This window comes from Camellia sinensis, chromosome 11 (genome assembly GCF_055761805.1).
Source record: "Camellia sinensis isolate YWXY chromosome 11, ASM5576180v1, whole genome shotgun sequence".
Taxonomy (NCBI): Eukaryota; Viridiplantae; Streptophyta; class Magnoliopsida; order Ericales; family Theaceae; genus Camellia; species Camellia sinensis.
This window is the reverse complement of record NC_138971.1, coordinates 126,991,454-127,063,542: the sequence shown is the minus strand read 5'-3', so window position 1 is coordinate 127,063,542 and position 72,089 is coordinate 126,991,454. Positions and strand designations below refer to the sequence as shown.

At 37.0% G+C, this 72,089-nt stretch overlaps 2 protein-coding genes and 1 pseudogene across 22 annotated transcripts; 1 reads left to right on the top strand and 2 right to left on the bottom strand.

Annotated features, from left to right (window-relative positions):
- The first annotated feature begins 27,426 nt into the window (after positions 1-27,426).
- LOC114280834 (FCS-Like Zinc finger 10) lies at positions 27,427-31,378 on the top strand. Of its 4 annotated transcripts, none has more exons than XR_014344503.1 (4): positions 27,514-27,760; positions 28,869-29,996; positions 30,168-30,386; positions 31,197-31,378. XR_014344503.1 is itself a non-coding variant. In XM_028223248.2 (4 exons), exons 3-4 carry the CDS (start codon positions 28,915-28,917, stop codon positions 30,319-30,321), a joined length of 1,236 nt encoding a protein of 411 aa, XP_028079049.2. In that variant the 5' UTR covers positions 27,515-27,760; positions 28,570-28,601; positions 28,869-28,914; the 3' UTR covers positions 30,322-31,378. The 4 variants fall into 4 exon arrangements, 2 of the variants coding, with proteins under 2 accessions (XP_028079047.2, XP_028079049.2); XR_014344502.1 differs by having other exon boundaries at positions 30,883-31,378; XM_028223248.2 differs by adding an exon at positions 28,570-28,601 and having other exon boundaries at positions 27,515-27,760; positions 30,168-31,378.
- A 2,847-nt stretch (positions 31,379-34,225) lies between these two features.
- On the bottom strand, positions 34,226-52,744 carry LOC114280787 (putative E3 ubiquitin-protein ligase RZFP34; annotated as a pseudogene). Its single transcript, XR_014344605.1, has 12 exons — positions 52,384-52,744; positions 50,971-51,163; positions 50,796-50,886; positions 49,473-49,532; positions 49,295-49,327; positions 37,760-37,836; positions 37,418-37,461; positions 36,940-36,980; positions 36,749-36,831; positions 36,539-36,630; positions 35,554-35,666; positions 34,226-35,468 (listed from the first exon to the last, which is right to left on the bottom strand). The product of XR_014344605.1 is annotated as a putative E3 ubiquitin-protein ligase RZFP34 (transcript).
- An 11,673-nt stretch (positions 52,745-64,417) lies between these two features.
- Positions 64,418-71,191, bottom strand: LOC114305883 (uncharacterized). 17 transcript variants are annotated; one of them, XM_082894735.1, is made up of 8 exons: positions 70,856-71,191; positions 69,924-70,019; positions 69,272-69,363; positions 66,852-68,453; positions 66,187-66,243; positions 65,607-65,860; positions 64,766-65,040; positions 64,418-64,645 (listed from the first exon to the last, which is right to left on the bottom strand). In XM_082894735.1, exons 6-7 carry the CDS (start codon positions 65,783-65,785, stop codon positions 64,785-64,787), a joined length of 435 nt encoding a protein of 144 aa, XP_082750861.1. In that variant the 5' UTR covers positions 65,786-65,860; positions 66,187-66,243; positions 66,852-68,453; positions 69,272-69,363; positions 69,924-70,019; positions 70,856-71,191; the 3' UTR covers positions 64,418-64,645; positions 64,766-64,784. The 17 variants fall into 17 exon arrangements, with proteins under 17 accessions (XP_082750861.1, XP_082750865.1, XP_082750853.1 ...); XM_082894739.1 differs by having other exon boundaries at positions 68,306-68,453; XM_082894727.1 differs by having other exon boundaries at positions 65,607-65,975; positions 66,580-68,453; positions 70,856-71,190.
- Positions 71,192-72,089: the final 898 nt, after the last annotated feature.

Genomic DNA, 72,089 nt, shown 5'->3' with positions numbered 1-72,089 from the left:
AAAATGGGATTCAGGCTGATGCTATTTTATGAAGATGGACAAACAATGTAGTTGTTTGGTATGTTTATTGAGTGCGTGTGTGATTAGAGTGATTTTGGAGTGGGGTGGATGTTATTGATTACAGTCATGAGAAGTCCATGTGGGTTTTGTTGCTGGTGTTTGGGTAGTTGTCCACAAGTGTACGAACAAGGTGAATCTTAGGTGTAACTGAATGTTAGATGCACTTATGATTTGGGAACAGGGTGAGGATGTTGTTGACGGGTAGTGGAGGTGTATTTTTTATGTTAGTTGAAAAATGTAATGTATTTGTTTTGTGATTAGTGGGAGTAATTGCGAGGATGTTGTTAGGTGATTGGTTTAGTGTTTGGATTTTGAACGTAGTGGCGATGTTGGTTGTTGTCATTCGAAGGTGTGTTGTCGGGAATTTGTTGTTTTTATGGCTGCGTAGTGTATGTTACAATCAAATGTTGTTGGGTACGTTGGGGGTAATGGTAAGAAAATTTTGGTAAATTAGCAGAGCATATTATTTGGTTAACGTGTTTAATTTTTGTTGTTATGAGTTGTCTGGTAAACTGTATGTGATTTTACGAATGTATGGTCATAAAGATATTTGTTTCACATTTATTTCAGTTACTCGTAATGTAGTTTGTTTGTGGGAGGTGTGTTTTTTGGGTTATGTTGCAATGACATTTAATATTTGGGGGGATTGGCAGAGTCTGTAGATGTTATGTTATGAGTTTGTTGTGTCGTACATATGGGTAACATTGGCAAGGTAACGGTATGGCTAGTATCTGTGGTTCATTGAATGGGATTGTTTGTTATGTAGTTTAATTGCTTTACATTGTGTGATTTGAATGTAGTGGCGATGTTGTTTGGTGGTATACGCACGTGTCTTGTGGGAATTTTGTTGTGTATGTGGATGTTTAGTGTGTATTCACGTTGTTGTGGAAGTGTATGTGTTGTAATCGGATATTGTCGGGTACGTGGGGATAATATCTGAGAGGGTAATTTGTATAGCCAAATTGGGCCGAGCTCGGAAGCATAGTTTCTGAATATTGGGTCGCGTTGTGGGCCAAGTTACGAGCTCAGGATAGCTCGGTGTGGGAACAATGGTTAATAGGCCGGTCGGTGAGCTCTAGTTGTGGCCTGTGGGCGAGCTGAAGTGCTATGTCGGCCACGTATAAGGAGCTGAAGTGTTATGTCGGCCATATATAGGAAGCCGAGCTAGAGGTAGCTTGACGAGAGGATTCAAAGCAATAAGTGATCATGCAGACCGGTCGGTGGTGATTGCTGGACCTTAAACTGCGTAACTTGGAGTCAGTGGTGTTTTATTTCTAAAAGGCCGATCCATGTGCAGCTCAGTAAAACACGGTGCAGTTTAGAGCAGGTTATCTCGGTTGGGCATCAGCAGCCGAACAGAGTGTGGCTATCTCACTTAGACAAGTAGTGAGTAAGGAGTTATCAGAATATACATTATCCTTGGGAATGTAATTCCTAGAAGGACTCTGTTAAGGAGAGTAGAGTCCTACTAGGATTGTGCAAACCATTTCACTTTGTTGGTAGTGAGTAGGATGTGTGATTCCTAGGAGGACTCTTATAAAGAGAGTTGGAATCCTACTAGGATTGGGCCAGGCAGAATCTATAAAAGCTCATATCAAGACCTGTGTACAGGTATCCCAATTTTTACTCTAGAATACATAGAGCTTATTGTCTATTGTCTAGTTGCTGACTTAGGCATCGGAGGGGTTTCCGGCACACACCCGCCGGTTAGCTCACGTTTGTGTTTTCAGGTGGCAAAGCAACGTTGTTTGGAGGAGTGCAAACTTGATCAACAGGATTATACGAGAAGATTATTTCGTGCTCGTACAATATCAATGACAAGTGTGTGTGAACATCTAATGTGGCCACTAAATACTTAAGTGTTTCAAATACTCTGAATAGAATGTGTGTGGTTTACTTAAACACAGACGTGACCATCACAACAACAAAATGCACCTTTGGCGACCAAAATTGGCGACTAAAAAAAATTTAGTTGCCAAAAGTTGTGGAATCGGCAACCAAAAATTTTTTTAGTCGACAAAAGTACAATATTTAGCTACTAATTTTTTTTAGTCGGGGTATATTGATTATTGGCGGCTAAAAAAAAATTTAATCGCTAAAAATAAAAGAATTGGCAACAAAAAAAATATTTTAGTCACCGTATATTAAGTTTTGGCTACTAAAACAATTTAGTCGCCAAATGTAAAATAAAAAATTATTTTTTATCTTTGGCGACCAAAAGTTTGGTCGCCAAAAACATATTTTTAGTGACAAAATAATATTTTAGTCACTATATATTGAGTTTTAGCTACTAAAACAATTTAGTCACCGAATGTAAAATAAAAATTATTTTTTATCTTTGGCAACCAAAAGTTTGGTAGCCAAAAACATATTTTTAGCGACAAAAATATATTTTAGTAGCCGTATATTGAATTTTGGCTACTAAAACAATTTAGTTGCAAAATGTAAAATAAAAAATTATTTTTTTGGTCGCCAAAAACATATTTTGAGTGACAAAAAAATATTTTAGTCGCCGTATATGAGTTTTGGCTACTAAAACAATTTAGTCGCCAAATGTAAAATAAAAAATTATTTTTTATCTTTGGTAACCAAAAGTTTGGTTGCCAAAAACTTATTTTCAGCAACAAAAAAATATTTTAGCCACCAAAAAACTAAAATATTTGGCGGGAGACATTTCAAATTTTGGAGGGATTTAAAAAATTAATTGGCGACTAAAAATATTTCGTCAGTAATGGTGTAATATATATATATATATATTTGGTTTCTAAACCCAAACCAGCGCCTCTGTCTCTCTCTCTCTCTTCAGTGTGTTTCTCTCTCTCTCTCTGCCTCTCCCTCTCCGCTACTCCTCTCCCCTCCCTCACGACCGCCGACAACCAGAGCACCGATTCACCTCATTGTTGGTCACCGTCACCTGAGATCCATCACCCAAGGAAGCTCGATCGCCGGCTCCTCCCTCGCAGCTCCTCAAATTGCAAGGTTTTTATCTCCCTCTCTCTAATCCAGATACTCTGTGTGTGTTCATTGATAGCTTCTTATTGATTACTTGAAAGCTTCATTTCTGATTTGTTTTTGTGCCTTAATAATACAGTCATTTTCTATCTTTCTTTTCTTTATTCTTTTTTTCCCACCATTTTTATCTCTTCACAGTACAAGGGAAATAGAGGCTACTACACTTCGCCTTCTCTCCATTGCCTTCTCTCTTATTCTTCTCTTGGATGCCACCACCGCTCAAATGCCAAGTCTCTCTCTCTCTCTCTCTATGTGTATATATATATATTTATTGTTTATTTAGTAAAACTAATGCATATTAAGTTTGTGATTTACTCCAATTTCAAGATATTTCATTAGGTTTTTTTTTTTTTTTTTTTTTTTTAAACTGCAATTTAACTTTGTTCATGAAAAATCAAGATAACCTTGTTCTTGGTGGTCTCTTGTATGATGATTATATCATAATATTATTTATCTCAATTGTAGCAATTGGTAGTTTCATTTAATTGTGATTCAACCATATGCTACTAAATTACATGTTAAATGAGTAGCTCTTTTTCATGGTTTGTTAGTGATCTAATAAATAGACGTTTCAACCCTGACTATAGTAATTTAACTAACTTTATTTATTTATTTTGCTTTCTATTGATCAGGTATAGTTTGATCTTCCTTCATTTCTGTGAAGTTTATGATACTAAATTGGGTTTAACTCAATATGGTGTTCAGTGCTAAGCTTATCTTAGAATCATATTTGATTTATTCTCCTCCTTAATTGGTTAAGTAAGAACCCATCTGCTATTGAGTTTTGCTTTGTGGTATCTATAATGGGCTTGTTGCAATCAATTTTGATTACAGTTACTATTACACTAGAGACACATTCATTTGTAACTGAAATGACTAGCTTCTTGCATGGATTGATATTTGAATAAAATTTCAATCATAAATCACATATGATTACTTTAATTTGTTGAAATGAGAAATGAAATTAAGCTCTACTTAACTATTTTATTCTTAGTAGTAATGTTCTAACAATCTTATTCTCTCCCTTTGGATTTAATCGTAACTGCTGCAATATGGAGAATTAATTTGGTGATTTTAACAGGTTTTGAATAAAAAACTGATAGTAATCTCTCTCTCTCTCTCACGACCCAAACCCGCCCCTAGAGGTTTAGCATCATGACCGGCCAGTAATCTGCAATTACCAAAGGCCTAACTGAACAAATCAAAAGAATGGGGCTAGCGGAAGGTAACACATAAGAAAGAAAAACGTCCAACGAGCTTTGACCTTCCATGAGATAAAAGACATAGCTATGTATATACATATGTACACCCAGGTATTACAAGTTTCTCGTAATTACAACACAGCCAAAAGAGGTAAGTCATTTCCATCAACAATAAATGTAACGCCAGTGATAATCAACCATGATACATGTGCGAGTGTCAAAAGGATAACCACTGGGTCAGTCAGTGCTTCAACAGATAGGAACCTCTACACGAGGCACAAAATGTAACTTGACCAAAGCGGAGGTGAGATTGTCGCCACTACATCCCCTCCTGAACTGGATTGCCTACATATATATATAAAAACATGAGCTAAAGCCCAGTGAATAACAGCTGAGTAAAGGGGGTTCTAAATGATGATTTAAATGTAAAATAAAATACATGCTGAACAGGTTCATATTACGTATGAGGAGCATAGGGATGGAAATTTAATCCCGGCCTGACAGGGACCCGATCCCCCGACCCCGATTATAACGGGTTTTCCCCGAAAATTATCCCCATAGGGCTGGGGATGGTATTAAAAATTTAATCCCCGATAATTTTCGGGCCGGGGACGGTGATAGCTTCCCTAGACCCAGCCCCGGCCCGGCTCCGCCCCGAACATCCCCGATCAGTCCCATGTATATATATATGTTTAGGCTGCTTTATCTAATACATTATATATATATGTTAAGGCTTTATGATATATTATATATATATATTTTAGGCTCCAGGTCTCAAGACTTGGTCAATGGTCAAGAATGAAAACTCTCTCTCTCTCTCTCTCTCTCTCTCTCTCTCTCTCTATTTCTTCTCCCTTTACTCTCTGTGAGAGATGAATCCTTCCAGATTTAAGCCACGGAGAACTCTTTCTAGATCTGAGCCGCGACGGAGATAGATCGGCGACGAAGATCTACTGCCACTGGTCGGTGTTCATCCGATCTGATATATATTTATATATGTATACATATAGATATACACTATATCAACATCATTGATATAGATATAGATATAGGTGTACATTTTGTTGTTGTTGATGTTGATGATGATGATCGTTGATGATGATTTTGTAGACTATAATTGTTATTGTTGATGTTAATGTTGATGATGATGAAAGCACTGTTTTTTTTTTTTTTTTTTTTTGGCCGGGGATTTTCGGGTCGGGGAAACCCGATCCTCGTTAGGGGCCGAGGCCGGGGAGGATGATAGGTTCCCCGTTGAGGATCGGGGCCGGGACCGAGGAAATTTTCACCATCGGGGATCGAGAACGGGGAGTGTGATCCTCGGCCCCACCCCGCCCCATTGCCATTCCTAGAGGAGCATAATATAACACATGGTATATTCAAAAGCAATAAATACAGGCGGCGTAGAAGACCGAAAAGACTATCATGAAGATCGAACAGGCGGTCATAAAGACCGATGATCAGATATGATGAACAGGAGTTCCATGGAGTGGAACTGTCAAAGAATTCCGTAATCACGTGCACAGATGCTAAGTGTGCCACAATATACAGTGTAAACAGAAATAAAACCAACATTCAATTGTAGGAAAACATAGTAGAGCAAGGCATAGTTATAGAGCTGGAAATAAGCACTATGGAAATGTGGCATGAGGTAAATACGTGGTAAGTCCGGATAGGGGGTGTAGTTAAATCTTGATAAGTTGGCCGAAGTGTCCATGGTGAAAGACCAGAAAACCGCGCGAATAGGTGTCGAGCCTTCTGGTTAATACCGGTAAAAATGACAATTTGGTAGTACTTGTAGAGTCTACTTACAGACACCAGCCTAGGGATTACCAGTGTCATATTTACCGGCCCTATTGATTAAAATTGAAAGTTTTGAAATGTGTTGCGATTGTAAGCTTGTATTGAAAAATGGAAATCTTCAAGAAGAGCATGAAATGAGTTTTCTTAAAAAGAACATGGTATGGCATGTGTCACGACCCGAACCCCCCCCTATGGGTTAAGGCCATAACTGGCCAGTAATGACGAGATTACCTACGGCCTCAAACCAAATCAGATATAACTCATCAGAGTAAAGGGGTCAAACGGAAGTAATTTCAAAAAAAGCTTTGCCCATAGAGCTGTGCTTGCATGGCACGTCATAACAAACCATACCTATGTACATTAATAACTCATAATAGAAACACAATAGCATGAAGTTCTATACAGACAGGATCATCCAAATCTAAGTCAACCCATGAAAACTATACACAGACATATTCAAAGACTTCGCCAACATGACAACATAAAACAAAATGACAAAAAGGCGAAGACGAGTCTCGTGCGTGAGACACAAGGGCTGACTCTTCAAAACCTTGGTTGTTCCACACAGACATCACTGGGGCTGGGTCTGGACTTCTCTTGGCTCACCTACAAACACATGAATGAGCGTGAGCGATAGCCCAGTGAATAATATCAAATAAAGAAGTTATACAACGATATGTAGAACAACATACTTCAAACAGCTTTGGGCCCGATTCATATTTCTATTTAGCATATATGTACACAATTTAAGTCAAGTGACTATGGTTTCAAACATACTAGGCTTTGGCCCATTCATCTTTCATTTGTCAAACCGGCCTTTGGCCCATTTAGACTTTCATGTCAAACTGGCCTTTGGCCCATTCATTCATGTCAAACTAGCCTCTGGCCCATTCATTCATGTTAGATTGGCCTTTGGCCCATTCAAACTTTCATGTCAACTGGCCTCTGGCCCATTCATTCATGTCAGACTGGCCTCTGGCCCATTCATTTATTCATATCGAACATTTGTCCATAATTCAAACTAGAAAACTTATAAGGCTTATAAGGAAATAATCAATTGGACAAATGACAAGTTTCAAATATCAATATTACTCACAGTGATCGGTTGGTTGGTTTGCCCTAGAGCTTGACCCTACACATCACATAGCACATATGGGTCACAAACGATTCAATCCGTTCCTTAATTCACATATTCCTCTTTAGGCTTCATTCTTATCTCTTTAACTCATTTACAATGCTCAATGCATGCCTAAGAGTGCTTACAAGTGAAAGAGGACGGAAAACAAAACACAGAACGCATAAACAAAATTTCAGAAAAAAAGGGTCCCCGCTCGAGCGTGGACTTCTCCGCTCGAGCGGACCCAAGAGGCCTGCAAAAGTACTGGCTATGTCAAATTTACGCTCGAGCGTGCATTCTGGCACTCGAGCAGAAGGCCTCTCTACATGGCTCCCCGCTCGAGCGTGAACTTCCCTACTCGAGCGGGAGTCATGTCTGCAAAAAAAAAATGCTGGGAGCCCATATTTCACGCTCGAGCGGCGATTTCCCCGCTCGAGCAGACACCAAAATTTCTAGGTTTTCCAGTTATGTTCTTGAGCTTCAAGTTGACATTCCATCTAATATTTCTTGCATGCAATAGCTCAAACTTCAAATACACTTGTACTAACATGGTATAAACCCCAAATTACAACCTAATGAAGCTCAATTTCATGAATCAAACACATGCATGTCCCAAATTGACTCAAACTCATCACCAACACACTAAATTCAAACATTCAAGGTTCATACTTCCATGATTTGCACTTGCATATGGAATATACACAATATCCTCAACTTGATTAGTGAAGAGGTGATCAAATATATGGACTTAAACCAAAAATTCAACATAGATCATACACATTGTGCTCAAATATGGAAATTCATAGTAATTTCCTACATGCATGCATCTATTGCCTTTAAATTCAACAAATACAACTCAATTTCCTTATAATCAAACTAATTCATGTTCTTGACCATTAATCAAACTTGAATTCACAATTTACAACATTAAACTCATGAATTCACTTACCAAGAGGCTCAATTCTTCCAACCTATGGTCAAATCTAGAGTTGGCCTTCAAATATGCAAGCTTCAATGATCAACTTCAACCCTCTCTCTCTCTAGCCGGCGCTCTCTTCTCTCTTAAGGTTAGAATTAGCCAAAATGAAGCTAAAGAGGGAATTTGAGGGTGTAATGTCTTATTACAACAAATCCCACTAATTCCAATTTAATAATAATAAATAATTGGGCACTAATTCATCAATTAAATCAATTAATTCTGATCTGAATCAATTTCCAATTAAATTTCACCATAGGCTCTAAAAATTATGCCAATCGCAATGGCGTAGTCAATTTCGGTTTCTGTGGCTGATAAGGCCTTCAATTTAATTTCCAAAGCAGACAATCAAACAGATATTCCTATGGTGAACAGATAGAAATTCAAAACCACATATTCTCACATAATGGCACACAAAATCATATTAAACACATAATCACATTCATGTTAAGGACCAATTAACATATTACGGAACAGGGATATCACAGCATTGATATTTGCATTTTTATTGAGAGTTGCATAACTATATATACTTTGTGAGAATTCTCTACTGGGCTTTATACTCACCCCTATGGGATTTGGTACAGATAAAGATGTGGTGATCCTGCCGAATTGAGGGCGTGCATATTTTGTGAAGAGTATATAGCTCTCTTATTTTTGTTGTAAATTTTTTGTAAGCCAAGGACAAAACATGTATGGGTCCGAGAGATCATTTTGTGTAACCGGGCAATAGCCTTGGAAGATGTAAGCCACTAAGGGCATGTTATTGTTTTGAGACTAGGTGCTTCACATACTATAGATTCATGTGTATTTCTAACATTGAATGTATATCCGTATGTGAAACTTTTGTATAAACTCTCTTATTAACCATGTAAAGATGGGAGGTTTATTGTCATGATTTAGTGAATGCCAATTAATGTGGGTAGTTCATGTTGAATTATTTCAGGGCATTACAAGCCTTCTTAGCAATATTAATTGTCACTTTTTGTTTATTGAATGGCAGTCTCGGTTGGTGCTTCGGGGCCAATCTTGTTGACGTTTGCTTGAACTGTTGTGACCACGAAGAACTAGCGCGCCGTTTCCCATTACTCCTCCCACAGCTACCTGAAATTTGTGTCACATGTACATGTCTGTAACGCCCCAAAAATAATACAATAATTTAACAGTAAAGATTAACACAACATGACATAAACAGAGTATTAGACTTTCATTAATCAGAGTCAATTTACAAAAGGGGCACATGCATTACACATTCATAAGCTCTACCTTGAATTTATAACATGTGCCATCAAACTAGATGATCAATGAAATGAATGCCCTACGGGCTTACTAATTTTCAAGACGATGCTTGGTTACAAAAAAATGAGTCAGAAGCTCAATACAAATAAAGCCCTAGGCTTGTACAAAAGTAAATACAAAATAAACAAAAGTGAGCTCTCAGCTCCACAATCCTTCCAAGTTAGGTCCATGGTGAAGGCTTGTCACCAGCACCTAAAAATGGTTTCCCAAGTAAGGTGAGCCAAAGCCCAGTAAAGACAATCTATCACAATAAATAAATCTTAACAAAGATATAAGAAGTATGCACGTGTTCAAGGTCCAATGACAAAATCTTTTATAACTCTTTTTCCAAACCATGTTATACCAAACTTATGTCTCAATTTATTCTATCCTGGTTCATTAGATATACCCACTTCATTTAATCGATCAAACAGAGGATACACCTCACAGGTCTCTAACCAACATGATTATCATATAGATACATTCACTTGCCATTTTATGAAAATTTCGTCCGCGGAATCGGCACCCATGTGTACGCGCGGTTTTTGGGACTTTCACCCTAGACATACAGGCCAATTTAATTTATGGAGTCCATCCCATTTCTTCTTCCAAACATAGAGTACATCCACTTTTTCCTCCCAAATATCATACATATACAATGTATACACATCATAATCATATTCAATGATAACGATCAAGAGATTAGTTTCAATTCGCCTAATCCTCATGCAATTGCTACAACAATCATGGTTATCCTCCACAGATAGCCCAAAACAGATATTTCTAAACAGCTATACAATCTTTACAATAGATAAATTATCCAAATTTTCTATAAGTACGAGATAATACATGTCTAATTCTACCATTTACATAAATATTCATCCAATTTTATATTCCCAATACCAGTTTCATTATTTATACAAAATACTTATTCAAGGCAATTTAGGGCAAAAAATCCTCTTTTTCCCAATCTCATCCTAAACACCAAAATCAACCATTTTAACACGACATAATCTCATATCTACTCTCATATCCATTTCCAATATATACATTCAAAACCCCTCTTTTGATTTTAACTCAAACCCTACGTTTGTTCAAAAATCACCTCAAATCCCAATGTTTCTTACATATCAACAAATATTTGAGTTAAAACTCATAGAAGAGTCTAGAAGATCCCTACCTCAAACTTAGAAGACCAAGAGAGCAAAGGAGAAACTTCAAAAGCACCGAAACCAAGCTTTATTCGGATCAAAACGGAGCTCTAGCAATGCTCTATCTTTTTATCAAAGAGAGTATGGTAGAGAGATCCTTAATCTAGGGGTATTTATAGAGAGAAGTGGTGTTCTAGAGAGAGAGAGAGGGTCGGTCTAGAGTTTTTTAGAGAAGAGATATCAAAAAGTGATGTAAAAATGTGTTTTTGTGAACTGATATACGCGTAGCTTGCTCGACCACAAGAGTTGTCGCTTGAGCGACTAGACACAAATAAGTCGCCTTGCTTGAGCGCAGAATACACACTCCCAGAAGTTTTAAAGACAGAAGACCATCACTCGAGCGCAAGAGTCCTCGCTCAAGCGAAGAACACTACCCTCCCAGTATATTTATAGGCCTGCAAAAGTACTAGGAGCTCACAAAGCTCGCTTAAGCGAAGAGGCCAAAATCTGGACAACAACAATTTGAGCCAACTAGCAACCAACCTATTCCAAACACAACCAAGACACTCCAAAACTCAATTTCAATAAGGAATAAGGAAAAAGAGACAAGAACAACAATACAGAATCATGAAACTCGAGTCCAAAATACAACAAGGGTCAGGTCAAAACTAGAATCGCTATATGTCAATCTGTAACTAAAACAAACACTAACATATACGAAAAAGCATACATAAAATTACATCAGCCTTCAAAAGAAAAGAAGCCCTTCTACTCCTACTTACATTCAATCATTACATGTTATCCAATAGTACAAGAAATGGGAATAACATGACACAACATCATAATAACATACGGAAAACCCTAGACATAACATCATTGCAACATACCACAACAAAAAATACACCTTACATTAAACTTCACCACACGTTGCGTCAGTATATTTTCCTAAACATAATGAAGAACGTACACAACATCACACAACACAAGCCAAAATACTAAGTGCAACAAATTGGAATGTCCAATAATATAATGCAAACTATTTACAAAACATCTCAACCTGTATTTGTATTCCACTTTCACACCATACTTCATTCGTTAAAAACAAAAAAAAAAACATGCTTAATCGACCAAAACAGCGACCTTTTGGATTAGATCCTTTGGGCATGGGCGTTAAACTCGACATGACTCTCATTCCAATGTCTGCAAATTGGAACAGACTATTTTCCCCAACCGCCTTGCATTTTCACTGTTAATACCTCGTCATACACATAATTGCAAGCTACCATATATACTAACAACCATTGTACTATACCAACATTACAGTTGGAAACCCACACCAATAACATCACAACACATAAGGGGGTATCTCCGCAAAACACAAAATGAATTGGGGGACATATCGAAAGTCCACATCACACACGCACAACCCGAACATGCCCACATCACCAAACGTTACTATACAATGTAAAACACCCCACAGAAATTGCAACCCCCCCCTCCAAAAAAAAATAAAATAAAATATGGAACAACCTCATTGACCAAATCACCACACACCGCTACCATTGCATCACCTTAAATCTTACATAGAACACCGTACATGAAGAACTATAGGTACAGGTTAACTTTGAACAACAAAAAAATAGAGCAACAATGTTCCTTCCCAATTACGGTAAAACACCGGCCACCTTGTCACACTATATTATGCACACTAAAATTACTTCAAACGCATCAACCCCACCACATCATAGTTCAATAGACAGCAGAGTTCAGACCCACAAATTTCAAAAAAACACTACACTAACACATGGAACAAGCATGCACTTCACAAAACCCACCATTCCATTGACTCTGACTAATACGACGCCAGAAACCCGATGTTAGTAATATCTCACACACATCACACTACTCTCAAACATCAAACTAAAACAACACAAAAGAAATCAGTGTTAATACATCCAAATGAACTACGTACCTGATGCCATTTGTAGCTGACACAATCACCGTCGACGACAAGTCCATGTTGGTCGGTCGATGTACGAACACACAACGGTGGCACGACCTCTCCAAAACATCGACATAAATGTATTACCAGGAAAGGGGTTGCATATTGCTTAGGGTTTAGGATGAAATGGAATTGATAATTAAAGATACCACTCCACAAGGATTTAACGTTGCCTACAAGATCACAAACTTACCAACATTACGCCATTAACATCGGAAATTATAGTCATTTTCATCTACGACTCTTCCATTCCGCTCACTTTGGAGGGAAAACAAAAAACCCTTACTATAAGGTTGTGGGCATAAACGTAAATTCGACATTAGGGAAATCCACATTTACCCTTACTATAAGGTGCCACATTCGGCGTAACACGGATAATTTAGTCATTAACATTGGATTAGGACCTATTGGTTCATAAGATAAAAGATAGGACCAACTGGTTCAAAAGATATGAATTTGGGATTTATTGGTGCATTTCCCTATAAAAATTAACTATATTATTGTAGACACCCCATTTTTGACCGTCCTCAAGACTTGGACGTCACCGTTTGAACACTCGGTGATTATCCATGTTTGTGTTCGTTTGGAGTTCCCGGAGGTCTCGGCTCGCGCGCCTTGCCTCAGGATCCCCGAACTCAACCGTTTAGTGTCTGGTTTTGCACCAAACACTTGCATCTTGCCCTTGAGAGGCAGGGTGAGGCTTGTAGACCATCCCCACCCACCACCGGCAGTGGCTAGAGGCCACCGGCTGGTGTTTGATGCCACCGGCAATGTAGTTTGCCAGCCGGCACTATTTGTTGCCGGTCAGCACTATTTTGTGCCGGTCGGCACTCTTTTTGGCCAAGATGGCATTTTTGGCCGGCCGATTGCTGTTCATCTGCTTTTGCAGATATTTTTAAACAACTGTCTTGCTTTTCATCGGCATATAAGTCCATTTGCATCAACTTACATTCCATACGGCATGCGTGCCTCATTCTTGCATTTTCATGCATATTGCTAACAATATTGTACCTGTTAAGTTTGTTTTCTTTTCAGGAACGATATTGTATGTACGGTTCATTTGAGGCTGGAGCGACCAGACAAACCGGACAGGTATTTAGCGGTCTGGCGAGACCTTAAACACGCACGGTCTAGGAGACCTTAAATCCTCGCGGTCTGGCGAGACCTTAAACACGCACAGTCTAGGAGACCTTAAATCCTCTAAAGGTGCAATTCCTTTGGTGTTTGTCGTGCCCGAACGACTTTCGGTGGTCTGGTAAAGCCACCTGCCTATGTTTGCGATGAGTTCCTAGAAGACCAACTGGGACGGTGTAAACTAGAGTTCGAACGGCTTATGCCTAGAACGCAAAGGTTCGGGAGTTCTGAGACTAAAGTCTGGTTTAAATACCCAGGGGTTTACCCTCGGCTTGAAATCTGTATGGAAGCCCCATAGGTTGAGGCGGCATGTCCACGCCTCAATTCTGGATACTGAACCAACCTAGTATATCGCCCTGTTGGTAAGATAGGGAAAGTTGCAATCATAGTCATTGCATCATAGTGCATTGTCATGCATTTCCATTGTAGCTTGCACGCATCCATTGCATTTTCCCCAGTAGGTCGCATTGCACTGCATTGTCATGCATGTTGTAAATATCCATTCCATTGCATATTTGTAGATATTGCATTGTAAATTGCATGCATTCATTGCATCACCTTCCATCCATGGCTTGCGCCTTTCCAGGTTGAGCTTGGTCTGGTATGTGTCCTTACTTTTCATGTTAAAACACAGTTCTGCATGTGTATCGCGCCGATTCCACGCTGATATGTTGGTTGAGGGTTGCGGCACCTTTTCTGTGTTACACATGGCTCGTATGTGTACATGCCTTTCCTAGGCAAGATTTGGTTTGGCTTGCGTGCCATATCCATTGTATCCATATCCACTCCATTGCATATTTGTAGATATTGCATTGTAGATTGCATGCATTCATTGCATCACCTTCCGCCTATGGCTTGCGCCTTTCCAGGTTGAGCTTGGTCCGGTATGTGCCCTTACTTTTCATGTTAAAACACAGTTCTACATGTGTATCGCGCCGATTCCACGCTGATATGTTGGTTGAGGGTTGCGGCACCTTTTCTGTGTTACACATGGCCTGTATGCGTACATGTCTTTCCTAGGCAAGATTTGGTTTGGCCCGCGTGCCATATCCATCACCATCTTCCTAACATATCCATACATATTACATTGTAGTGTAATTTCTGCATCCGGCATTAGGATCGTAGTCCTTTCTCTAGCGGGTCGTTTCCCCACTTATGTCAATTCCACCCAATACTTGTTCTCGCGTCTGTCTACAATACTCATAGTTCAGTTGACCGTTCTATGATAGGCAGACTTGTTATCTCCATCAATCTATTTGACATAGGTGTGGTTTCGAACCACTCGTGATTGGATCACGATTCAAATGCTTCGCATGTCGCTTGCATTGTTTCAATTACATTGCATCTTCATTTGCATTGTTTATACATTGTTTTGTATATATTGCATATCGTTTTGCATCCATTTTGCATTGTCATGCATGTTGCTAACAATATTGTACCTGTTAAGTTTGTTTTCTTTGCAGGCATGATATTGTATGTACGGTTCATTTGAAGCTGGTGCAACCAGACGAGCCGCACAGGTATTGTATCTCCCGAGTGAGACGTATTGAGAATTCCATAATTCTCTTACATCCTTTCTGCATTGTAGTGTAGTTTGGTATGCTAGCTTAAAACTGTCGCATGTTTGCTTCATTACAGCTTTATTTGCATGATCATAAGTTATGCTCGGCTCTGTGCATTGTCTTGCATTTTGCCCCTGCCTTCGGGCGCATATCTTGATCGTCTTGCATGTTTGTCTAAGTCTTCGGCCTTGTCAAAAATGGGTCGTCTCTGGGCTTTGACATTCACTCCCGTCATTGTTATGACTTTCGAGTTCTGTCAAAGAGAGGCAACTGTAGACACCCCATTTTTGACCGTCCTCAAGACTTGGATGTCACCGTTTGAACACTCGGTGATTATCCATGTTTGTGTTCGTTTGGAGTTCCCGGAGGTCTCGGCTCGCGCGCCTTGCCTCAGGATCCCCGAACTCAACCGTTTAGTGTCTGGTTTTGCACCAAACACTTGCATCTTGCCCTTGAGAGGCAGGGTGAGGCTTGTAGACCATCCCCACCCACCACCAGCAGTGGCTAGAGGCCACCGGCTGGTGTTTGATGCCACCGGCAATATAGTTTGCCGGCCGGCACTATTTGTTACCGGTCAGCACTATTTTGTGCCGGTCGGCACTCTTTTTGGCCAAGATGGCATTTTTGGCCGGCCGATTGCTGTTCATCTGCTTTTGTAGATATTTTTAAACAGCTGTCTTGCTTTTGCTCTCCTCCATACACGTGTATGGAGGGATCTTCCTCTTGTAAAGCTTGTCTTGTAAGCTTTACAAGAGATATAGAGAGAGGCTCTCTCTAGAAAAAAAACAGAGGACTTAGGTTAGAGAGAGAGATATTTTGGGAGCAAAAGACAGCCATTGTTCAGCTCTTGTTCTAGGGTTTGGGTGAGATACATTTTCTATCTCTCTTTCCCTCCCATTTGTTCACTAGGTGCTTTGTGTCTTACTATTGCACACAAACACCTAGTGTTTCACCTTCCTCTTGAAACTAGGGTTCTAAGGGCTTGTTCTTGAGTTTCTTGACTGGTTTGGAGCCAAAGGAAGCCATTGGAGCATCATTTGTGAAGGGGTTATCAAGGGTGAGAATCTAGTCCCATTTTCCCCATTTTTGCATTGATTTTCTACCCATCTTAGAGTTGTTTTTGTGCTTATTGTATAACATAAAAAAGTTCTGTTTTTAAGCCCTCTTTATTGTTTATTAAGAGTGTTTTGTTGTTTGAGGGTAGTTGACCACCCTTAGGCCCTAAAAGGCCTCATTTTGAGCCATTTTGCGCTAGCTCCGGGATTTTGGTGTTGGGGTCTCTTCACCACTGAAATCTTGAGGGATTTCAGTGGTGAAGATGATGCCTTGAAGTCCCAAGAAGGAGAGGGCCACCCCCTCTCCTTGTTGTCCTTGAAAAGGGCATATTTTGGCCTCTTAAGGAAGCCTATGCTTGAGTGTGTGTTGAGCATGTTTGGTTTGTTTTTCATGCTTATATACCTATAATATAACATGATTTTGAGTTGGTTTTGGAACTCCATGCATGCTTAGCATAGTTGCCATGTAATGCCTTGTTTATGCCTTAATGTGCCTTAGGTTGTTAGCCTTTGTTGGAGCATGTTTTAGGCTTAGTCTTGTGAAGATTATGTGCTTATCTTGCCATGCTCTAGGTCTGTCCTAGGTTGTTTGGGTTGATTTTGGCATGCTTGATATAGCTCCTTTGTATTTGGGCTTGTTGGCCTTGAGTATGTGCATGTGTAGCATGCCATCTTTGCATTGTTTTGGTGATTTGGGATCATTCTACATGCCATTTCAGTCCCATTTCCATGCTTGTTTGGTTGCCTTGCATGCCTCTTTAATGCTTTGGAAGCTTGTGTAGCAATGCTCCATGTTTTGGTGTTTATGCATGCCTTTGTTTTTGGGTCATTTAGATGCCATCTAAGTGGTCCTTAGGCCTTGTATTGATGCCCCAAAACTCTATTTTTGGTTGATAAGCTCATACCATGTTTAGTCTTGTAAGTGTATTTCAATGCTCCTTAGATTTGCTTTGAACACTTAGACTATTTGTTGCATGTTTAGCTTGATTTGTTGCTTGGTTTGGCACCATGTATTAGCATGATTTTCAGAGCTTATGTTGCATGCTTTTAGTCCATGAATGTCTCTCTCAAGTGTGCTTGAATGTTGCTTGCTTTGTGCCTAAGTGTTGGGTCTTAACATGTGTGTGTGTGCATGTGTGCTTAGCATCCATTTTGGGCATTAATGGCCACTGTTTTAGGCCTTATTAGAGCTGCCTAATTCATGTATAAGACCATCTTAGCATTAGTTTGCATTGCCATATGTATGCTTGCATGATTGCATAAGTTCATTGCCATGCCATGTTGCATCCTTAGCTTGTATGCCTAGGTTGCATTGCATCTTACATGCATTCCTTGTCCCTTGACTTGGGTGATAGGGATTGGGAGTTTTGTTTGATTGGTTTGCATACATTTGAAATCAAAGTTGCATACTTGGTTCTTTGGGCCATTACGCATGGAAATGCGTGATTGGTGGTCCGAGAATCGAGACACATGCCCCTTTGAGTCGCAAACATGATAAGGGACATGATTATTGCATACATGCCTTGAATTGTGCTGCCATGCTTTGCCTTGCCCTCTGTTGCTGTGAGTTGCAGGTTCTGCAGGCCTTCTTTGCCGACCGGCAGTGTAAGGTGCCGGCCGGCAATATTTTCTCTGCCGACAAATTTATTTTGTGCCGATGGCCATACCACACTGCCGGTGGCAATTTCATTCAGCCGGTGGTATTCCCCAGTGTCCAGGGATGCAACCCTGAGGTTTTGACAGCCTCCAGAGGAGTGAAGGAAGGAAAACAGAGGTAGCCTATGCATGGCGGCGCGTTTCCCAGGCCGTTTATCTGTTTTTCTTAGCTTAATTTAATTTGTTAATTAAATTAATAAATTTGTAATATTAATTAGCTTGCGTAGTTAATTAATCTGTAATATTTATTCGATCCCTCCGAGTGAGGGTAAAGATGTAATAAGTGTGCGTGAGTGTGTGTATGTCTTCCAACCTCACGTCTTTCTTCCCTTTTATTTACCTGCTTACGATGGTAGATTAGGGCACGTTTAATTTAGCATACCTTATGCTACGCATGTGTGCATCCATACATTTGTATTACATACATTAGGCTCGGTACATCATGCTAACTGCATTTGTACTTCAAATTCTAAACTGAATATGTGATAGTTGTGCATTTCTCACATGCCATGTTTAGGATAGCCGAGCCTATTCTAGCAACACTTTGTATGCGATGCATTAGGCACTTAACATGGACTTGGATCATGCATGTTTTGCTAACAAGTTCTCTATTTTGGCACGGAGTACGATGTAAGTATTTCCGCTTTAGCATATCGCATGAGTGTGAATATTGCCATGACAACATGCTTAACATGTGGCTAGATGCTTATGTGTTATAAACTGTTTTGAATGCCTGTGGGTGAAGGTTGGATTGTTTGAGTTGGAAAAACTCGTTGAAATCCGTGTTTTAGCCTACTTGCGAGTAGCAAATCCAAAGCATTTTCCAAAACAAACGGATATGCAATGCTTGTTTCCAAATTAGGCAATCTAGTCTATACTTGTTTGCTGCGCGCATAACATAGTAATTCTAGGCTAATAAATGGAATAAGAACACATAAAGTTTTCAAATACGGATATCACGGTTAGTAGAGGCCGGTCTTCGGACCGGGCGAAAGGGGGTGCTCATAGCTGACCTTCCCCGATCGTACCCAAGCTCCCGAGCCGAGACAACTCCGGTGATGACGGACATGTGGCCTTCGGCACCGAGTCAGGGTTTCCTAAATTTCCCCATTTTAAAAATATTTAGGTGGCGACTCTGTATCTGGCAAAGCAGTCCATGTTTGGCACTACTTTTTCAAAAATCTGTTTCTCAAAACGATTTGCCAGATTTGGACTCTTTGGTTCAAGATTAAGAACCGCGACACAAAATCGCGAGTCCGAACTGTAGCGAGGTCCCCCCCCCCCTGCGGGCTTGTTACAATTATCTTTGTACAGTGATGATAAAACCATCTAATCTCATGAGAATTCAAAATTCAATTCTCTTTAGAAATTTTAATTCTATCGTTTGAGAATTTAACAATTTCATAACACTCATATAGACCATGTAGGTTTAAAGGTTTAGAGAGGGAATTGGATTAGTGACTGAGTAATGTCACAAATACTAATTATTAAGGGGTTGTTTGGCAACCTACTACTTTACTATGTTTATTGTCTTTTTTATCTTATTTGAGTTATATCATCTCTTATTTGAGTAATATCAATTAAGACATAAGATATACGGTGGTGCTACATGTACCAATTAGTGTACACACTAGTGTACCAACTAGGGTTATGATATTATTATTGACCACATTTATTATAGAAGTTACAAATATCTAAAACTATATAAATGATGCCACTTCATTGTTAATACACTAGTATGTACATTAATTAGTACATATAGTATTATTCTAAGATATATATGAGTTTTACCACTTAACATGAGTCCCATTTAATATTGGAAAATTTGACTATAAACCCATTTTATCTTCTTTTTATTGTTAAAAGGACTAAGAAAAAAATTATACTTTTAAAACCCCCTCATAATTATAAAATTTTGTATAAAGGACAAAATTTATTATTTAAATATTTTATCAGACTATTATACCATCAACTAAATCTTCCCTAATCACTATCTCAATCTCTCAAGATGCCATGGCTAGGGTTTCAAGATCTGGTATCAAAACCAACACCGACGACCTCGCATGCTTGTCCGCCACCCCGTTGCCTCCGCCTTCCGCCTTCCACGGCATCTACTTCGTAGTCGACGAAAACCGCCACCGCCATAGACGGCCACCGCTAACCACTCAGTGACTTGCTCTACTCTGCCTCAGATCGGAGTTCGATCTCCTTCTTCGGTTGATTTCTTCGCTGCTCAGTCACCGCCATTGCCATTTGATCAAATATCCTCACATGAGATCCATGAGTTGGTCGATTCGCCAAGCCACCGCGATGACCTTGCAGGCCGAATTAAAGAATAAATACCATATTATTTTGATATTATTTTGATATCATTTTTGGAAAGAGCTATTGTGATCCCAACCACATTTTCCTTCATAAACAGTGCTATTGGTGCCATGTACAGCAGAAGGTTCATAGAATTCAAGAGATTTTCAAGATGATAATGATGATGATGAATGATTATATGAGTTGTGTGAGTTCTGATCTGTTTGAGGTGGAGGACATTGATGTGATTGGGGTTGGAGCGTAAATGCATATCAATTGGCTCTTTCTTTTCTTTTTTTTAATCTAAAAGTAAAATTTGACTCTAGTTCATTCATTTATGTATTTTATTTTTTTATAACTGTAAAATTTTACTCTGGTTAAAAACATGTTGATTTGCCTAACGATATAAAATTTTATTTCGAATCATAGTAAACTTTACTCTAATTTAGAGTAAAATTTTATTTCGAATCATAGTAAACTTTACTCTGATTTAAAATTAAAGTAAAGTTTACTATGATTCAAAGTAAAATTTTATTTTGAAATACATTGTGAGAATGACTTAATAGGAGAGCTGATAGATATGAGGGTAATATAATAAATAAGCAAGTTTTAAAATATTAGGGGGTTTTGAAAGTACCTATCAGTGTGTTTGGTTTGAGTTTTCTGGATTAAGTTTTTTGAAAACTGAATTTTTTGGTTTTCGTATTCTTTTGTTTTTAGTGAATATTTTTTTAAATTTTAGACTTTTTTTTTTACTTTTTTAGATGCACCTTAGTTAGATGTGTCTAAAAAGTAAAAAATTTGTGAAAAAATATTTTAAAAAATTAATAAATACAAAAAAATATAAAAAATGTACTGAATTCTTGTATTTTTGGTATTTAGCGAATTTTTAAAAGATTTTTTTTACAATTTTTTTACTTTTTAGGTGTATTTATGTTAGGTGTGTCTAAAAAGTAAAAAATTGCTTAAAATATTTAAAAAATTCAGTAAAAACAAAAAAATACGAAAAATAAGAAAGTAGAATTTTCTGAAAAGTATTTTCTGAAAAATGAAAACAAGCAAGCTGTATATAATTCTTGTCTTTTTGAAAGACAAATTAGAGAGTGAGAGGTCTATCACTAAATCCCTATTTAATATTGTATATAGTTTGTGTGTTAATTAATACACTAATTAATGTTTTTAACTTTACTCTTAATAAGAGATTTGTAGGTATCACAAAGTTTATGTTTGTTTAGAAAAAAAAAATAATAATAATAATGGAACTGTGAATATCCTCTAATGAACGGAACAGTATTTCCATGGAAAATATGGATTTACTAATAAAATCTTATGGCATTGTAGTTAAAAATACTATTTTATTCTCGATTTTGAAAAATAACAAAATTAGATTTTATACTATAATAAAAATTTTAATGTAATTTTGTCATCATTTGGAAAAATGGATTGGGGTAGGTTAGAGTTAAAATAGTCACAAAAAGAAAAATAAATTTTTTAATCTAAGAAGATAAAATATCACATCTAAATTATAATCATTTCATCTTTCTTTTTATAAAAGTCAAAAAAAAAAATCAAAAAATTCATAAACCTTTTAACCTCAAACTAAAGTAAACCAAAAACTAAAAAAAATTAGAAAGTCAACCCACATTCCAAATCAATCCTTTAGTGCATGGTGTATCAATTTTTTCATCAAATTTGAGCAAAAGCTTCCTTTGATAGCAAGTGCTCCAATGGAGGATCTTGGAGCTTCATCAGAATAACGATTGACCAGGCGAACAATCCGGGGATGATCGGTCGATTGATTGAACAATGTAAATTTTTATTTTTATTTTTTACCTTGAGGTAGTTGACCGGCGCAGTCGACCGGCTAGTGCAAGTTTTTTACAAATTTTTGTCTTTAGGTGGTCATCCGGGAGGACATTAACGGTCATGAACAGTGATTTAATGAAAAACATATTGATCCTCAGTTTGATGAAAAAAAAGGTAAAATTTTAAATTTGATACCTATTTAATAAAACTATTAACGTAGAAAAAAATACATTTTTTTATCAAATTTAAATTTAATGACAAATTTAAATAACAAATTTAAATAACAATTGGAGATAGTCTTATTGATTTAATTCAAACGCTTCATTCCATGAACACTTTTAGGCGCCATTTGGGATAAAAGGTCGGAGGTAAAATAGTGATATAAGATAAAGCCTCCGTTTGGCAAGCAAAAAGCCAGGCTTTTTTGGCTAAAATAGCCACAAAAAACAAAATAGGCTATTTTAGCCACAAAAAACAAAACATCAAATCCAACCCATAATCATTACAATCCTCTCTCACAAAAAAAATCAAAAAAGCCAAAAAGCCAAAAAGCCCTTCCCAAACCAGGCTAAAATAGCCCAGGCTAAAATAGCCAAAAAGCCAAAAAGCCAAAAAGCCAACCCACTTCCCAAACGGAGGCAAAATGTGATATTTAATTTATAATAATTATTTTTTTTATAAAAATTTAAAAAGTTAAAAAATCTAATCTAAATAAAATTTTTTAACTTTAAACTGAAATAATCAAAATGATAAAAAATCAACCCACATCAAAAATAAACCCTCAAAAGACACGGGGCAAATGACAGGTTATTATAATGGGGCCTTGCTAATTCAGTCAAAAAACCTAACCATGGTTAAGTTAAGAAGGCATGATGATGAATGTTAAGTTAACTCTGTCCGGTTCATCATTCAATTCCTCTCTCATAACAGTACCAGCTCCTCCAGAGCGAGTGGGACCCATAAAAGGACTCAGCTTTGTCGTTTTGTGATGACTCATCACCTAAAAGGTTTAAAGCACATCAACTGACATGATTCCCTCTGTACATACATATATACATATTTAGTTTGTATTTGTAGAGTAATTTTTAAAATAAAAAGTACGAATATATATTTGATTTGTCTTTTTTTAGAAATAATTTTAAAAAATTATTTTAGAGAAAGAGTTTTAAAAAAAATGATTGATTTGATGTGTATGAGAGAAAGAGTGATTTTAGAAAGTAGGTAACCAAACTGAATTTTGAGATTTTTTTTTAAAATTTATTTGGTTTGATTACTCTTGAAAATTTATTTGTAAAGAATTTTTCCCAAAATTTTTTCGAAAAACAAACCAAACCTAGCCAATATATTTTATTTATCTGCTCCAATCTTCTGTATTATTATAAAGTGAACACTATGAATGTGTTTGTTTGAACGAATTGAATAAATAGAGATTGTAATTTATTAAAATGTTAGTTTTGAGATATATTATTCTTGAATTATTTGATTGGACTGGATTTGTATCTTATATTTGTTTAATCATGAAATTAGATGTCTGAATTGTATTATTTTTAGCCCTCGTTTGGTTTTTTCATTAGAGCTAAAAAAGTACAAAAAGACAAAATAAACTGTATAAGTTAATAAGACAAAATATAACTTTTACCCATAATCATTACATTTTTTTCTCACAAAAGTCAAAAAAGTCGCAAAACAAAAACCAAACGAGGCTAACAAAGTCCAAACACAAAAAAATTGGCTATATTAGTCAATGCCAAACGACCCCTTAGTGAATCCAACGTTTGATTGGACGGAATGAATAAGGATAAATGTTCAAAAGATTATTTTACTCTTATAATTTATAATTTTTATTTAATATATAATTTTAAATTTGTAATCTATAATCTATAATTTATAATTTAACAACACTAAAAATTTTTAATTTATAAGGCCATAATTTTTAATTTATTATTTTTAATTAAATTAAATTTATAATTTATATTTTTTATTTAATATATAATTTTAAATTAGCAACACTAAAAAAATAATTTTATTTAATATATAAATTTAATATTTTAACAACACTAAAAAAATTTAATTTGTAAGGTCATAATTTTTAATTTATTATTTTTAATTAAATTAAATTTATAATTTGTAACTTATATTTTTTATTTAATATATAATTTTAAATTAACAACACTAAAAAAATAATTTATAAATGTTCAAAATACTATTTTATCATTTTCTAATTGTTTAAGTAATAGCGTTAAGGTAAAATGGACATTTTATACATTAGTCCTATGGGATACCAATCCCATGGAAATAATTCCACCCCTTCTCCAAGGATACAATAATCACTCATATGAGAGACTAATAGTCCGGAGAAACTATTAATCTGGAATAAAAAAATTGAACCAAACAATAGATTATTAGTCCATTCGGACCAATAGTCCAATCCCATGAAATAATCAATCAAAACAAACACACTCTGCCTCTGTTTGGCAAGTTAGTTTTCAGAATTTTTTGGCTATTTTAGCCACAAAAAACAAAATAGACTATTTTAGCCATAACAAACAAAACATCACATCAAACCTATAATCATTACATTCTTCTCTCACAAAAAAAGTCAAAAAAGCCAAAAAGCCAAAAAGCCCTTCCCAAACCAAGCTTTTTAGCCCAGGTTAAAATAGCCAAAAAAGCCAAAAAGCCAAAAAGCCAACCTACTTCCCAAACCAAGCCTCTATAATGCCAATGGGTTCGTTTGGCAAAAAGATTTGGGTTGGGTTGGGGCTATTTTAGTTATAAAAAGAAAAAATAATCTTTTTACCTTAATAAGATAAAATGTTACATTTAAATTATAATCATTTCATTTTTTTTCTCACAAAAGTTAAAAAATTTAAAAAAATTTATCCCAAACAAAATTTTTTAGCCACATACTAAAATAATAAAAAAGTCAAAAAATCAACCCCCATTTCAAACCAAGGCAATGTCTTGAAACTTTTCTTTTTTTATGTCAAGTATCTATTTTTTTATTCTAATAAAAAATAATTAAATAAATAAAAGCGAGACATGAGACTTAAAAATTGAACTTTTATTTGTTAAAAAGGACTTTTGCGACTTAAATATATACACACATATGAGATACCAATAACTTAAAAAAATGTTTTATACCATTAATTCAACACCATTAATACACTATTAATAACATGGTACCATGTGGATCTCATTGTTGATGTGATAATTTGATCTTTATTTATTTATTTATTTTTTCTTATACTTGTCAACTCATTAGTGGTGTTTTTAGAGCTGTTAATTTAGTGCTCTAAATAGGAACTATGTAACTTGTACATATAGTACTCAACTACTACCTTGTTAAGTAGATTTTTTAAATTTTTATGAAATATGAATTGAATTTGAAGTGATATGGTAGAGAAGTGATATAACTTAAATAAGATAATGTGACTTAAATAGGATAATGACTTTTTGAATTTTTAACTTTTTTAAAAGGTGCCAAACCTAACCTAAATGTTATAAAAAAATAAAATAAAAATACACGTACTACCTAATAAAAAACAGTGTAGTAAACTGGCCTTGTAAGACAGAGAAAAGAGTGGTGGTCAAAAATGAGATTCTTTTGGAAAATGAGTATTGGTTTTTTAATTATTTTAATTTGGGATTAAAAAGTTTTGTTTGGGATGAATTTTTTAATTTTTTTAAATTTTATAAGAAAAAAAAAATGTAATAATTATTGATTAGATGTGATGTTTTATCTTATTGAATTAAAAAAAATTATTTTGATTTTTTGTGACTATTTTAGCAAAAATAATCCTAATCCTCAACTTTCCAAACCAATACTAATGGATTGGATGAAGGAAAAAACTTTTCAAAGCCTCCGTTTAGGAAGTGGGTTGGCTTTTTAATTTTTTGGCTATTTTAACCTGGGGCTAAAAAGCCTGGTTTGGGAAGGATTTTTTGACTTTTTTTGACTTTTTTTGTGAGAGAGAAGTGTAATGATTATGGGTTAGATTTGATGTTTTATTTTTTATGGCTAAAATAGCGTATTTTGTTTTTTGTGGCTATTTTAACCCCTAACCAACCAAAACCAACTTCCCAAACTATGCTAAAAATCCCTTTGATAAATTACATTCACCTCATCTAAATTTTAAAAAATAAAATTAACTCTATATTTATATTATCATATCTTATTTACTAAAATGTATATATATTGTTATTTATTTTAATGTTTAACCACAATCTGCATTAGTTTTAATTGATTTTGTCTTATTAAAAGATAAGTTAATGTAATTAGAGTTAAAATATTGGGCTAATTGTATTTTTTTTCTTCAAATTTTAAGAAAAAAGTGTAATTTTATTAAAAGATAAGTTAATGTAATTAGAGTAAAAATATGGAGTAACTTTATTTTTTTTCAAAACATAAGAAAAATAAGTGTAATTTCCCTAAAGGATGACTGTATTATAAAATGACTCTTTTACCTATCAAAATGTTATTGATATGAATAATTATTTTTAATTAGACCGTGCATGTTGCAATTACAAAATTTTAAAAATAAATAGATGAAATTAATAACTTATAGAAAAAATGCAAAAAAAAAAAATAATAATAATAATTTAAGAAATAAAAGTGAAATTAATCAAAACTAAAATTTATATATATGAATTTTATACAAAATATTATACCTCATTTTCACTTATTGGAACAAGGACAGAAGCACTGAATTCATTTTCAAGGAATGAGTACATTCACGATGAATGCATTACTACCATATTGTAATTTGTGTATTATTTTGAATTTCTTTTGGAAAAAAAATATATATATATAAAAAATCTCAATAATAAATTAAACGTAACTTCTTAGTTGTTTCAAAAAACTCTTAACCATAAAATCTTAAACCATGATTGGGAATTGTTCAATCATCTTTCTACAAGGAAGAGGCTAAATATAATTAATTTGAATTCATAACTGCTATTCAAAAATGGTTAAATTTTTTAAAAGTTGAAGATTTAAATTATAATAATTAATTCCTCATTCCCAAAATAATAGTCTATTTTATGGTAATATAATTATTACACTTTAAAAAAATTAATTTTTTAAAATTACTCTTTGAGGAATATCAATTGTCATAATTATACTTTTTGTATTGTTAATGAATTGTAAAAAAATGACAAAATAGAAAATTCATATTACTCCTTTAGTTCTTAATTTTTGAAAATAGACTAATTTTTTGTGACAATAAAAAATAAAATAAAAGGTTAATATTTTGAGATGGAATGAGTACAAAATTATGATTTAATTTGTTATTAACGTCAAACCTTAGAGGTTCTTTTTGCAATTTTCTCGTTTTTACTTTTTGTTGCTTTCAAATGTTCACAAATACAGTATCCTATACGTAAATATTTACCAAAAAAAGAGTGAGCAGTATTGGAGAAGCTCACTCTGCTTCTCTGATTTTGATGCACATAATAGGAGAGAGAGAAAGAGAGAGAGAGAGAGAGAGATTGGGACTTGGGAGGAGTAGTGTACAAGTTTTGCACACACCATTCATTCATTCATTCATTCAAACCCCCAAAAAGAAACACAAGGGGCTTGGGATCTTTTCTGCATTTGGGTATTTTTCTCTCTAAAATTGACCAAAGGAGAGAAAAACCAGGTGGGCATTCCTTTCAATCCTTGTTCCACTGAACCCTATGATGCATATGCATTTCTCAAAATTTTCTTGGGTTTCTTGTAAATGATGAGTAGGATTTAGCATCAAAGCTTGGTTTTCTTTTTACTTTTCCTCTTCATTTGCAAAAACTCTCATTTCTCAGAACTTTAATCTGTGTATCATCCATGGAGTTTCCCCATCTGGGTTATGATGCATCTGTGTAAATATTTGCTTATGTGTTAATACATATTTAGATAAAGATGATCAAGGGGTTTTCCCATTTGGGATTTTGGGTATTACCAGTGGGGAAAATGAAAGGGGGAAAAAAAAAAAATTTCAAGTTTCAATGTCACTGTCTCACTAAGATTCAAAATGGTCTTCAAAGATTTTTGTCTGCATTTTATTTAATTTATTTATTCATTATGTTTCTCCATATGGGTTAGGATGCATGAGTGAAAATTATTGTTTGTGTTGATACGTATTAGATAAAGATGATCAAGGGGTTTTCCCATTTGGGATTTTGGGCTTTTTTACCAGTTGAAAAATCAAAAATCAAAAATCAAGTTTCATTGTAACTATCTCATGAAGATTCAAAATGGTCTTCAGAGATTTTTGTTTGCATTTTGTTATTTATTTATTTATTTTTTTTCTACCTGTGGACTATGGAGACTGTTCATCACTTTACTTTGCATTTGATTTGACATTTCTGGTTTGTGTTAGTGGTTGGAGATTTTTCGTATACAATTTACTATGTGCAGTACTGATATGAAGATCTTTCAATCCATTCAAGCTGTGTATCTTTGATTTTGAAGGCCCCAGAAAGATTCTCATCTGGCTCTTGCATGTACTTGATCACTGTTCAATTTGTTATTGGCATTGCTCAGTTGTTTTCTTTAACATTTACAATTTTACATTGAAAACAATTCATTTCTAGATTTAATATAATCTTGATTTATAAATAATAAATCAGTTTGATGTAGATATATTATTTCTTTGTCCAGTGCAGCTCATGGGTCTGATTTCCTTGCACAGTTCTTTGTCTTCACATGTTCATGTTTGTTAAGTTAATATTGAATTTTTTGTTTTTGTTTTCTTTTTTGTGGAACATCAGAGTAGGGTTTTTGGTGTTTTCAAGAGGGTTTTGAGGGTTTGAGATAATGCTGAGGAAAAGGAGCAGATCACAACAGAAAGATCAACAACACCACATGGTGTCTGATGCTAATCCTGAGTCCTGTTTTCAATCTGATGTTTTGGGTTTGCAAAACAAAAACAATTCCTTTTTCAATGTCCCTGGTGTGTTTGTAGGGTTCAGCCCTAAAGTTTCAGAGTCTGATTCAGTTTGGAGCCCAACCTCTCCCTTGGATTTTAGGGTTTTATCAAATCTAACCAACCCCTTTAGGTCCCCAAGATCATCATCCCATGAGGGTAGGCATCAAAGGAGGTGGGATTGCAATAAAGTAGGCCTGGGCATTATTGATTCTCTTGATGATGCAAAACATTCTGGGAAAATTCTCCGATCATCGGATAGTATGAATATTCTTTTTGGACCACAGATGAGGATTAAAACCCCAATTTGTCGAAATGGGATTGATTTTCTTGAGGCACCCAAGTCTTTGCCAAAAAATTATGGAGTTTTTCCTCATACCCAGATCAAACAATCCAATCTTCATATGGGTAGCAACTCTAATGTTCTGTTTGGTATCGGAGAAACCCCATTCGAACCTGAGAAAATGATATCTTTTTCACTGGATTCTGGGAGGTCTGGGTCACATCTAACCAGTTTTGCAAACCATAGTGCCGATTCAAGTTTTGGGAATTTTGGTTCTGGAAATGGAAAAACCCCAGTGAGCTTGCCTTCTCAATTAAGCGGAGGAAGCCAAAATTTTGGCGATTCATTGGCGACAAAGCTGAATTCAATCCCGATTTCTGTTAGCTCTGGCCATGATTTTATTGGGTCCCTATCGGCAAGTGAGATTGAGCTTTCTGAGGATTATACTTGTGTGAAAACATATGGTCCAAACCCGAAAACAACTCATATTTTTGGTGACTGCATTTTAGAATGTCACGACAATTGCTTAACTGACTTGTCTAAGAATGAAGAACAGAAGATTCGATTGCCTTTGGCGGCAATTTCAGTTAATTGCTCTGAAGTCCCTCCTCTATATCCATCCATTGACTTTTTGAGCTTTTGTTACTCTTGCAAGAAGAAGCTGGAAGGAGAAGATATTTACATGTACAGGTTCGCCACAAATATATTAATGCTTGAAAAGATTGTACATTCTTTAGTATTACACGCACTTTTATGCAGAATGCATAGTCTTTTAAATCTTTTTAGGGCACATAATCATTGTTTTATATGCTGCATTTGTAATTTTTTTCTGTTGAGAGACCGGGTTTTGATGTTTTGCAGAGGTGAGAAAGCGTTTTGCAGTTGGGGTTGCCGTTCACAGGAGATTTTGATTGAGGAGGCAATGGAGAAAACTGACATTGCTTCTCCTAAAAACTCTCCAGAGGCAAACAGCTGTGAGGAACATTTGGAAACCGGCATGTTCATCGCTACATAAAGGGTTTCAGTGGTGATTGCTTTCCTCTAGCCACTATGCCCATGATTGATGAAATCGTCACAAAGGTATACAACGCCCCTTGATCATCTGTTTGTCAAGAGCTGTTTATGATCATCGCGTGCATTGGTCCTTTTGCTGATTGTTATTTCATTGTTCATGGTCTTAGTGGGTAGTAGTGAGTTAAAAGACCATCTAGTTTTGCTGTTAATAATCCTGACATGGCTATCGATAATAATGTTAAACTTTGAGGGATTATTATGGTTAAGGCAATAATTCGTAAATTACTTACCTACAAGACCATTTGATTAAAATGTTCTTCTAAGGTCTATTGTGTGTGCTCTCCTTTTCTTTTTCTTTTTTTTACATATAAGATTAAAATATAGGTACAATGTCTATCTCACTACCACCACCCATAGCACCCTACCTATCATCTTCTCTAAATTGGATCCTCAGTACCGCTCTTCGTAGCCTATATCTCATATCTCAGTTCATATTGTCCCTTTGTTCGGTCTGTCAAGTTCACAAGATTGGTATTTAACCACTTACCCATTGACTCACCAGCATTTGAAGGGTAGATTTACGTGCCGTTGAGCAGCAAACTAAAGGCAGTTAGTAATCCTCTCAGGTGACCCAAGTGGTGATGGTGGCAATGGTAGAAGTGCTGCATATGGGTAAAAATGACTTTTTACTTATATTTTGCACTCAAATTTTTATACCCTCCACTTTAGAAGAACTTTCTTATTTGATGAACTTGTGGGTAAAATAACTTTTTCAATTATCACCTTAACTATAATAATCCCGAACTTTTTCAAATTAGTATTCGACTGAAAAGGGCAATAGCGGATCCCCTACCCCCCTTTTCTCTATTTTGGCAGGAGTTCATGTATAAGCCTCCAAACTCTCTCATAAACAACAAGCATTTGCCTGTTCAATTTTCGGACAAGAGGGTTATGGGAAAGAAGAGTTGAGCAGTGTTTGTTATTTTACTTTGTTCCCCTCGGAATTCAAAATCTAGTTTACCAGTGTTCTTTACATAAGCAAGAGCTATTTTGAAGCATATCGAATCCTTTTTTTTTTTTTTTTTTGTTGTTGATATCTCTGCTAAATTCCTAGTAGTCTCTCTATTGTTAGCGTGAGATATGATCTTTAGAAGGATTGACTATTGGATAGGAATGTTCATGAGTTGGCCTTCTTTTGAAAAATGGATTAAAATCACTTCTCAACTTTTAAACTATTTTAAGTCACGGCATCTTTCACATTTTAAAAAAAAAATTCAAAAAGTCAAAAAAATAAACTTTTAATAGTAGTGAATGAAGATGATGATGACATCTATCATTTTATTTTATTTTTTCGTAAATCTAAGTTCCAAATACAATCTAAGACCTCGTTTGGGAAGCGACCAGTTTAGTCAAAAAGTTACTAAAAAAATCAAAAATTCAACAATCCATATCAAAAGGTCGAAAATTTTCTTTTTTTTTTTATTTTTTGCATATCTTTTCGTGAAAAGTTAAAAAGTCATTCCAAACATATTTGTTTTTTTTATATCATTTTTTAGTCAAAAAATTATTAAAAAAATCTGTTCCCAATAAAGTAAAAATTTCCTGCCAGATAACAATTGATGAAAAATCTAGTTCATGGTGAACGGACATCCAAGTTGCTCATGAAATAATTATTTCCCTTTCCTCCAAGAAATGATAGCTGCATAAAATTAAAACAAAAAAAAATACATAAAAATATAATGTGTGGCTAAGATTTATATTGCTCATTATGTGGGCTAGAAAAACAGAATCTAAACTTCTGTAGGGGCCATAACATCAAATTAGCAGAGAATATAGGAGTCCCGATCTTCTAAAGTTATTTTTAAAGTCACTATTTGTATTATTGTTTTCTCAAATTTTGAAAAATTATCATCCACACAAAAGACTACTTCAAGAAAAATTATTCTAGAACTCAATGGCACTTGTGCCATTTACAAGTAGGGTTGCAAATTGTGAATGAGCTCGAGATCTTGTGAATGAGCTCGAGATCGAGTCAAATTTAAGTTGAATTCGGTTTGAATTCAATTCATTAAAGTTTGGGGTACTTACACACGTACTTTATTAAGTCTTATATAAGATTTAAAATTTGGGACATTTACACACATAATTTATTAAGTCTTAAATAAGATTTTTAAGTCTCATTAATTTTTAATGGATGAAATTACTCTTCAAATAATGGTTATTCATGATTTGTAAGTGTTTATAAAAATAAAAATAAAAATCAATAATGATTGGTAGTTCGAATTTTCATGACCCGAATGGTTCGAATGTTTCAAAACGATATCGTTTTAGGGATAAAATGACGTCATTTTAATACATTTAAGTCATTCGGGTCACACAAATTCGAGCTACGAAGTATTTTTCAAAAAAATGTAGTGATATGATATTTATTTTGATTTTTAAAATTTTAAATCATCATATAAAATATATATTTCTAAAATCAATACAAGGAAATCTATCAACAAAGATTAATGTTAAATACAAAATTATATAAAAATAAAAATGTTTTTTTATTATAAATTTACAATTTAAATAATTTTTAATAGTAAGGTTTCTTAACTCAGTTAACTAACAATATTTATTTGGTCTAATTTTTTTAGTTTTTTTCAGATTGAAAAATGAAAAATTATCAGTTTAAAATTAGAGAAATTAATTCAGTTTTTAAAATGGAAAAAATTGAGAAATTTTTGAATTTTACTGGATAATTTTGTTAGTTTTGTATTGCTAAAAAAAATAATATTTTCTTTTTATAAAATTTTATATTCAATATTGATTTTATTTGATAAATATCATTATGTTGACTCCAAAAATGTAATTTTTATTAAAAATAAATGTATATAATAAAAATTTTGAAGCAACAAAACAATAGTAAATATCACATTGGTAGTGTCCACATGAACTTAGAGAAATTATCTAATACTTTTGAGGCATGGTCAAATGTTTAGTAAGAAATTTGTGATTGGTTAAAAAAGTGAGGTCACAATTTTGTATTGAGACATAAAACATAATGTTTGATAATTAGTGACTAATATTGTCATGTAGTGCAGTTAGAGCACCTAATGATTTTTTATTAGTACTTATATTGAATTGACACTTTCTAAATTCTTTTACCTTTTAGTAAAGGGTAAAACAATTATGAAAAATGATTGAGGCCTCAAAATTTTGAGGCTCGAATGTCTCGAAATTATTTATATTTTTGGATTGCGTTGGTTTGATTTTTTTTTTTTTCTTTTTATTTCTTTTGCAAAGGTGATTATGTGTAAGGGTGCGTTAAAAAATTAAAATATCTCACACTAACTCAGTTTGTGTGGTTTGATAAAGTGAGTGAATTGGGTTAAACTGATTAGGTGATAAAATTAACTAATCAATTATGCTACTACAATTTTCAGATATTTTCAAATTCCATTAGTTTACAGCCTTAATCACAACGGTCCACAACAGTACATTATATCCTTCTCTGTTATTTCGGAAAAGGACATGGACTTCGCACTTTATAGGCATGTCAACGAGAGCAGTACCCCCACATGCTTACCCAACTCACTAAAAATAATTCTTCAGAGCATCTTTCTTTCACTTTCCAGATTTTAACCTTAAATTTTTACATTTTTTTTTTTTGTTTAAATTTCGTTTGTATCTTCAAAAAAATTTCACTGTTTCAAAAATATTACTTGAAAATTATTTTCGTGATTATGATGATATTTCTCAAACAAGCTGATCACTTCTTTCAGTCTTCTAGTTTATGAATGCATACTCATCAAATACTTGCTTCTTTTGAATTGTGTGTTCGGAGTCCCTAGTTTTAGACCCAAAAAAATGCAGCAAAATATACATGCATACAACACTCATCACCGGTTTCAAACCATGGGTTTTTGAAGTATGCTACCCATAGTATCTTTAAAATGCGGTGAAATACATCATCTTTTTATCCACAATCACAAGCTTGGGCTAACACATTTGAAGATGCCGAAGCATTCAAGGGCAGCAACGATACTATCAGAAGTTGTGTTGATCAAATGAATGGTTCACAAGCACAGATCTCCCTTGAATAGAAGATCATATGCAAACCAAGACCAGAGATCCCTCTATGGGACTACTTTCTCTAAAATGAATGCAAGGAAGAACATTGCTGTTTCAACCTTTGGCCAAAAGAGTTTGCTGTAACAAATTATGATTTTACTGCTGAAACCACTTCCCCCATAAGTAGAATGAAAACCCATGAAAACTAGGAAAAACGCTTTCTAAAGAGAATTCTAAAGAGAAGTAACATGCTAATGACAAGGAGAGAAGTCTGAAATTGATGCAAAAGGAAAAATGTCTCTCTAAAAGTGGTTGGGAAATAAAGGTATTTTGCTTGAGCACTGGCTGATATTGACAGAACATAGGGAAATGAAAGAAAATGGAAATCGATGATGCAAGAAAAGCAAGCATGTGAAAAGATGCAAGACCTCGATGCTCTCCAACTTCCATTGACGAGGGTGGAAAGGTTGGGTGAGGCCCCAAATGTTGGGTCAGGAGAGCCACAGATTGATGCAAACAAACACACACGAGAGAAACACAGAGTTTACGTGGTTCGGCAATAGCCTACGTCTACGGGCAGTGAAAATTTTATATATTTTGAAGAGATACAAATTCATTCAGTGTTTCCTCACCACTTTTTTCTTCTTCAATTCAATGTTGGTATATCAAAATACAATAACTTACCTATCTATTTATAGGCTTCTACTGAGGGTGAGATGCATAGGCGGTAACGGAAATTTCACCGTGTTTTGGACGCATTCTGGAGTTTACAGAGCTTCAATCCAAATTGAAATTTTCTACTTGCTTCTGGATCATTCAGGAGCTTCTGGTTCCTTCTTTAAATTAGAGAAGAGAAATCATTCTTCTTTTGTCTTTTTCTTTCTTCGTAGAGAAGTTTGAGCCAACTTTTCCGCACCAAAGTCAATTGCATGTTTTCTTGCGAGTGCAACCATATGTGTCAATCGCCAGCCATTCCATTTCACTTACCTCTTGCTTGGCGCGTGTTGTAAGGTTTGCAGTTGGGGCATTTCTGACCCAAGACATGAAACCGCACTTCTGATGTGGTTTCGCAATCATTGCATAAGATCCGAATTTGCAAGAAAATTGACATCAGTTATCTGTTAACAAACTCCATTGCAGAACAAAATGCAATACTAACATGCGAGAGAGAGAGAGACCATCTTGTTTTGGTAAGGTTCCGGCGTGGGTATAGCAGCAATCTCCATGCCATATCTCTCCCACACCTTTGACATATCACAGATTGACTTGAAGCAAAGAGGACATGCATACCTATACAATAATGCAGCAAATTAATACAAAGAATTTTCAAACCTCTCATTCTGTGTTTGGATCCGGGATTTGAGGGAAGGGGAAAGAGTAATAAAATTACTCTATTTCTTTGGTTGTAATGGAAAATCTAAGGGAAAATAAAATGGGAAGGAAACCAATAAGAAACAGGATACGTGTTCTAGAGCCCTCATTTTTTCAGTATTTTCCTTATCTGTGGGGAGAAGAAAAAGAAAGAGAGGAAAAGTTAGTCAGGTTAAAAAACAGAAAGACAGTCTCAAGCTCTCAATCACCAACGAGCCTTGATTGCTAGCAGTTGTTCATAAGTAGCTATCAACGGCGATCACGGGTGAGTTCTGAAGATCTATCTCTGCAAGAAACCTCAGATTAGCAACATCATTCGTCAAACCGTCTTGATTGGCTATCATCATTTGATTCCTTTGATAATCTTCAAATCACTGAAAACAGTTGAAGATCCACAACCTGAAAATTTTGTTTACATATTTGTGCCTCCCACTCCATATGCATTGTTTATGGTTTGGGAAAATGTGACCACTTGCAGTGGCTCACTATTGTTTCACAAACGTGTATTGATCATCATTTTGCTATTGTTTCCTCCAAAAGCTTTCATTGGTGGTTGGGGTTTGGGTTAGAGGCCTTAATTTCTGTTAAATCTGGTAGTCCCAAAAAGAGAAAAAAGAAACAAAAAAAATATTGGATTCTTCATTTCCTTCTCAATTTCACAGCTCAACCAAAAGAGGTGGAATTCGAATCTTTCATTTCCTTCTCTTTTTCTTTTTCTTTTCCTTTCCCCTTTCCCTCTATAAATCCAGAAGTGTTTGATAAACAAGAAATAGAATTCTTTGGATACTCACTGTAAATGTTCCTGCATCTCCTCGAAGCAGTTCTTGTGAATAGTATGCCCACAACGCAGGATGATTATATCAAGTCTCGACTCAAACAGATACTGCAGGGACCATTTTTTTTTTATTAGAATGTGTTTGTGGATATGCACCTAAAACATAAGCCACTAAAATCATCGCAGAAGAGAAAAAGCCCCAGAAAACTCGGGTAATGCGGCATACCTCAAAGAAAACTGGGCAGTCATGGTGCATTGCTCCTTCCACACCGGGATGACTATTGTTCAAAAACACTGAACTGCAGCATCCTGAATTGAATACCCAAAACATCTTTAGCACAAACAACAAAAATATAATATCCATTCATGTAGTCCAAACTCCTAAGATAGTGAAATGAAAAGACAATCATGACTTACGGCATTTACTGCAATGGAAGAAATTCTCCCGCCCACCAATTCTGCAACAAAAACACGTAGTTAAGATGTATGAGAAAATAATGCAAACTCTACAAAGACTTGTTCACATTAAAAACAAGCGAAGTGTACAGAGAAATATAAGGCCGCTTTGGTAAGTACAGTCTCGCACTCGCAATGATTCCTTTGTTAAGGAGACATTCTTGTCAAATTTGATGACTCACTTGACTTAATCTAATCTAATAATTATATATATTGATCACTGGCACATCATCAATTCAGTTCCTTCTAAAATGAGTACAGCTAATTTCAAAAGAAGTTGCAAGAGAGGTCCCTTGATACTTTGAATTATTCTCACCCTCGTGTTATATAGCATGACTAAGGAATTATTCTCCCTACAAGATATACTTCGATTCGACCATAAATAAAACCGACATGCTAAGTAGAAAGTATGTTACAGTGACAATAGGAATAATCATACCTGCATATACCACAGTCATCACAATGATATTGTTTCTTTGAAGTCTACAAAATAGCAAAATAGATGACGAGATCAGCATATATCTTAATACTCAAAAACGAAAACACCAAGCGCTTTGGGAATGAGCTAGCCTGTGTGAGCACATCAAAGCATTTGCTTAAATGTGTTTGGGTGTTCATCACTGTCATATTCCATTTTATCCTTTTTTCACACAAACTATTTAGGGGACCAATGACACTGCCAATCTGTCAGTTTCTTAGGTATGTTGCATCAGACTTTCCCCCACATGCTCCTTCTCTCACATAAAGAAAAGATTGATATGCATAAGAGAAAGAAACTCACATCATCGTCCCACAGTTGCATGTCTCACAGAAGTATCTTCCCATGCACACACCACAATTGATACAAGTTTGCCGAACCTGCTTGACACGAGTAAGCCCACAAAGGATATAGCCCACCATTTAGGACCCAATACATAACTCAAATATTAAGGCCCAACGCCGCTGGAGCTCAACATGGCATTAAGAACCAATAGCACCTAAACACGTGGCAAGAGAAGGACAAGTCACATAAGCAGACAAAGATCCTGCAAAGTTATTGCACTGCATATCAGCTATTAATGAAGGCCCTTACAGCATTTATTGCGATAAGCCCTTCCCGTTGAGACAAAACGGCCTCACCATGAACAAGGCAAGTTAGAGAATAGACTTTCGGCCATGACGACAGGTTGGAAGGGACAATGAAATGATTACCAGAGGATATAAGCAGAGGTGGAAAACAAGAAGAAGGTTAAGCTCTCTATCTCTAGTCTATCTCTACATTCCATCTCTCTTTCTAACTTGCTCGTCAGAGAGTTCGCTGGGCGACTCCCCGTTCCGTGTTGAACTCTTGTGTAGGTTCCACTGTGAGCTTGATACCTCGAACTCTGGTTTGGGAAACGTGGATCGGTTCGACCCGTTCCATCTGGAACATGCTGCATTATCAGTTGGCGTCGTCTGTGGGAATCCTTTTGCTCCGCGCGCCAATTGTGTTCATTGCCGTCGGAGACCTCTTCCCAATAACCCCTTCCTGCCACCCACCAAGGTGGATGGTCACAACTAGATCCATGGCTTCTCACCACAATGTTGCCGATCACCAAGCCGACCCTTCCAATCCAGACAACCCACCACAGTACTTCACCGAACTCACCAACAGCATTAACTGCTCGCCGAACAAAACCAAGGCCTAATTAATGCTCTACTCCAAAGAAATCTTCATATGCCCCCTCCACCACCTCCAGATATACCACCCAACCAAGAACGAGCCCGAGTCATCCCATCCAACAGCCCTACCCGCCCAACTTGGAGGGCTTGCAACCTTCTCCTCCAGACATGAACCCGCCTCCCCAGATCCCTCATCCGTCGGTCCAGGCACCCACCCCCGAGGGGGAGGCCAATAGTGTTCAGCCTCCTCTGCATTCCGGTGGTGACAACGTTCCTCTTTAGGATGCAGAACTCCGAGCCATGAAGCTCCAGCTCCAAGGAGTCATGCAGAACATGCAGAATAAATCATCCACCACAGGCAACTCACCTTTCATTGCCTCTATCAGGGACAAACCCTTACCTCCTAAATTCAAAATGCCCTCGCTTGACTCTTTCGACGGCATAACGGACCCGGTAGATCATTTGGAAACTTACAGGACCCTCATGATCCTCCATGCATTCCCTGACGAAATCATGTGTCGCGCCTTCCCTGTAACTCTAAAGGGGTCGGCGTGACTCTGGTTCAGTCAACTGCCAGCAGACTCTGTCTCCACCTTCCAACACCTAAGTGACTCCTTTCTCAGCCATTTCATTGGTGCCCAGCGCCAGCGGCGTCCGGCAACCCAACTCCTCAATATCCGTCAAACCGAGAGGGAGTCGCTGCGCAGCTTCGTCACCCGCTTCAACACCGAAGCCCTGCAAGTAGCAGAAAACGATGACAAGGTCATCCTCATGGCCTTCATGGCTGGTCTACGATCATCTGACTTTTTCTTCTCCTTCTCTAACAACCCCCCGACCTCCATGGCAACCCTATTTTCCAAAGCCCAAAAATATATGAAGGCAGAAGATTCCCTAGCCATCCGACAAGATCCTACAGCCAAAAACCCAACCCCCAGAAAGAAAAGAAAGGACTCCGAAAACAGAAACACCCAATACACTTATCCAACACCTCAGTATACCGACTGACCACCCCGAGTCGACCGGTCGGCGCCAGTCCGACCGCCCAGCCTGTTCGAATGATACACACCCCTCAATTCCCCCATGGAACAAGTCCTCAACCAGATCCAACGAGACTATCCCCTAAAATGGCCCCAACCGTCACGGTCTCCTTCCAATCGGCGAGACCAATCTAAATACTGCCGCTTTCATCAGGACCACAGCCATAATATCGAAGAGTGTGTTAACCTCAAAGACCAGGTCGAGGGTTTGATACATCAGGGATGTCTCAGTCGGTTCATAGCAGCTCGCCCTCAGAAAAGGCAAAGGACTGAACCTATCAGAAACAACCGCCGACGCACCCCTCCTCGACAACCTGCCCAACCTAACCAAGGTCATGATAGACCTCCGCAGCAACCACGGGCACAAAATAATCCTGCCCCCCTCTGTCGAAGAGGTTAGAGTTATTGCTGGCGGGCTCGCTTGTGGAGGACCATCCCGCTCAGCCTAGCGGGCAGAACTCAGAAAAATAAGGCATGGCTTAGATAAAGAAGTTGCCACACTGGACCGCCCTTCGAAACAGCCCAAGCAGTGGATGAAGCCCATCACCTTTACGGAAGTTGACTGCACAGGCATCCGTTACCCCCATGACGACCTCCTTGACATCTCTGCTCTCCTCTCTAACTACAAAGTCAGACGGGTTCTTGTCGACAACGGCAGTTCTTCAGACATCATCTTTCTCAATGCCTTTTGCCAGCTCAAGGTTAGGGAAGAAAGTCTGTTCCCTCTCCAAACCCCACTGGTAGGCTTTACCGGAGATCGCGTGACCTCCATCGGCTCCATCGATCTTCCCATCACAATCGGAGAATACCCACGGCAGACCACAAAGTTGCTCACCTTCCTCGTCATCGACTGTCCCTCTGCTTACAATATCATCCTCGGCTGTACCGCCCTAAATGCTTTCCAAGCTATCATATCCACTTTCCATCTTGCCATCAAATTCCTCACCGACCTTGGGTTCAGCATAGTGAGGGGCGAGCAAACAGTGGCCAGGGAATGTTACGTCGCTTCACTTAAAGAGGTCAAGCTAAAGGAGGCTATGATCATTGAAGGGCTCGACGTCAGGGATGAGGATAAGCTGGTCAGAGGGAAACCAGTGGAAGAGCTTGTCGAGGTCCCCATCGATCCCACCAACCCGAGAAAAACCATCAAGATCGGCAGCCAACTATCCTCTTAGGCCAAGGCCGACCTTACTGCCCTTCTGATTGAGCACAACGACGTATTTTCCTGGACCCACTCCGACATGCTGGGTATTGACCCCTCCTTCATTACTCATCGTCTCAGCATTGAGCCCCATTTTCGACCTTTTCGCCAAAAGCAGCACATCTTCCACCCGAACGCAATACCCTAATTGCTTCTGAAGTAGATAAACTCCTTGAGACACAGTTCATCAAACACGTGGACTACCCCAGATGGCTGTCAAATGTGGTCCTAGTCCGTAAAAACAATGGTAAGTGGCGACTCTATCTCAACTACTCTGATCTCAACCGAACATGCCCCAAAGATAGATATCCCCTTCCTTGCATAGATCTACTTGTCGATGCCACGGCTGGACATCAAATGCTCAGCTTCATGGATGCCTTCTCTGGGTACAACTAGATTCTGATGCACCCGTCTAACCCAGAACACACCTCCTTCATCACCGACCGGAGAACCTACCATTATCGTGTCATGCCATTTGGGTTAAAGAATGCCGGAGCCACTTATCAACGGCTGGTCAACGCCGTCTTTCATCATCAGATAGGCCGGAACATGAAAGTATATGTCGATAACATGCTAGTCAAGAACAAACTCTCCATTGATCATCTAGCCGACCTGCAAGAGACCTTCAGCACCCTACAAAAGTACCAAATGAAGCTCAACCCGAAGAAATGCGCATTCGGCGTAGGATCTGGGAAGTTCTTCGGTTTCATGGTAAGGCAACGGGGCATCGAAGCTAACCCCGAAAAAATCAAGGCCTTAATAGAAATGTAGTCACCCAGAACGGTTAAGGAAGTTCAGAGGCTTACTGGCAGAGTCGCCACCCTCAACCGTTTCATTTCCCGAGCAACGGACAAATGCCTCCCCTTTTTCAAAGTTCTTCGACAAACTTTTGAGTGGACGACCGAGTCTGAACAATTGAAGCAATGCTTGGCCAACCCTCTCTTAATCTCTCAGGCGCTCACAGGTGAGCCCCTTTTGCTCTATTTAACTGTCTCCAGCACTGCAGTCAGTGCGGCCCTCATCCGGGAGGATGGTTCAGTACAGCGTCCGATTTATTACATTAGCCAGGCTCTCAGAGGCGCAGAACAGAACTACCCACTACTAGAAAAAATGTCCTTGGCCTTGGTCACCACCTCAAGATGACTCTGTCCTTACTTCCAAACCCATTCCATAGTGGTCCTCACTGACTAACCCTTGAAGAAGATAATCCAACAACCAGAGCTGTCCGGCAGACTCATGCAATGGTCAGTCGAGCTCAGCCAATTTGACATCTCCTGCAGACCTCGAACGGTGTTCAAAGGGCAGGCAGTCGCCGATTTTATCTTGGAATTCACTAATCCCACTCTGACCATGGCCCCACCACCTCTACGACCCCAGACTGAGGCAGAAGACCCCCACTCTTGGACCCTCAACGTCGACGGATCATCCCGCAAAGAAGGCAGTGGGGCTGGTCTTATCCTCACCGCCCCCAAGGGTGGTTATTTTAAGTGTGCTCTCCATTTCTTGTTCGACGCAAGCAATAATGAGGCCGAATATAAGGCATTGATAGCAGGTCTCCGCCTAGCCAGAGACATTGGTGTTAGCCATATCCAAGTGTTCAGCGATTCCCAGCTCATTGTCGGACAAATTACCCGGGAATTCGATGCCATGGAAGACACAATGCGGGCTTACAGGGATATTGCACTCCCCCTTGCTCGCCTCTTCAACACTTTTCACATCAAGCACATCCCTCGGGTGGAAAACTCTAATGCAGATGAGATGGCTCAATTAGCTTCTGCAGACCAGTCAGACCTCAACCACGATGTCCGCCTCGAGTACCTGGCCCACCCTGCCATTTCACCAAACTAGCAGCAAGTCCACTTCCTCCAAAATGAACCTATTCCATGGGCGGCCGACATCTTTCTATTTCTGACAATAGGGGAACTTCCAGACGACAAACAGCAGGCCGCCAAAGTCAGGGCCCGATCGTCCAACTACATTCTCGTCAGCGGCCTCTTGTACAAACGTGGCTTTTCACGCCCATACCTGCGATCCCTCAATCCAGCTCAAGCGACCTACGTGATGATGGAAGTCGATGAGGGTATATGTGGTAATCATTCGGGTGCCAGGTCACTAGCCCACAAAACACTTCGCACTGGTTATTTCTGGCCTACTCTCAATCAAGATGCGGCTGACTTCATGCTTAAATGTGATAAGTGCCAACGTTTTGCCAACATCCCCTATGCTCCTCCTACAAAATTGATCACACTTTGCAGTCCTTACCCATTCGCCAAATGGGGGATCGACCTAGTCGGCCCATTGCCCACTGGCCGAGGCCAAACCAAGTTCACAATCGTTGCCATTGATTACTTCACTAAATGGGTAGAGGCGGAACCCCTTGCCACAATTACCGAGCGAAACACAACCAAATTCATCTGGCAGTCGATCGTGTGCCAATTTGGCATCCCTTAAGCCATCGTCTCCGACAATGGCAAACAATTCGACAATGCCAAGTTCAGGAAATTCTGTGCAGAACTTCAAATCCACACATGTTTCTCTTTCCCAGGTCATCCCCAAGCCAATGGCCAAGTTGAGGTTACCAACCATTCTCTTCTAAAGATCATCAAAACTAAGTTGGAAGCTGCTAAGGGACTTTGGGCTGAGGAATTACCGAACGCACTCTGGGCCTACCGCACTACCGCCCGAACCCCCACTGGGGAGACCCCCTTCCGCTTAATATACGACGCTGAGGCGGTCATCCCAGTGGAAATCGGTCTGCACCCGAATCCGAAACTAACTGAAAAGCTGCGTCGGTCAGACCTGGACTTGATTGAAGAGCTCCGAGAGACCACTGCCATCAGACGGGCCTCATATCAAAAAAAAATGAGAACACACTACAACCGCAAAGTCCGACTGAGGGAGTTCTCCGTTGGGGACCTTGTTTTGCGCGAAGCAACTCTTGCCACCAAAAATCCGGCTGAGGGCAAGCTGGCAGCCAAGTGGGAGAGACCTTACGTTGTTAAGGCCAGACCTCGTTCAAGTACTTACCGACTTCAGGACATGGAAGGCCGAGACCTCCCCCATCCATGGAACGCCGAGCACTTGAAGCGTTATTTTCAATAAAAGCTGTATTTTTTGTATTGATCAATTGTTATATGTTCTTTTTGACAATCTACGCACTTGGATGTTTTTGTCTTTCTCTCGCATGGTGTAAATTTATACTCAATGGGCTATGCTATAAGTGACAACACTCTTATATCTCAGTTATTTGCGTGGTATTTCAATAACACCTTGTTTGCAGCCTCAACCAGACTGAGTTACTTAAAGCCTCAACCCGACTGAGCACAGAGGGCTCAGCCAGACTGAGTTACTTAAAGCCTCAGCCTGACTGAGCACGGAAGGCTCAACCAGACTGAGTTACTTAAAGCCTCGGCCCGACTGAGCACGAGGGGCTCAATCTGACTGAGTTACTTAAAGCCTCAGCCTGACTGAGCACGGAAGGCTCAGCCAGACTAAGTTACTTAAAGCCTCAGCCCGACTGAGCACGGAGGGCTCGGCCAGATTGAGTTACTTAAAGCCTCGGCCCGACCGAGCATGAAGGGCTCAATTCGACTGAGTTAGTTAAAGCCTCAGCCAGCCTGAGCACAAAGAGCTCAGCCAGACTGAGTTAATTATCGCTCAAGCATTCTTACAACTTCATGTTTGTAGCATAGTTGCCATACTTGGTTCAATTCCAGGTCCATGCTGTTACGCCTCTTAATATTCTTTACATTTTTTAAATTTCATTTGCCAACCATTTAACATTTCAAGACTATCACATTTTGAGACCTTTTCACTCTTACACTTTTCCTAACACTCTGACCACGACTTAACACTTTTTAAGACCTTTACATTTCAATGTTCTCATTGCTAACATTCTTTGCATCATAATTTTCTCACAAGATAGATTGGCTCCCCACTTCTCAACCTTTACTACGATTTTTACACAAGCCTTATATGAGCAACAATTTTCATCCTTTGCAGAATCCACAACAAATAAAGACAATAGTAAAAAAAAAAAAAAAAAAAAAAAAAAAAAAAAAAAAAAAAAAACACAACTTATAATTTCATTTATTCAAAAACTTACACATAAGTTCATTATAGAAGTTACACGCCCAACAAAAAACAACAAACAAAACAGCACCAAAAATTTTATTTACAAACAAAGTGCAAAATTTTACATTCATCATTCATCCTCACTCGAAGCAAGGTCTTCTTCGTCAACACCTTCGTCTAAGAGGGTCTGGGCCACATCGTCTTCATCTATTCTAACAGTGTTGAAGTCCAAGTCTGGGAACAGTTCTTCTGCTTTGCGTTTAAACATTTTCCAGCCGCTGTCCCAGAACTCAGCCATCTCATGTTTGTAGAAGTCCGACCGCTGGAAGCTCTGGATCACTTATTCTTCACTCCTGCTCCTAGCAGTCACTCCCGACGGGCCAATCCCCCTAGACCCCTCTCTTGCCAAGTGGCTGGCGATCGCGGCATCGATAACCATCTGGAAGTCAGCAGACTCCTTGAACTGCTCTACTGCTACGACACATAAGTCGGGGTATGCTGCCCTCTCAGAGGCTAACTTGGTCTTTTCTTCCTCCAAAGCCTTCTCCAATCCCCCCTTCTCCTCCATTGACTTGGCCCGCTCGTCTGCCAACATCCTCTCCAGCTCAACGATCTTCAGATCCGCTTCTTTTTTTTTCTTTGATCGACTGAGCACGAAGATCTTTGTTGCAGGTCATGGCCTCATCCCACCGTTCGTTGGTGACGGTGCAGGCTTTTTGGGCCTCTTCCAGCTTCTTCTACTCGCCAACCAACTGGAACTCAAGCGACACCACCTTGTGGCGTTCCGTCTCCAACTCCAACTTGGTCGCGAGCAACTCAGCATGGGCACGGTTGGCAACATTCCTCTGCATCATCGCCAACACCTCTATTTTCTTCGCCTTCTGGGCCTCTTCCAGCCCTCAGGCATACACACTCCACGCGGCCTTTTTCCAGCCTACACTCTCCCTCTTCAAACTTTCAAGTTGGGCCTCTACCTCCTCCAACTTAGCCTTCAGTGGCCTCACTTTACCTCTTACAGCCACCGCCTTGTTCAGAAGGGCCCCTGCTATGGCGGTCGCCTCTATTTGGGCAAAGCACAACCCCCAAAGCACAACCCCCTTAGCAGCTCAGCCTCAGTGAAATTGGTCATCGAGCGCATGGCTGCATATTCCACTACTCCCAAGAGGCGATCTGCAGCTGTCCTGGCTGGGCCTCCTTCTCCATCCAGTCGCCCAGACACTGCTGGAGCGTGGTAGATGGCAGTCTGCAACTTGACCCCCTCTCCATCTCCTTGGGGCACAGGACCCCCCTTTGGTTACTATTTTGCCCCCTCCTCAAGGCCAGTCGACCTGCTTTCCACTTGCATCTCGGGGCCCATGGCACTCATGTGTTCTTTTTCCACTTGGGCTCCTTGACTTTCGTCCCCTTGTGCCTCTGGGATAACCACCCCCTCTAGAGTAACCTCCACCCCCCCTTCTCCTGCCTTCTCCGTCATGGGGCTGTCCTCACTACTAGCCCTCATCTTCTTCAAAGCGGGCGCATCTTGTGCCCCCCCAGTGGCGATTCTTTTTTTCTTCAACTTCCCCAGCCCTGCCTCCACCTCTCGTCTGCCCCTCTCCTTCAGAGGGTCTACGGGTTGTGGCAAGGGGGCAAACTCAGTCAGGTTCTTGTCCCCCAAAGGTTTAGGACGAGATCGGATCCTCTCCTTCAGCACCAACTTCGGAGCAGGCCCTAGTTGTGTCTCCTTATATTTGTTCGCTCGGGCAAACAATCTCTTTTCCTCCTCCTCCTCCTCTTCCGCTTTCCATTGCCTCTCCAACTCCTCCCTTGCCGGATCCTTCCCCAACGGTTGCGGCCCCAAGTTCAGGGCAAACAACGTTGACGGAAGGACCAGCTCATCACACCTTACTCCCTTCTCCTCCCTCCATTCCCTCACCTTCTTCACTCGGTCTTCGGCCACCTCGTCCAACTTGGGCTCGACCGATTTGGCGGGAACCTTCCACGTTGTCTAAACTCCTTTTTTCACTACTCGCAGACACAAAAAACCATCTCGACCTCCATCCCTTCACCGAATATGGAAGACCCACTACCAGAGCTCGCCCCGCCACCGCTTGCAGAGTCACCCAGGTCTCCTGCTGACCGGAGGCCTTGTAGCAGGAGAAGAACTCCTCTACTGTCATTGTCGTTCCTCGGTTGCTTGCTACCAGGAACTCGCACACGCCATCAGTATTTTCCAAGCGTTCGGCATCAACTGCCCTGGCGCCACTTCCAGCTTATTCAGCACGTCCACCACAACCTGAGGGAGGGGTAGCCTTAACCCTCCTCGCAATGCTTCTTCGTAGAGGCTGAATTCATCTGGCCGCACATCTGACGCCCTCTCCTTGGATGTGGGCAGCCTCAGCCTTACCTCCGCGGGAATTTGGTACTTCCTCCTTATTCCCTCCAACTCCTCGGCAGTAAGTACGGATCTATCCGGTTTGGTGTGCCAGTGGTCCGGCTTCACCTGACTAATAGGTCTCGCGGCTACAATCAATGTCCTGGGATGAGCTCGCATCGCCTGACTCGCTACTTCCCCTTTCCTTCGCTCCGTACGATATTGTTCTACCAAATCCACCGTATCATCGTCGCTTAACGGATCAACCCTTGCGGTTGCTACTTCCTCTTGAGCCATTTCTCTTGTGTGTCTACAAATGACTTCGGACGCGGGCACAAGAAAGTTCACAAAATGTTGCAGAGGTGTGTCACTGGAAACAAACGAGTTTACTTCTGGAACGTTTTGGTTTTTTGAGAACAGATAGGTGAAACGGATAATACCAAAAGCCCAAGGCTTGCCTATATTTCAAGGGTCACAATTAATTTTCGCCAGTTTGAAAATTTTCAAAAATCTGCCAAAGCTGTCTTTTCAACACCATATATCACCTATCACTTCATTTCTTACTCAATGCCTAACCTTTCCCATCACGGGAGTTCGCCACGTGTACGACCACGATCCACTGCCCCTTTTCCCTTTCCCGTTTATTCCACTTCACTTCACCACGTGCCCCGCCGCACCTCGAGCCCCGCGCACCACTACTCCCCCTTCGTAGTCGGTCCTCCTCATGGTCGGTTCCACCACTCGGTACCCTTCACGGTCGGCCCTCCTCATGGTCGGTCCCACTACTCAGTCACCCTTTGCGGTAAGCCCTCCCCATGGTCAGTTCCGCCACTCAGTCACCCTTCGCGGTCGACCCTCCTCATGGTCGGTCCCACCACTCAGTCACCCTTCACGGTCGGCCCCCCTCATGGTCGATCCCTCCTCTCGGTCATCCTTCATAACCGACCTTCCTCACAGTCGGTCCCTCCACCCGGTCGCCCATCGCGGCCACCTCTCGATCGGCCTTCACCTCGATAGTCTCTCACAACTGTTGTTTCCTTCATTATTCCCTTCGTTGGACTAAAGCTGCACTCGGGAATGGGGGACTACTGACACGGGTAAGCCCACAATGGATATAGCCCACCGTTTAGGGCCCAATACATAACTCAAATATTAAGGCCCATCGCTGCTGGAGCTCAACATGGCATTAAGAACCAATAGCACCTAAACACGTAGCAAGAGAAGGACAAGCCACATAAGCAGACAAAGATCCTGCAAAGTTATTGCACTGCACATCAGCCATTAATGAAGGCCCTTACAGTATATATTGCGATAAGCCCTCCCCGTCGAGACAGAACGGCCTCACCATGCACAAGGCAAGGTAGAGTATAGACTTTCGGCCATGATGACAGGTCGAAAGGGACAATGAAATGATTACTAGAGGATATAAACAGAGGTGGAAGACAAGAAGAAGGTTAAGCTCTCTATCTCTAGTCTATCTCTATATTCCATCTCTCTTTCTAACTTGCTCGTCAGAGGGTTCGCTGGGGGACTCCCCATTCCCCTTTGAACTCTTATGCAGGTTCCACTGTGGGCTAGATACCTCGGACTCTGGTTTGGGAAGCGTGGATCAGTCCGACCCGTTCCATCTGGAACACGATGCATTATCAGCTTATAGCAGAAGCCACAACAAAACACAAGACAGTCAGATTTGCATTTATGTTAATTGCAAACATAAAGTAAAATATATCAGAAAATGACGAATAGACTTCAATAATTGGCCAATACAGTTTTCTTCTTCTTCTTCTTCTTTTTCTTTTTTTTTTCCTTCAAATTTTAACGAGTATCAAGATATTCAGTTTTCTTTTCTTTTCTTAGTTTTTGTTTGTAGGCAGATGAAGGGAAAAAAAGAGTATGTAATAAAAAACCAATGAACATAGAGGTCTAATATGTTCCTAGTTTAGAAGTCTGGTTCCAATTTTATCCTTTGTGACAAGGACAAGATGCAACAAGATCCCAATCATGACTTACCTCTTGTTCAGTGCCACAGAGAAAACAAATGACCTGAAAAGAAACCATAAAATGTCTATGATTGACCAGGCTCCTCCAAAACTACAAAAGAAATTGAGAGGAACCAGCTACAAAGATAGAGAAATTGTCAGAGGCAAAAGGGAAGGATAACACATTGGGGATATGTGCGAGGGTCCACCTGTTGTATTTGATGGCGTGGAATGGCATGTTTATGCTTTGGATCAACATCGATAGTGTTCTGCAAGCCAATATATAAATATGTCAATAGAATCCAAAAATATTCTCAAGTGACCTATATCAAGGCAACACCAAGAAACTATGTAATAACACAATGTTTTGATCCAATTAGATCTACACCATTGTACAGAGGCCCACTTTCAGTCGTCGAAAGTTAGAAAAAAAACCCCACAGCCATTCTAGACGCAATTATCTCTAGTTCTATGGTTGTATCTACTCTTTCTGAGATCCTCATCCAAAATTGATTCGTTAAAGAAAATGTGTCAAGGATCTGGCTAAGGGCTTCAAACATCAAAGAGACAAAAGTTCCTCAGCCATCACATCTGATAGTGTCAAAAAGTGACATAGGCTAACTAATAGTGTTTTTCTTAGCCTTATGAAATAAATATCAAGGGGAAAAACCAAGCAATCTATCCAAAAAAATTTCTCACCAATGTACATAGGTTAAGAAAAATACCTGTTAATGGTAGAAAGGGGAGGGGTAAATGATCCACTTGCCAATGCATGCTATGCAACATACAAGAAAAACTCTTATTTCCATATCAAGATAATCAATGACTTCTACTATATTAAGAATTAGTCTTTTTTGCCATCAGACATGACTAAAGTAACAAATACTAACCCAAGGGGTTGTGGCATTGTGGTAAGGCCTTGGGGTTTAAGCCCCAAGGTCACAAGTTCAATTCCCCTCTTGGGCCAATCTCCTGGACGAAGCACTGTTGGTTAGGAGGTTGGACCTCAAGGACGCCTAATCAGCTACTTGGTGTGGGTTTAATGCTCCCCCGCTGTACGAGTCCTGATTTAATCGAAGCTTGCCTTGGGAGGTTGGGACAAGCTTTCAGGTTATAGTCTCTTACTCGAAACGGACAACAGGACACCCTGGTGATCTCCTTATGGGGCGCTGCCTTGGACCTGCGGGAGGGTGGAAGGATTTTCCCAAAAAAAAAAAAAAGTAACAGATACTTGCTATATCTAAATGTATATCAGCATCCTGTCAAACTTGGATAGTGGAACCAAAGTCGCATGACTACCAAATATCTTATTCAGTTTTTCAAACCTCCATATGACTACTCATAATTCGTACTTTATAAAGAACAAATCTTCCATTAAAATATTCGGACATAAAAATTACTCTCCAATATCCATAAAAGATAAGTTGCTTAAATGTGTATATGGTATAAAGCAAGTCATTGTTAATTATCTTCGACAGTAACCGAAAAGCATACAAATGAACAAAACAAAATATAAATGCATTCATATAAACCAACCTTGCGTCATTATGGCAATGACGACAATGAAAAACTTCATTGCAACATGGGGCTCTAATACGGCATCTTTGTCGGTAATGAGAACACCTGTCAAAGGAAGCACCTAATATTACCAAAGAAATCATGAGGAACTTGTACTATAGATGAGAAGAAAATAGTCACAAATCATACCCATGCTGCATGTATCCTTTATCCAGTAATTTTGTGCCCGTGATTTTTGTATCAAATGATGGTCCTTCACCTAGTATGCACTCTTCACTAGATTGTTGAGAGTGTAAATCAGCTGTCTCCATGTTGTGTTCCTCACTGATCATTTGTTGGAGGTTCTCGGACTTTAGTGCCTCAGAACGATCAACATATGTGCCTGTTAGAATAGGAAACAAGTTAGAATAGGAAATAAGTGATTGTATTTTCTTCTTATTTATTCCATTGATTGGTGTAATGGGTTGGCCCATATATTATGCCTTATGGCACTCCTGTAATTACTTAGTATTATTAATATAAAAGAGAATGAAGTCTAACTCATTCCCTAACTCTTTCTCTTCTCTAAACCTGTATGGTATCAGAGCCATGCCCTAGCCACATCTCCTTCTCTATTACCCATCACTACAGGTGATCTCCTTTCTCTTATAGACCAGACGATAGTCCCAAACAGGTCTCCCAACCTCTACTCGGGGCTTTCCGTCCATTCTCTCCCTTCGACAACTATCACCCAAGTTTCTCTCTCCCTTGGTAGGCCTTTCCAGCCACTACCAAGGGTTCCCAGGGGGCCGACCATCCTTCTTGCTGGTCTGATCGAAGTCGTCTGGCCCTCTAGGGTCGCCTGGACTGGTCGCTACTCTTCGTAGTCTCACCTAGGGTGGTTGATGCTCTTCGAAGTCCTCTGGAGATGTAATACGTCTCTTACGTAGTCTTCTGGTAATGTTATACACAATCACCTGATGTTATAAATAGTTATAAACAGTACCGAAGCACACCAAAAAAAAAAAAAAAACTCTGGTAATGTAAAAACAGTCCAGAAACAAAACCACACTGGATTCTCCCTCTTGTATGCTTTTATAGTTTTACTGTTATGCTTGTTACTCTACTCTCATCTTCTGGGTTTGTAATTGGCATCGTGTTTGAGGAATAATTAGTGGAGTCTCCATGACAGATTTGACCAGTGAATCTACTACCTCTCAACCATCTCAGGATGAGAGTTCTATTATCTCTTCCACTATGACTGATGACCTCCACACTGGCTTTAGAATCACTACCTCTCTATTTAATGGTCAGAATTACTTAGCGTGGTCGCAGAGTCTAACTATTTTCTTAAAGAGCAAGGGGAAGATGAGATATGTTGATGGGCGGGTTTAGGCACCTAATATCACCGACCCTCATTATGACCAGTGGGAGATCACCAATTCTCTGATTATGGGCTGGTTGATCCATTCTATGGTTCCGAAGATTGGACACTACCCAGGATATTTGGGAGGTCATAGCAACTACTTACTCCAGAAAAGGGAACTTCTCACAGGCTTTCGAGTTACGTCGCTCCATTAAAAGGTCGGTACAAGGTGAGCAGACTATCCTTTAGTAGTTTACCTTCCTTAGCAATTGGTGGAAGCGTCTTGATCACCTTAAGGATTACAAGCCTGTCTGTCCCGCTGATTCTACTGGTTACCAGAAGTTTATGGCGCAAGAATAGGTCTTCAAGTTCTTGGAAGGCCGAAATGTGGAGTATGATCCGGTTCGGAGCAGAATACTTGGCATGGATGTGCTTCCTTCTCTTCAAGAAGCCTTTGTTTTTGTGCAGAATGAGAAGAGTCACCGTTCTGCGATGCTTCCTTCTATTACTACTACTCGCTCGGCCTTGGTTTTTGCACACTCTCACGATGGCAACCGTGTGACTCGTGGTTCTCGTCCTTCCTCTTAAAAAGATAATCTTTACTGTGACTACTGTCATCGACCTCACCACACATGCGAGACTTGTTGAAAGTTGCATGGCACTTCCTCTGGTGGCAGAAGTGACAGTCTTGGTCCTCGAGGGGGTTGGTTTGGTACTCGACACCGCGGGGCCAATACACGAGCCCATCTTTCAGACACTATTGAGTTACTATCTTCATCTCCAGTTGTCTCATCCACTATTGATGTCTCAGGGTTATTTGTCTCAGATTTTGAGATTGCTCTTCACCACTTGCTAAACCGTCGAGCCTCCACTTCTGTTACAGGTGCACCTTCTTCTCTCTTTGCCAATTCAAATAACTTGACTTTCTCCCCATATGCATTGCTATCTCATATGACTGTTCCATAGATTATTGATTCTGGGGGTTCCGACCATATGCTTGGCTTTTCTAATTTATTTTCAAAGTATAACCCCTCCTCAGGTCAAGAAAAAGTGCGTATTGCTGATGGTACCATTTCGTCTGTGTCAAGGAAAATTTTAATTCATGCCACCTCTTCCCTTCCTTTTTCTTTTGTCCTCTATGTTCCCAATTTCAATATTAATATTTTATCTTTGAGTCGTATTACTAGTGACTTAAATTGTAGCTAACATTTTTTTTTTAATCATTGTCTTTTTCAGAACCTTATCACGAGGAAGAGGATTGACAGTGGTAGAAAGAAACATGGGCTCTACATTCTGGATCAGACAGACAAGCTGCCTGATTCATCTATTCAGTTACCTTCCACCAAGGAAGACATTTGGTTGTGGCACCGTCGCTTAGGACATCCCTCTTTTTTATTACTTAAGCATTTATTTCTTTCTGTTTTTGAGAAAAATAATGTGTTAGATTTTCAATGTGAGTCTTGTCAACTTGGAAAACAACACAGAGTCTCTTTTGCTCCTTCTATTAATAAAAGTTTAGTTTCATTTTCTTTGATTCATTCTGATATATGGGGTCCATCCCGTTTTGTGTCTTTAACCGGTCAAAAATGGTTTGTTATTTTCATAGATGACTGTTCCAAGGCCACTTGGGTCCATATGATGAAAGATAAAAGTGAGGTATTTTCTGTGTTTCAAAACTTCCATAAAATGGTTTGTACTCAATTTGGGGCAGTTGTCAAAATTCTATGTTCTGATAATGGGGGGTAATATAATGACTCTGATCTTGCCACTTATTTCGCCACTCATGGCATTATTTGCCAGGCTTCATGCACTAATACCCCTCAACAAAATGGTGTTGCTGAACACAAAAATCGTCATCTTCTTGATGTCGCCCGTTGTCTATCCTTTGAGGTGTGGTTCCTCGATCCTATTAGGGGAAAACAGTTCTCACTGCCGCTTATTTGATTAATCGTCTTCCTACCCAAGTCTTTCAAAAACAAACACCTCTTCAAGTTTTGTTTGGGTAGTTTCAAGATCTTTACAAAACATAAAATTATAAAATTTATTTGTAATTAAAAAAAAAATTCATTGAAACAAATAGAACATAGGTAGAGTATTATTTATTTATTTTATGTGTTTGATCGGAATGTTACTTTGTTTTATTGATAGCCTTTTTGTACTAGGGCTAAGAAAACAATCAACTAACTCGTCCAATCCATCCAATCTAACTCAACTCAACTTCAAAGGTTTCGATGCAACAGGCAGATAAATGTGAGTCTAGTAATTTAAAAAAAGTTGAGTTTCTATCAGGTAATAGATATACAAACTTCAATCCATGAAACTCAACCTGACCACATGGAATTAGGAATTCTTCATAAAAAAAAAAAAAAAAAATTGATATATGTACATGTTATTTATTTATTATATTAGAATGAGATGAGATGTTCTTAACTCGAACTGTATTTGGCCAGATGGCAGATGACATGCGATCTACTCAAACTCGACTCACGAACACTTCTAATTTCGACATAGATAAATTGATAATGCCACTTTCTATCTACATGTCTAACGAATTATTGATGAAAATAAAGTTAAATGTTATATGAATTAAAATATTAAAAAAAACTCAATATAATTAAGTCAAAATTATAGAGGTTAATGTATTTTCTCCCACCCTCAAGGAAAATTAGTATAATTTATGAAAAACAATAAAAACAAAAAGTTAGCAATGGGTTGGATATACAAATTCATAAGGAATTTTTCACAATCTTGGAAATGAGTTAAAAGCCCAACCCAATGCAATTCTTGCCCCTGAAGAAACTCTTGAGATGTGTATAGGTGTGATGGCCAAACGGCCCATAATTATACAGACAGTGGTAAAATGATTTTTTTTATTATTATTAATTTTTAAAAATGGTCCCCCCTCCCAAAAAAAAAAAAATAAATAAATAAATAAACAAACCTGTTTGACATAGTTTCTTACAAATTAAAAGTTGATAATTAAAAATTAAAAGATAAAATACCTCTATCTCAACAATGATAATTTTTTTTTATTTAATTAAGTTATGTCTGTCTAATGAAATATAAACAGAAATGTACCATAGACACAAGCATGGATTTAAGTAACACACAAGCAACTTTAATAATTGGACGAATTACACTAATTGTTTCTTTAATTTGAGGATCGTATCATTTTGATTTTTGACTTTTTAATTATGACATATTTGATCCTGAATTTTGAATCTTATTTTAAATAAGGACAATTGAAGATTTTATTTCTCAATTTCAATGGCAAAGTGGTCAATTTGATAAAATATAAACTAATTTGACAAAAATAAATGTCAAAAAAATATTTTCAAATTTTTAAAAATTATTTTAACCACCAAAAATAAAATTATGTAAAATTAATAAATCTTTTACGCATTTATTTATTTTATCAAATTAATTTTTATTATGTGTTTGGATGATGATCATATAATGTGTGGTTGTCTTAGGCTTTTAATGTGTAATCAATATATTTAATATATGAAATGTTTTTAGTTTGGATTTTTTGATTTAATGGATTGATTTAATAAATACATCAAAATTGTCAGCAATTTTGGAAAAATAGAAACTAATTTAATGAAAATAAAAACAATCATCCATTACATGATCATCATTCAAATACATAATAAAAAATTAATTTAGTAAAAAAAATAAATGTGTAAAAGATTTATCAATTTTACATAATTTTATCTTTGGTGGGTAGAAATAATTTTTAAAAATTCAAAAATATTTTTTTGATATTTATTTTTGTCAAATTAGTTTATATTTTATCAAATTGACGACTTTGTCCTTGAAATTGAGTAATGGTATCTTCAATTGTCCTTATTTAAAATAAGATTCAAATTTCAGAATCAAATATATCACAACTGAAAAATTAAGGATTAAAATGATACAAATCTCAAATTATAGGAACCGTTCGTGTAATTTGTCCTTAATAATTTGAATCAAACGGACCCCTACCCGGCAAAAAAAAAAAAAGGAGACCAAGGAAAAGGAATAAAAAGAAGAAATAGCAAATCAGTTAAAATAAGTGAAAGTAATTGCAAAAAAACATCTATCTATCTATCTATACTAAAATAAAGTGAACACCTCTTATGATATCCTGAAACTTTGTTTCTTATGCTGCCACGTGTGCATTTTTTTAATTTAAAATTTTTTTAAAAAAAATTAGATTGATAAGTGGAGAGGATTTGAACTTTAGACTTATATCAAATGAATAACACTTTTACCACTTGACTAACACACAATATATAATAAATTTTTTATTTTATTTTTATTTATTTGAATAGCACACGCATCGCATGTACCAACCGTTAATAGAGATACAAGGCAAGTCTCTGCTCCAGTGCAACTAAAGGAAAGCCATAGAGTACAAAATCACTTGCACCGCTATATTTTTTATAATTGTTTTCACTTCTTCCACTCATTTACAATTTTTCCAAATATGTTGTAAAAACAGTTAAATATTATTTTATAGATCAATAAGCTTAGGAATACAGTCACTAAATACAGAATGTAACACATGTCTCACATGGAGTGAGTTCCATGTGTAAGCCCTTACACCATGTGGACCCTACTTCAAGTGAGACATATATTTCATTATGTGTTTGGTAGTTATACCTCTAGCAGTACTCTTTATAAATAGTAACACCTCATATAGTAAGGAAGACAGTGAATTTATTGAAAAAAAAAGGGGTAAAAAAAACATATTAGAAGTATTGTTTCAAAGAGATAGAACTCCATGCAATGGAACTCCTTTCAAACTTTATTTTTGTAGGAATTTGACACATTGAGGTCATGTTTGGAGGGACATGGCATTGACATTGAATTAATAATTCAATTAATGAATAATTTAATATTTGGTTAAGAAAAATTTAAACTGTCTTCATTATGCCAAGTCAATCCAAATATAAAATAAGATATACCATATAAATAAATTAATAATTCTAGCATTAATAGTCCTAAAGTATTAATCTCGGCTAATTTAATCTGTCTAAACAAATATAATACAAGTCCTTTTGCTTTATGTGATTCTTATACTTATAGTTTGGAATAAAAATCCGAAATGTTTTCTCTCTTACAAAGTGGCCATTTTCAGAGGCCTAAAGCAGATGACATGTTTAAGGAAAATGAGTGAGAGCACTAATTAGTGCTATTATTAATGATATGGTAGTGGGTCCTATCATGAATGATTTGATATTTTGGTCTTGATGTTATATTTTTTTTCTTTTTTTATTGAGTGCTATGTCATTAGTGATCTTTTTAGATCTCCAAAATTAGCGATTTCTACCATTGTTGCATGTTTAATTCCCTCATATCTCAACACAAAGTTAATTTTACCACTTTTATCAATCACTATACCTTTAAATAAGTTATCATCGATGTGATGCGACTCTCGAAGGAAAAAAAAGATTCCCAAGAACACTTGTCTTTCATCACCGAGTGTTTTAAAGTTCCAAATGCCAAAAAAAAGGCACCTACTCAACTAGAAAAAGATTCCCAACAACATTTGGGTAGCGATTGTAAATGTTTATGTTTTTAATTTATATTTATAAAAATTTTATAAATTAATTTTTTTTTGTTTTTAAAAAAAATATAAATTACAAATTCGTTTAGTTTGAACAAAATATTTGAAAATTTTTAAAAATATAAACTAAAAAATATGTTTGTTCAAACCTAAAATATTTATATTTATTATTTATTATTTATGACAATAAGATCATACACATTATAATTTAAAAAAATTAATTGAAAAAAAAATTGTTAATCAAAATTTTAAATTTCTGTTTAAAAACTAACATAAACTCATTTTTTGAGTTTACGTTTTTTTCTCAAATTTATAAACTGAGACAACTATTTATAAACCAAAAAAAATGTTAAACAATTTTTTATGATAATTTTTAAAATTTTTATAAATATAAACTTAAAACGAAATAGTTAACAGGGATTGGCTTTCATCACCAGTGTTCTAAAGTCCTAAATGTAAAAAATGCACATAGTCGACGAGTAAATATTTCTTCTTTTGTACGAAATATAGGCCAGTTTGGCAACATATTATTTTAAATAAAAATAAAAAAAATACTAAAAAAATAAAAAGTCAATAAATTATACAAAAAATTCAAAGATTTTTTTTTTTTATCTTAACTTCTTTTTTTTTTTGTAAAAAAATCAAAAAAGTCATCCTAAGGCCTTGTTTGGGAACAGGTTTTTTTTTAGTAACTTTTTGATTTTTTGACTAAAATATGACGTAAAAAAACTAGTATGTTTGGGATGAATTTTTAGTTTTTTACGAAAAGATATGTAAAAAGTAGAGAAAAAATAGAATCTTTGACTTTTTGGTATAAATTGTTTGTTTTTTAATTTTTTTAGTGACTTTTTTACTTTTAAACTAAAGAGTGACGTTATTAAGGGATTGTTTGGGATGACCTAAATAAGTGTACTTTTTGTCTTTTTAAGAAAAGATATGTAAAAAAGTAAAGATGTGATGTGATAAAAAAAAGATAAAAAGATGAATTATTTTCAACTTTTCAAACTTGACCTAAACAAAGCCTAAATATACTAAATTTTTTATTTTTTATTTTAATAAAAAAATTATTAAAATAACCTATTTTCAAAATCGTATAATCAAACACTATTCTTTCTGATGATAGTGGGATTCAAAAATATATAAAACCAACTTTATGGGATTCAAAAATATATAAAACCCACTATGTGAGAGGATAAGGTTCGGTTCTTACTTTCACACTCAGCATTTATTTTTAGGAGTTTTCTTAAGTGTGCAAGTGCACACCATGTGCCACTTACACAAAAAGTGTAAGTGTAAGGTGTAAGTATAAGTATAAGGTGTAAGTGTAAGGTGTAAGTGTAAGGTGTAAGGTGTAAGTGGGTTGCACATGGTGTGCAACCTCAAAAAAGGTGTAAGTGTAAGGTTTAATTTTTTACAAAAGGTGTAAGTGTAAGGTGTAAGTGTAAGGTATAAGGTGTAAGGTGTAAGTTGCACACCATAACCAAACCCTTATTTTTATAATCTTACTGATTGAAAGTGAATCATACTAAAATATAAGTGTCGGTGGAAATATCAAAAAAAATATATTTTATTGATAAATAATATTAAAAAAAAAAAGATACAAATAGATCAGGTTGATGTACGGATATCTTATTTTTTTTAAGGAAATCAAGCCCACTGCGGTAGGAAGAACCCAAAAGGATACAACAGCCCGACCACTTGTCGTATGGTTCAGGCCAACTCTGCACAAGATGGTGAACCCAAAACTCCACCAAGAAAAACACCATTCTTTGCTAGCAATCTCTCTTGTATAGAAAATAGTTGATGTGTTGTGTAGAAAATAGTAGATGAGAGAAACTATTTATAGGCCACTAGGCCATTACAAAATACATCAAAAAATAATAATGACCATGAACTTAAAGAAAAGGGAGAGTGTATCCAAATATTAACTCACCACCAAGTTCATGAATTCTAATTAATCTCCATTCATGAACAAGACAAAAGGACACCAAAATAATGAATCTCTATTCATGAACAAGATAAGATTCATAAACAAGACAAAAGGAAGATTCACGAACAAAAATATATAAATAAATAAATAAAAGATCTTAAAATAATCCAACAATCTCCCACTCATTTTAATATCAATAAGGACAAGAGAGATTACTAAACAAAGATAGACTAGTATGTATCATGAAGGTGTGCTCTGCATTGAACTTTCATTAATGAAACAACAACCTTTACTCTAGAGTCAGTAGTGGTCTTAGACTTGAACTGTGACTGCTTAGGGGAAATAAAGTATTACTGCTTACACATAATAATCTAGGTGTTGACATGAGCTTTTAATAGCCAGCACATTACGGCTTTGTGCTTATCCAAGTTTTCATGAGCATATTTGAGAATAAGCCTTATTCTCATAGAAAGTGGCCCCACTTTCATGCTCACATAGGTGAAATTTTTCAAGGATGTTCTTGTAATTTACACACCCCCACTCAACAAGAGCTACAGAATTTCATTAAAAGTATAAAAACTTAACCCTCCAACATTACATGACAAATGCATTTACATCATTGAGATGGATAACAAAATATTAAAGAGTGCATTTTTACAACCACCATTTGATTCGTTTTTCCCATTGAACCTAGTTACAAGATCTCTGGTCCCTAGGTTGGATATCCTCATACATGGTTTATGATTTTATAGGCTTCAAACCCATTCCCCTCGATATATTCCAGACCATATCTCTCGCCAAGGCCTTGGTTAACTGATCCGCAAGATTATCACAAGATTTTACATAATTCATAGTTATGATGCCATTACTCAAATATGATCTCACATTACTATGTTTCCTTCGAATACGTCTGGATTTATCATTATAAAAATGGTTGTTTACTCTACCAATAGCAATAGTGCTATCACAACGAATTAACACAGGAGGAATCGATTTTTCCCAAAAAGGGATTTCATGTAACAAATCTTTCAACCAATTCATTTCCTCGCATGTTGAAGCTAACGCTATAAGCTCAGCGTCCATTGTAGAATTAGCAATTATAATCTATTTTTTAAACTTCCAACACATAGCACCACCACCCAAGATAAAAATAAAACCTGAGGTAGAGAGAGAATCACCTGACAAAGTGTTCCAATCGGCATCACTATATATCTCAAGTACCGCAGGATACTTGTTGTAAAACAAACCATAATTTTTTGTACCAGATAAATATCTCATAATTCTTCCCATGGCTAGCCAATGATTTCGACTTGGCTTGCTAGTAAACCTGCTAAGTACTCCAACAGCATATGTAATGTTAGGTCTAGTACAGTCAGTAGCATATCTCAAACTACCAATCATGCTAGCATATTTCTTTTGATTAATCACTTCTTTTTTATTTGTTACAACAGATAAATATATGCTTGCATCAAAAGGAGTAGCAACATGTTTACAATCTAGAAAATTATATTTCTTTGAAATTTTTTCAACATAATGCGACTGATCAAGAAAAATGTCATCATTAGTCTTGGTAATTTTAATTCCCAAAATAAAATTGGTTTCACCAAGATCTTTCATATCAAAGTGGTTATTAAGCATATTTTTAGTCTCATTTATAATATGCAAATTAGAGCCAAAGATAAGTAGATCATCCACATATAGGCTAATAATTACATGTGCATTTTCATAAGTTTTATAATATATGCACTTATCACATTCATTAGTCTTATAGCTATTTGTAAGCATCTAAGAATCAAATTTCTCATGCCACTGTTTAGGAGCTTGTTTTAAACCATAAAGCGATTTAGTTAGCTTACACACCTTGATTTCTTGGCCAGGCTCCACAAAGCCTTAGGATTGGTCCATGTAAATCTCCTCATCTAGATCTCCATTTAAAAATGCTGTTTTTACATCCATTTGATGAATTTTTAAATCATGAATTGCAACCACTGCTATCAGTCTAATGAATATAACTCTAGTAACCGGAGAAAAAGTATCAAAGAAATCAAGATCAACTTGTTGCTTAAAACCTTTAGCGGCAAGTCTCGCTTTATATTTATCTACAGTTCTATCTGGTTTAAGTTTTTTACGAAGGACCGATTTACACCCAATAGTTTTACAATTTAGAGGTAAATCCACTAGCTTCCATGTTTTATTTGAAAGTAGTGAATCTATCTCATCATTTATAGCCACTTTTCAGAAAATAGCATCAGATGATGAAAAAACTTCTTGCACCGTAAGAGGAATTTCTTCCACATTGTAAAGATAATAGTCAGAGCCAAAATCTTTTTCAACTCTAGCTTGTTTACTCATCCTTGGTTGAATTTGAGAATTTTCTTATTCTTGAAAAACTTGAGATGGAATAGAAGAGTTAGGCATTGATGAAATATTTTCAGAAATTATTTGACTCCCACTATTTCTAGATTTGAAAAAAAAAATTATTTTTATGAAAAATAGTATCACTTGATTCAAAAATAATATTATTTTCCATATCACAAAATCTATAAGCTGTGCTATTCAACGCATATCCAAGAAAAGCACAGGTGGTAGCTCATTCACCCAATTTAGGTCGTTTAGGATCTGCAAGCCTCACAAAAACTAAACAATCCCAAACCCTTAAATAATCTAAATTTGGTTTGTGCACCCGCCACAACTCATAAGGTACAATTTTAGTCTTTTTTTGTGGCACTCTATTTATCACATGGCAAGCTGTCAAAATAGCCTTGCCCCAAAAAATTTGAGGGAGCACCTGAATCAATAAACATAACATTCGTCAAGTCAATTAACGTTCTATTTTTTCTTTCAGCTACGCCATTAAATGAAGGTGAATATGGTGGAGTAGTTTCATGAATAATTCCCAATGACTGAACAAAAGAGTTGAATACAAGAGATTCATACTCTCAGCCTCTATCACTTCTAATTCTCTTAATCTTTTTACATAATTGATTTTTCACTTCAAAAAGGAATTCTTTAAATTTCTCAAAAGTATCATTTTTATTTTTTAATAAATATATGTTTGTGTATTTTGAAAAATCATCAATAAAAGTGATAAAATATCGGTTACCACCTCGAGTTAATATTTCTTCAAACTCACACAAATAAATATGAAATAATTCTAGTAATTCGGTATTTTTTTTAAACACTTTTATGAGGCCTCTTGGTAATTTTAACTTTACTACAAATTTCACATTTCTCAAAATTTTTTGTCACTTTAGGAATTAATCCTAAACTACTAATAATTCCCACATATTTACTGTTAATATGACACAAGCAAGCATGCCAAAAATTAATAGAAGACAAAGTGTAAGTGGTGTCATAGTAATCATAAAATTAATCAGCAAGGAAATTTAAGACATAAAAATGACATTCATACTCATCTGTATTATAGGAAGCCACTTTTGCTTCATGTACCTCATAGTTTTCATCATTCATCTCTTCAGTTATGATTTTGTTTGGGTTCTTCTCGGAAGAACATATGCAACTTTCAAAAGATTAAGGTAAAAAAGAAATTTTCATTTCCACCTCTTAAAATGAACTCCCTTGAACTTGAAAGGCTTGTTGAGATCTCCAATTCCATCATTGGTTTTTTTTTTTGCACTTGATCCATGATTGATCTCCTTAAAATTGTTGGTGAAAATATCAGGAAAAATATATTTTATTGATAAATAATGCAAAGAAAAAGAGATATAAATAGATCAGGCTGAGGCACGGATAACTTGTTTTCTTTAAGGAGATCAAGCTCACTGCGGTAGGAAGAACCCAAATACCAATGCAACAGTCACAAAATTATGACTTGTTCCCTCCAAGATACAACAGCCCGACCACTTGTCGTATGGTTCAAGCCAACTCTGCACAAGATGGTGAACCCAAAGCTCCACCAAGAAAAATACCCTTCTTTGTTAGTAATCTCTCTTGTATAGAAAATAGTTGGTGTAGAAAAGAGTAGATGGAATGAACTATTTATAGGCCTCTAGGACATTACAAAATATGTCAAAAAATAATAATGACCATGAACCTAGAGAAAAATGGAGAATGTATCCAAATATTAACTCACCACCAAGTTCATGAATTCTAATTAATCTCTATTCATGAATAAGACAAAAGGACTCCAAAATAATGAATCTTCATTCATAAACAAGATAAGATTCATACACAAGATAAAATGAAGATTCATGAACAAAAAATATATAAATAAATAAATAAAAAATATTAAAATAATCCAACAATAAGCATTGTTTAGTTCATTTTAACAAGAAACATATAGTAAGCAAAACCAAATATCAATTAAGTGTGAGGTACTCAGAGACACAACCGAAGAAGATGTACAATCATTTTGTTTTTGTTTTTTTTATGTGAAGGGCGCCGAAGCCAAATAGACCTAAGCAGATGTACAATCAGTTGATGCTTTGTTAAGAATGGCTTGGGTACACCTGTTAGCAAAAGTCTAAAGAAAATAAAAAAATTATTATTTTTATTTGGTATGGTTTTTTCTACTCTTGACTACTTATTGTATCTCAAAACACTAACTCGGCATATTGATTTGGTATTTTTTTAATAATAACAATAATAATAGTAATTACGAAATGGTGAAGGGATTTGACTCACTTTTTTTTTTTTTTTTGATGTGAATTACTCATTTTAATCAGCTTATTTAGTGTAAGACAGAATCGATTATATCTATTTTTTTCAACAATTTCATTAATTAGGAGCACTACTCGGGATGAAAATTTCTAAGTGCATATAATCTAATCATGGACACAACACTTGCATATGACACTGCAGGAAAATTCACTTTTGGATTTTACAACATAGAAAATGATTACATATACTAGTCTAGCAATCAAAAGAAGACACTAGAACATTATGCTCCTTTAGACGTCAGACGGGTTTGTAGTTGTAGAATGCCAGCAGCCTTCTGGGACAGGATTGCATTCAATCTAGCTATATAATCATCCAACTGATTTCCTGGTTGATCTGCCTCAACCAACAGGTTCATCTCCTACAAATATGAAAGAAGTATGTCAAAATCATGGATCTGCAGGCCATAGGAGTCGACATATTGAACCTTCATTGATGAATAAATATCTGAAGATAAGCCAAAAGAGTCAAAAGATTGAACCTTTAGTAGTATCTGCACCTCATTCACTTCCAGCGAGATCTATGAAGGAGAGCTTGCCAACAACTCTCGGAGGCTTAGATTCACTGCCATCAGCTGACCTTTGTATAGCAAGCTGAAGACTGGCATGTGAACGTGATGATTCCTCATTTGCACCGGTTGTGCCTGCACTTCTTGTAGCATTTCCCTTCTCTATGAGCTCCTGGATTGTCTCCACATCTGACACTTTGCATTTCCCTTCTCTATCAAGCTCATGAGGGTTGATCCTACGCTGCAAGCTGCATATTTCAAGAATGACCCAAAGATAAACATATGTAGCATCAATGCACACATTGATAGCCAAAAGATTAAACAATTAAGAAGCATTCAAGAAAGAAATAATTTCCTGCATTCGCATCACAATAGCTCGATTTTAATTCCCCTTAATATATCATCAAAATCGAAGAACATTGCTATCTTGCCAAAATATAATTACCAGGATAAATCAATACCACATATTCATTAAAACACCAGTGTAATATCATTGTATCAAGTTGAACAAACTTAAAAATAAATTTCTATCTGGGAGGAAAATCAAATTTTATTATTATTTTTTATATGACAAATTTGGAAGGACACATAATAATGTACTCGAGTAGCTAGTGGACACCACGAGATATGAAGCAGTGGAAGCATTTAAGAGGCAGAAAATATCAGTGAATAAGAATCCTGCAATAGATGTAATAAAGAAGAAGAAAATAAAGCAATAGGTATTCACACACAAAAAAGCAGCCAAAATCAAATTCATTTCAACAGCACTCAAATTTATGTTGAACTAAGATTTGGCATAGCACTGGAAGTGTACCTGTCAAATAGAATGTCATTGGCAAGGTAAATTATATGCAATTGTCTCTCAGAATCATCCGCACTAAACACCGTCCCTAAGTGCCTCGGCCAGAGCTGGTGCAAATGGAGACCTCTGCATAAACCAAATCTTGGCACCTTTGATTGACTCTTTGGTTCCAGTGAGATTGTTAAGCACATTGTTCATCTCCATCGCAACATCTGAAGGCGGAGGTCCAGAGAGACCTTTGAATGACCTGGAAGAGTGATCATAATCTGGTCGTCCATGACCAACAAAAGGCTGAGAATGTTGATGGTGCTGTTGTTGCTCATAAAACGGTGGTGTAAAAGGAGGTTGGTGCATTTGAGGACCAATGGCACTCCTAACATACTTGAACAAAATCAAAAAAAATTCCAAGCAAATCTAGAGTAAGCATGAGAGGCTGCCAATTAAAAATTTATTCAAGCCTAGACATACATATGCACAAAAAAAAAAATGCTCATCATACTGCAAGGCTTTATGCAGTGGTTGAATTTTTCTAATTTAGAAATTGTTGGTCTTGACTAACTGTTAATAAAGAAGCACAAGGGAAGAAACCTACACCAAAATGGTCACTGTCCAAGGCAGACCGCAGTCTTGTAGCTAGAGTAATCGTTACCTACAAAGACCATAGATAAAGTTAGTATTATCTATCCAACAACCTGCTTTGGCATGTTCGTACAACTATAGAATTCTCCAATTAAGGGATTAAGGATAGGCAGAGTCACAAGTTATCATTCTGTAGCTGCAGCAATGGTAGTTCCAATATTGAAAGGGTTGGGATTATTGGGATCAAAACAGAAGGTGTTTCTCGCTTTCCAAATGTGCCAGCAGGTAAATGGAAATAGAACTTTCCAACTGATATTGGAACTGTGCTGAGTTTTGGATTGACAATTACTCTTGATCCAGGATTGAAGGTTAGAGGTGAAAGAGTTGAGTACGGGAAGAGGCATACCTAGATTAGTCCAATAGTGAGAAATCATATGGCAATCTCTCAGAGGATGACAGGTTGTTTTAGGTTCCCGATTGCACAAAAGACAGAGTGGATCAGGTGTGATGTGTCTTTTGAAGAGTTTGGCTTTGACATTGATGCGACTATGAAGAGTAAGCCAAAGAAAATGCAAGATCCTAGGGATGAGGGGATTTTCCAAATCCAAGACCTGTCCAGGCTTGGAGAGTTGATAGAATTATTAAAAAGAAGATAAGCTGAGTTAGAAGAAAAATTACCATCAGGAGAATCACTTCAAATCCTAATATCAGGCTCAGATTTGTACCAAGGGAGGGTGATAGCATGGATTTTCTTAGCTATCTCAGGAGGTAAGACAAAGGAAAGATGAGTGAAGTCCCAAAAATTGTTTCCATATATACAAAATCTCAAAACAAGAAGAGACCAAAAAATAAATGGACTGTCAACATGATTTTTGATGATGACCAAGTACCGATCTTCTATGGTAACACTCTCCTCCGTTCCGCCTTCTACAAAACACTGAATATCCAAACAGGGCCAGCAAGATGAAGACGAATGAATACCCACAACCTTAGGTTGCTCCATTGCTTCCGTCAAAGCCCATATAAAGCAGAAACATAATGGTGCTTAAAGATAGAGTAGACAACACATAAAGAGAGTAAAATATGAACAATTGATCAAATAAAATAGTACTCAAGGCCTAAAAAAGGAAAAACATAATAATTGCTCCAATTGGTACACACATAGTAGTAAACAGAGAAGCTGCATTTCGAAAATACATAATTACATGAAGATGAGGATTCTAGGTGCCTTATGCTAGTGAATGTCAAACACAAACGAACAACCAACACCCTATCGCACAACCAACACCCTCACTGTATTCCCCTCCCCTATCACACTGCCACACACAACTCTCTGTTTTTCCCCTCCCCCACCACACAGTCACATACCATATACCAATGGCATAAAAATAAAAATTCAACAAAAGCAAAGTAAAGCACACCAACAGATGTAATTCAAAAAGAGTGCACCAACTAATAAAAACCAAAAAAAATCAAAATTAACAACCAACATACCCCAAAAAGATTCAACATTAGAAGGATCCACTGCCATTGTCACCTTGATACAAATAAATAAGCAATTTTCCTAAAAATTTTGCTGCTAAAAATTCTTTTTTTGACTTTTTGAGATGACTTTTTAACGATTATACTCGTCACGATAAGAATTGGTCCCAAATGTTTTTCATAACAAAATTCTCCATGATAAGAATTGGTTTCAAATGATTTTTACAACAAAATTCTTATTTTTTGAAGACAAAAAACTTTGATACTTAAAATTTTTATTTATTGTAATGTATAATGTGATCATGAACAAATCACAATGTCATAATGATAGTCATGGTGGACCTCATAGACTTTATTGTCATAGGCTCAGCTGAACCATCTCATTTATGTTGGTGGACTGAAGACAAAATACTCCTAAAAGAAGACAACAATTTAATCTATAACTACATGATCTTCCAATCTAATTCAGTTCCTCCAAACTTTTACTGTGTTTGGATGCTTATTGATGGATTGTGGCTGTCTTTGACATTTGTGTTAGTTTTGTGGGTGATGGTGTCCTTTTAGTTAAAATTTAGAATTATTTTTTTACTTAAAAATGTGTGTTAGTGTTTTTTACTTGTCTTAATGTTGCTGAATTGGATTGGGTTGACCTGGGTTTTGACATTGTTTTGCTTATTGAATGTGTCAATCTTTTGGTCCTTGGTGTTTCCCTCAGGCACGTCCTACAAAGGATTCTATTCCCAGAGTCCCTGGTCTTCCATCAATGACTTCTGGATGGTCGGAAATGATTGAGTAGTTCTGGAAAATAAAATAAAATAAAAAATAAACAGGGGCAAACTATAGTAGCAACACTTGTATTTCTAGTAAAAAGGAAACTCAGTCCAATCCATCCCACCAAGCTCTGTAAGAGAAACTATTAGTGTCGGTGCCAGTGTTCAGAGTTTAATGAAACTAGTCAACCAAAGGAAATATTAGATGATTTTTTCTACCTACAAGAAGAAATCTTAGTCATCTAACAAAATGCAACAGTACAAACATTTGAGTCAAAAACTAATGATCAAAGTACAACATAAATAGGGAGCACACCTTGTCCAAATTCATATTAAGATTAATGAAATCCACTAAGGAAGCAGAATTAAAAAATTAACAAGATTCAGAAGAACAATATGGTCCAAATTCATATATCATCAATTCAAAGCAAATTAACAGTGGTTGTACTACACGAGATTAAAGAACTGCTCAATTATGATGATTCACAAATTAAGGCATTCAATTCAATATCATGTGAAGCTATCATGCCAAATACACGTTATTATGATGAATGAACGTAGTTGCTTTTTGCTAGCATGACCAATTCGAAAGTCCAAATATTAGATTTAATTTAACATAGCAAAAAAATTTGATCAAATTTTCAACAAGTATTAATTCAACTAAACATTTCAAATACATATATATATATATATATATATATATATATATATAAGTTTTCTTCCAATTGAGTATCAGTTGATCTACAAAATCATCAAATAATCATCAAATGTGTTTTGGCTACCTTAACATCAATGCAAACGCCAAACTTAAAAACTTCACAAAATCGAAATTGAAAATCAATGCACCTTCTTCGTGTGCATCATCAAGCCATTGCAAGTGTAGATCCTAGCATCTTGAAGCTTCTTCACATCTCCGACATTGATTCCATGAGCAATCACTGCAAAATCACATGAATACAAACAAAATGAAATTATAAATTAAACTTCGATTAAGTTAAAACAGAGCACATGCTGATCCAATTTCTATACATGCAAAACCACAAAAATCCATCACTGATCATGACTATTGAACTTACAGTAAAGATATATAGACGAAAATTAAAAGTAGCTCAAAAAGATATGCGAATCTCAGTATAAATCAAAGTTACTCCGCAATGAATGAACACAGATATAAATATATATATATATATATATATATATATATATATATATATATATATATATATATATATATACATATAAAAACATAACAAAAAGATTGATTCGAACCAAAGCTTCATAGCTGAGAGAGAGTTAGATTGACTCAGAGAGAGAGAGAGCGAGAGAGAGAGAAGAATTTTTTAAAAGAAAATCTAAAGTTTCAGACCTTTGATTCTAAGAAATATAGGCAAGTGGAACAAAGATATAAATTTTTTAAAAGAAACCAATATTTCACAGAAGAATGAGAAAAAAAAAATCTTAGCAACCAAACAGAGTTCAGAGTTTCAATTAAACTTACCAGATCTTTGGGCTTTTTCTTGGTGTCCCAATGGGCACTGAAGAACTCCTCCTTGCACTACAGTGACTCAAATACTTAAGTTGAATACCTAGCAAGCTAAATAAAACAAATCAAAACAAGAGTGATGGAATGTAAATCAATGAAAACCAGAACAAATAAACAAATCACATCCTGACAAATAAAACAGCTCCAGATCCCACAACCTATGTATTGCAAAACCAGCACTATTTTTCTTTTTTTCTTTTTTTTCTTTTTTCTTTTTTCTAAGGAGTAAACAATCTTTTCAACAAACTCAAATGAGTCCTTTTCATCTCCTACTACTGCAGAATATATATATATATATATATATCTTAAAATCCTTTCTAAACTATTTCAAAACATATTTCTCTGTACTTGCTAATACTAAATGGACTGTCAACAAATTAAATTCTATGTCAAAAACTAAAATAAAACACAATTTCCAACTGCTCAAAATAGTATTGTGGCTGAAACATAAATCCAATCAAAACTAGAAGAAAGTAACAAATAGAATTTAGACCTGATATTTACAGATCTGATCAGAGAGATAGTAGATCTGAGAATAAGATCTACGTCTCTAGATCGTTAAACTCACGACCCATCTCGATTATATAAACCGCTAATTGCCTGGAGACACTGACATTGCACTCGAAACCCTAGACAAAATCCATTCACCATGAACGAGAAAAGCTTTCCATGTATCCCATTGCATGGACTAGAAAGAGCAAGAGACCACAAACGAAGAGAAAGAACACAAAACAAAAGCAAAAATGCAAGAAATACGCTAGATTTGGGGGAAAAATGCAAGTGAATCTACAAACATCAACCAAAAATATATTCCAAAACGTTGTTTTAACCATGAGATTTTACAGATCTTGAGTGAACTTAGTAAATCTAGGTTAGAAAACCCTTACCTTGAGCCCTAGATCGATTTAGATCAGAAGGATTCAAACAATCTCGAAGATATACGCTCAGGTCAGGAGGGAGAACAAGATTTTCTAGATCAAAATCACCAAAAATCGATGGAAATCAAAGAACCAGCCCTCGATCTCTCTCTCTCTCTCTCTCTCTCTCTCTCAAGTCGCGTCTCTGTTCAATCGACTGAAATCGAAAAGCATATCATCGCTAAAATTACCTTTGTAAAAGGGCAAAAAAAATCCCCTATTTCACGTACACAAAACCGTGCCGTTTTACTGGCACAAATGTTACCCTCTGTTTCATACAATGTTACACCACCGTTTGCTAATAAACTTGTCTAGCATAATCGGGAATTTAAAAGATTTGTTCACAGATTGGACGGCATTTGCCAAAAACGCCACCAAAAAAACGTGGTTATATCTCATTTTTCCTGTAGTGTGAAGTGAGTATTACAAATATGTAAATCTCATCCTAAAGAGTTATATCTAATTTTATAATTGAATTTTGTGCACTAAAAAATTGTTCAGAGATAATGATTCAATATTCCTCAATAATTTTCCTCCCTCACCTAAATATTCTCCTCTTGAAATAGTGTGGAATTAACACCAAAGTATTCGAATTTTTTAAGATTCTTGCTTAATCCACACAAAAAGAGACTTTGTTTTTTTATTTCATTTTTATATGATCTACAATAGAATTCAATAAATTACAATCGTAATGACGATAACTAAATATAACATATGTACGGGGAGCAAATATTTAGGCGAGCCCGTATTCCTTTCTTCCAAGCTCCGTTTCTGTCCGATCACCTGAGAGCACAATGTGGGTGAGCTACCCGGCGGTGTGTGGCCGGAAAACCCCTCCGACGGTCAAGTTAGAACACACACCAGGGGATAGATAGAGAGAAGGGAGAGTGTTGAGTGTTTAGTGTATGTCTCACCAAATGTTCATCCGTTGCGTATGGGGGGCACAGACATGCTTTTATACCCTCTGTGCCCCATATCTACTCCCAGTCATCTCCTGACACGTGGCTCCGCTCATCCCACCTGTCAGCATAGACCTTGCTGAACATCACCTAATCTCAACTGCCCGCCATCATAGCTGGAGCTCGGCAGCCAAGCTGCTCTATGCGTTGCTGCGCCGTGCCGTGCTTCATACCCAAGCACTTCACTGGCAAAGAGCAAGGAGGACCGGGCTAGGCGGCATCTCGGCAAAGCCTAGCCCAAAGCA

What these genes read in the sequence shown, in the direction of transcription:
- LOC114280834 (XM_028223246.2), top strand. Translation starts at nt 28,915, where the DNA reads ATGCTGAGGAAAAGGAGCAGATCACAACAGAAAGATCAACAACACCAC. An exon ending in GAAGATATTTACATGTACAG is followed by an intron (nt 29,997 to 30,167) that starts GTTCGCCACAAA and finishes GATGTTTTGCAG; the next exon opens with AGGTGAGAAAGCGTTTTGCA.
- LOC114305883 (XM_082894732.1), bottom strand. Translation starts at nt 65,785, where the DNA reads ATGTGCTTAACAATCTCACTGGAACCAAAGAGTCAATCAAAGGTGCCA. An exon ending in AATGACATTCTATTTGACAG is followed by an intron (nt 65,041 to 65,606) that starts GTACACTTCCAG and finishes TGAAATATGCAG; the next exon opens with CTTGCAGCGTAGGATCAACC.